General features: G+C 48.7%; 3 protein-coding genes across 4 annotated transcripts in view; 1 reads left to right on the top strand and 2 right to left on the bottom strand.

Moving 5' to 3' along the window:
* The window catches only part of DPEP1 (dipeptidase 1), a 13,187-nt gene extending 7,087 nt beyond the window's left edge, over positions 1-6,100 (bottom strand). The window contains exons 1-3 of the mRNA XM_081201241.1: positions 5,798-6,100; positions 1,789-1,921; positions 269-401 (exon numbers count right to left, since the gene is read on the bottom strand). Coding sequence (XP_081057367.1) covers positions 269-401; positions 1,789-1,921; positions 5,798-5,907 — 376 coding nt within the window. The 5' untranslated portion in view covers positions 5,908-6,100. The remainder of the gene's footprint in view (positions 1-268; positions 402-1,788; positions 1,922-5,797) is intronic.
* Positions 6,101-30,153: 24,053 nt separating this feature from the next.
* Positions 30,154-46,117, top strand: LOC308590906 (sulfotransferase 2B1-like). 2 transcript variants are annotated; one of them, XM_081201281.1, is made up of 6 exons: positions 30,154-30,344; positions 35,604-35,812; positions 37,297-37,426; positions 43,300-43,394; positions 44,807-44,987; positions 45,343-46,117. In XM_081201281.1, the coding sequence occupies exons 1-6, from the start codon at positions 30,206-30,208 to the stop codon at positions 45,447-45,449; spliced, it is 861 nt and encodes a 286-aa protein (XP_081057407.1). In that variant the 5' UTR covers positions 30,154-30,205; the 3' UTR covers positions 45,450-46,117. The 2 variants fall into 2 exon arrangements, with proteins under 2 accessions (XP_081057407.1, XP_081057408.1); XM_081201282.1 differs by having other exon boundaries at positions 30,155-30,344; positions 37,300-37,426.
* Positions 46,118-46,169: 52 nt separating this feature from the next.
* LOC308591549 (putative G-protein coupled receptor 21) lies at positions 46,170-53,264 on the bottom strand (the record flags this gene model as incomplete). The annotated part of the gene is made up of 2 exons (XM_081202316.1): positions 46,170-49,547; positions 52,508-53,264. The coding sequence occupies 2 exons, from the start codon at positions 53,262-53,264 to the stop codon at positions 49,288-49,290; spliced, it is 1,017 nt and encodes a 338-aa protein (XP_081058442.1). The 3' UTR covers positions 46,170-49,287.
* Between the last annotated feature and the right edge of the window lie 17,310 nt (positions 53,265-70,574).

Genomic DNA, 70,574 nt, shown 5'->3' with positions numbered 1-70,574 from the left:
GGGGAATGTGGCACCTGCTGAAATTGTCCCTACTATGAATGGTAGCCTGTATTCAATTGAATCTGGCAGCCCCACTGGCCTTCCTGCTCCATCACAGATAGGAATGGGGCAGCAGCCAGCCTCCCTGCCCTGGGACTTCTCACTTTTGTCAAGGTCTTGCCCTGTGTTGGAATATTACAGGTCAGGCTGAATGAATGTGTTCCCATCCTGGGCTACCCATCTCCAGCCTGGGAGAAGCTCTCTTGTCTAGGTTGTTTTCCTCTCTTACCTGCACTGCTATTGACACACTCAAAGTCCTCCGGGTAGTGGTGACACATGCGATGGATGACGTCAATCTGCTCTAAGGTTCTCTTGACAGCATCTTTGTTCTGGGTTTCACAGGGCACATAGGCAGCCCAGAACTGAGCAAGGAGAGAGGAAAGCAAAAAGGAAGGTTTCCAAGGGCTAGGAAAACTGCCTCTTTCATGCACACTCCCCCCCCCCCCAACCATGGAATGAGCTGCTGGGATACCATGGAACATCAGCAAACATTATAACTTCTGGTGAGGGAGAACCAGTCTGTAGAATCTTGACAAGACAATGCTTGCTCCAATCGCTTAGTCCACATATGGTTTTGCACTGAGTGTAGGGACAGGAAGTTCTGTGTGTTGTTTGTGGTAAGAAAGTGAGCATATAGTGGAGTTTCATCTTCCACAGAATGGGTCTCTCATACACTAAAGGTAAAGGTAAAGGACCCCTGGATGGTTAAGTCCAGTCAAAGGCGACTATGGGGTTGCGGTGCTCATCTCGCTTCAGGCTGAGAGAGTTGGCATTTGTCCACAGACAGCTTTTCAGGTCATGTGGCTGTTAAAATTCCTGCTCCGTGATTGCAGTCATGGGATTGTTGTCTATCACATGATGGTATATGTTTTGACTCCACAAAGTGGGAAGTGACGGAGACAGGATGTTTGTGTTACTGTGTTCCGTGATGTGGGACTATTGTCCTTTGTTCTTTTTCTCTTTGCTATCTAATGCTAGAGAGAGAGGGAGCCATGTTGCAGTGCTCCGTGTGTGTTTATATGTAAATAAAGTAGATTAGCCAAAATGCTGAGTTGCTAAGGTCTGTCACGCAAGCTGCGAGGACTCTGTGGATCCCTAAGTGTGTCTGTTGGCATCAGTCGCTGTGATGTTCGGGCTGAAGAAAGCTTTTGAAGCTCCCGAATGATCGACCAGGAGGGAGGGAACATGCCAGTTGGGCATGTGTCTCTGCCAGGGTCCTACTCAAGTGTAGGACGAGCTCCTGTCAGTGGCCAGTATGACTAAACCTCTACTGGGGCACGGAGGGCTGAGATGAGTACCAGAGCACACAGAAACGCTGTTTACCTTCCCACCATAGGAGTACCTATTTATTTACTTGCACTGGTATGCTTTCAAATTGCTAGGTTGGCAGAAGCTGGGACAAAGCAAAGGGAGCTCACCCCGTTGTGTGGATTCAAACCACTGACCTCCTGATTAGCAAGCCCAAGAGACTCAGTATTTTAGACCACAGTGCCACCTGTGCCACCTGGCAGCTGGGAAAGAGCCTGAACACAACCAACGTAGCATTAAGCTAGCCACTTAGTGGTATACTTGCTGTACTGATGTGATATTGTGGCACATGGGAAAACACAAATGCATTACCAAATATTTTTCTCTGAAAAATAACCTGTAGGGGTTGGAAACTTGCAAAGTGTCCGAATAACCAAATGGTTTGACAGAAGTGCACATTTCACCTGTTCTATTTTTCTGTCTCTTCCCCACTGTTTGTACCTGTGCTCCCACGTGTCCAAGACGCAGCTTTGGGATGTTCGTGTGAGTGTCATTCAGCGTGGTCAGATTTGCAGACTTCAGAGACAATTGGTTGTTGAATTTTTTCAGCAACTGCCAAGGTAAGTCATTGTGCCTAGAACAGGAGAAGGTAAAATAACAATAAGTCAGCAGGCCCAGCACTGCACAACTTAGGCTGCCTTTGTCCAGAGAAGGGCATGGCTAGGCTACCAGCCAAGGCTGATAGAAGGCACCATCAAGGCCACCTGAGCCTCAAATGATAGGAGTGGATCCAATGCATACCCCCAAACTATGCACCTGCCCTTCCAGAGAGTGGGTAACCCCACTCAGTGCAACCAGCATTCTACCCATCTGGTCCAGGGAACCACCCACTAAACATGCCTTAGTTTTATCTGCCTTAATTTTTCATGTATTGGCTCTCATCCAGTCCATTACTCAGGCCAGACATAAAGTGAGCACATCTGCTGCCACACCTGCAGATGTAAAAGGAGAAACACAGCTGTGTGATACCTGCATATTGCTGTCAGCACAATTCTAAACTTTGGGTTATTCCACTTGAAGGATGGTTTGGCCAAGAAATGTATTCTAGAGTGAATTCCATAACTTCACAAGACATCTGCTTACTCCTGCCCCATCTACTCCATGGAATGGTATGGCTGCTGAGTCTTATTTCTGCTCTGGTGACTGGATAGTGCTCACTTGAAGACAGCAGGCTAGTTGGAGGTGGATACAGGGAGAGAGACAGGCTGTGTAGCATACAAAACTCTATCCTCCAATAGTGGGAATAGAGCGGCAAGGGTGGGAGGCTTAGTAGGAACAGCCAGAGGACTGCTACCCTTGTACCTCAACATCTGCTGCTGCCTGAGGCAGCCACCTCACTTTGCCTAACGGTAGGATGAAGCTTATATATAAATGAACTTTTTCAACTTTGGAAACAGTCCTAAGCTCACCTTCCTAGGAAGGAATAAAAAAGAAAAGAGCTTGTGAGTCATTGTATATGACTTTTATTTTCCCGTTACCATCTACGGTACCCTCAAAAAAGGAAAATAAATGACTAAGATAGACATTTCCACTTTCCAGTCTGTTACTCTGTCCAGCCCTTTGTGAAAATAGGACTTGCTATTAACTTTCCAGCTGTGTTTTGTGTTCTGAAAATGATATTCACAGCATAATCCTATGCATGCTGACTTGGAAGTAGGGATGGGCAAATATGCCAATTTTGGTTTCTTTCAGTTTCCCACTTTTCCAAATTTAAGTTCAGTTTGCTACATTTCCACATGAGTTTGAAACTTTTTTTCTTATCTCTTTAAGTTCTCTTGAAAATACCTCAGCATTTTTGTGTGAATTTCTCCCTGCTCCCTACACATTTTAACATGCTATTTTGCCTTACACAAATTTCTGTAACACAATGCATTTTGGAATGTGATTTTCACTATTATATGCACTTATATGCATACATTTGTATGCATTTTTGTTCACATTATGTGGCTGTTGACTGTGTAGCAAAATTTGGATAAAGGCAAATTTTGAAGGGTGAGTTTTAGTTCTCATACTGTTTCCAAAAGTGCAAATAAGGTGAGTTTGCCTGTGAATGCAAATTGAATGAAGCTTGTTCACCATTACTATGTGGAAGTAAGTCCTACTGTGTTTAATGGAGCTTACTCTCTAGTAAATATTTGTAGGACAGCAGCCTTAATGACAGGGTAATGCGCTCATTAGTTTTTTCTACAGCCATTAGGAGGTGTACATCTTCTGATGGCTTTAAAAGGGCACACAGAGAAAGAGAACATGCTAAAATTCAATTTCTACAGGAGTAGGAAAAGAAAGACAGTAACTCTAAGTCAATCATTCATGGGATTCCTTTGAACAAGGACATGGAAATCGACCCTGCAAGCTTTAATGGAAATACTTCGGCAAAGGGAATGGAAAGAGTGATAGATCCACTTGACTTCAGTAGCACTCTCAAGAGATGATCCTGAATGCCTGAGATGGCCCAAAAGGCCATTTCACACATGCACACCATGACAAAACTGCAAAACCCATGTTAACCACCCACAAACCACTTAACGTTGAGGTGACGGCTGTACATAACACCCTGCATTTAAAGTATGTCCCCCCCCCCCAAAAAAAAGAATCCTGTGAATTGTAGTTTGTTAAGGAAACTAGCAACTATAACTCTGTGAGGGGTAAACTACAGTTTGCATTATTCTTGAGGCGGTGAATGTGTGCTTTTGGGGGACAGCAGCAGCAGCAGCAGCAGCAGCAGTCCCCTGGCTGTTCCTCCTAAGCCTCCCACCCTTGCCACTCTATTACCCCCTTTGGAGGACAGAGTTTTGTATGTTACTCAGCTTGTCTCTCTCCCTGCCTCCCCCTGCAACTAGCCTGCTGTCTTCAGGCAAGCACTATTCAGTCACTAGAGCGGAAATAAGACTCAGCAGCCACACCATTCAGTTTCTGTGAAGCAAGTGTCTTGCTAAGCTATGGAATTCACTCCCTGGAATACACAGTGATGGCCACCAACTTGGGCAGCTTTAGAAGAGGATTAGACCAATTCATGGCGGATAAGGCTTGCAACGGCCATTGACCCTGAAAGCTGTGTTTTACCTCCACTCTCAGAGGCATAATGCCTCTGAATACCAGGTTCTGGGAATCACAAATGGGGAGAGCGCTTTTGTACTCAGGTCCTGCTTGCAGCCTTCTTAAAGGCATTTGATTGGCAACTGTGAGAATAGTAGGACTTAAACGGGCCTTTGATCTCATTCAGTTTTATGGCTCTTCTCATGTTCTTGGTTTGTTTTGACTTTTGCAGCAAACTGGCAATGGGCCAGCCCAGTTTTTACAGACATCGTGATTAGGTCATAATAATGACATAAATGGCCATGCTTTGGAAATTATATGCAGGGCCAAAGGTAACAGGACTCTCCCTACTTGTAAACCCTAACAACTGGTTGACAGAGGCATATTGCTCTGGCATTGGAAGAAGACCAAAACCAGCATGTCTAGTAGCCATTTAGAGCTTTCTCTCAATAAACATGGTAGTACCCAAACTGGATATTCTCAAGATGGGAGAGTTGCCCTGCATATGCTCAGATGCTCCTTTGCCTAAGTCACTTTTAAACACCACCACCACCACCACATTCCCTGGCACTGTGTCCTATATGGCAGAATTTTTGGAATCAGAAAGCAGCAGGCTGAGGCCTCTGAGATGTGCCAATATCTCAGAGGGCTTGGCCTGGCAGGGAGGCAAGAACTCTTAATTTCACAATTGCAAGGCCACCTAGCTGTACTTATTGTTCTTATTCCAGAGAGAATGACAGGTTTGAATGGCACCAAAGGGCAGTAATTTGCCCATTTGCCTGCTAATGATTAACTTGGAGAACAGCTTCTACAGCTGCTATTAAGCCCAAACCTCCAGGTCAGTGCCCTAAAAGCCTGGGAGTCAATCCCTTCTGGACCTTCCCAGTTCAGGCACCTTCTGCATCCTTCCTTCCTCAGGGTTACTGCTTTTACAACAAGGTATTTCTGGAGGACAATGTGTGAACCAGCCCTTCTGTGATGTTTCAAAAGGCCCTTGAAAATGCAAAGAGGGTTGGTGACAGTATCCCATCTGATCCAGACTCTGGGAAGACCTCTTTGGAGTAAGAGGCTTGGGACCCCATGGAGAACCTCCCCACAACTGAAGATCTGGAGGAACCCAACATTGTCCAAAGGGCAGCCTGAAGTGTCTGACCTCAGGGTGTACCTTTCCTGAGGCCTAAATGACCCCTCTGGCCACATGCTGAGCCTGCCTTGAACCCTAATTAGGAACATAGGAAGCTACCTTCTCCTGAGTCAGGCCATTGGTCCATTTAGCTCAGTTCTGTCCACCCTGACTGGCAACAGTTCTCCCAGGGTTTCAGGCAGGATCCTTCCCCAGCCCTGCTTGGATTGACCATGAGATCTTCTGTATGGCCCTTCCCCCAGAAGGCATAGGAAGGAAGTGTGGTCTTACCCATCTATCACAGGTGATGTCGTCATGATTCTCTCTGCCTCCTGCTGATACTGATCTGCTGAGCAGAGCAAGAGGCAGGAGAGGAGCAGGCAAGCAGCTTTCAGGAGCATCCTGGTGCGTGGCAGGCTGGACTACACCTCCCTTTGCTGAAGTTTCTCTTGTGGCCCTGAAGCTTTTCCTGCAGCAGGTGATGCAAAAGAGGAATTCCAGGGAACCTCTACTTGCTGCAAAGAGTGATCGGTTTCTTGGATTGACGCACCAGGAACAGACAAGCAGGTGCAAACTCTGTGGTGTACTTGCCACCCTACAGCCAATAAATAAGAGCTTGGGAGGAGCCACAGAACAATATCAGCTGCTTGGGTTCACTGTATCTCTTAGGGCACCGTGCCCATTACAGTTATGGTGCGTTGCCTCAAAAAGAATGCTGTAGAACTGGAGAAGCTTCAGAAGCAGGCAACCAAAATGATCAAAGGGATGGAGAAACTTCTGCAAGAGGAACGGTTGCAACATTTTGGGCAGCTGAGTTTAGCGGAAAGGCAAACATGGAGGTGTGGGACATGATATTGACATGTACGTAATTATAGATGGTAGAGCTGAATGTTGACATGTTCAGGGCAGACAAAACAAAGTGCTTCTTCACACAATGCAAAGCTAAATTATAGCATTTTCTCCCATTAGAGATAGGGCCTGCACTACCATGAGCTTTGTTGAGGCAGGTCTCCTCAAGCAGCACTCAGGGTGTCTATGCATGTGCGTGCATGTGCACAGAAGACTTGGATTTGGGTGCCCCACCCACCTCTTGTCTCCTACATGCTTGGACACAGAGGTGATGCCTCCTCTTTCTCCTGGCCTGGGCACAATTTCAGTGGCAAATGTGAGGGACGGGGAGGGTATGTGTGTGAAGAGTGATGCAATCCCACCTGATGGCAACTCACCTGGTGGCTTTCTTCTCCTCCCAGAAAGCAGCCCCGCTTGGTGGTGGCTCCAGGCAGGTAGGAGCAGGTCCATGCCACTGACTGCTGGTGGAGGGCAGGGCTGGTAGAGACAGGCGTCCTCCTTGATCTTGTGGTTGCATTTTCAGTGGGTGGCCTATGCGTCACAGAGCCAGGTGAGGGGTTGGCCTGCCTGCCTGCCTGCCAGCCAGCCATGGCTGTTTCTGCTCCTGCCACTGCTCATTGCTGGTGGGGCTGCAGAGAAGCAAGAGAAGGAAGGCAAGAGTGAAAGGAGAAGAACAACTCTTCTCTGTGTTTTCCTCATTAAGAGAAAAAATACCCCTTTTCTCATTTTTCTCCAAACTTTGTTTCCTCTCTGCTGCCCTCATCCTGTTGATCAGGTCTAGTGTGTGAGAGGATTGACTGGAGGCGAGAGAGTCCTGTTAGTCCTGTTGTGGTGTGTATGTGGGCATTATAGCAGCTTGGCAGCTAGATTTTTGTGTTTTTCCTTGCCATTTTGTGCCCCCTTGGAGCAGCAGCTCTTCAGCAGCATCTTCGCTTCCTACTGGAAGCTCCAGAAAGGTGGCAGCCATTTTGCGGCTCCTCTCATGGTGCTCCCCCTTAATTGCACCCCCTTAGCAGCAGTACTTTCCTGTTACCATAGCTGCTCTTCACCCAGCTGTGTGGCTGCCTCTGTCTCCTGGCACTTCCCCCCCCCCCTTATCTCCCCTAGTTGGAAGAGTTTTAGTGATCTAGTCCTGGCAGACAGTTACCCCTCACAGAGCAATGGTTTCCAGCCCCCTTAACAATCTCACTTTCCATAATTTTCGGGGTGTTTCTGTGTGTCCATTTTCTTGCTTGTCTCAGGTGGCAAAACGGCATGGACAAATTCACATAGGATAAGACTATCAATGGCTTCTAGTGGCGATGGCTATGCTCTGCCTCCATAGTCGGATGATAAAGCCATAATGCCGGTAGACTGTCAGTTGCTGGAAATCACAAGAGGGGAGAGTGCTGCTGTTGCATTCAGGTTCTGCTTTGTGGCTTCCTATATGGGCATCTGGTTGACCATTGTGAGAACAGGTTACTGCACTAGATGGGACATTGACCCATCCAGCCAGGCTCTTTTTATGTTATTATGCATTAGTTACATTGAGATTGGATCACTGTGACACGCTCTGTTTATCACTGCCTCTGAAGGGTGTTCAGAAACATCAGCTAGCTCATAACGTTGCAGCAAGGTTCTTAACTGGTACTGAATTTGGGGGACATAAATCTCCACTTTTACACTATCTTCACTGGCTGCCCCTTCATTCCTGAGAACAATCCAAAGTTCTCATTTTATACCTTTAAAGCCATGAAAGATCTGGCACCTGGATATCTGAAGGACCAGGAGACAGGGCTTTTCCCCCCAGCCACTGCTCACCAGAACTCAGCTCCAGCACCTCTCAGGTGGGCGCCATTGTCATCCTAAGAGAACAATGGAAAAGTTTATGGGGTGCAATCTGGCTCCTCTTTCTCTAAAAAATAAATAAATCACTTCCTGAATGACATGAATTGACCTATACACTTTGATCAGTGGGAGATGCCTCTTTTTATTTTGAAGTGTTATTTCCTCCTGGCACCCTGGTGATGGCTTGATGAGCAGCCACACCTAGCCTGTGTCACTACCTGCAGATAAGTAACTTTGATAGCAGCTGTAAATCTAATTGCTATCTTTTGAGAGTTGTGGTAGTAGTGCACACCAGAGCACTAAGGCGCATGTTGTTCGCAAATATCCGATTTTGGCTGCCTTCACACAGCAGTATACAGTATTTCATTTTCAGGACTTTCCCCTGACTGTTAAGTTCCACATTATATTTGAGCTTTCACAAGGCATAAAAGGCACATCTGGAACTATAGTGGAATATAATGCAAGTTTCTAGTGCACATGTAGAAAGAAATAGCAAAACATAGATAATACAAATATAGCAACAGTAATAATGACCCTCCCCCGTTCTGCTGACAGCAATGTGAACACAGAAGCATAAATACAGAAATATTGTTTGTTGGATTCTAGAATCAAGTACAGCATGAAGTTTGGGGTTCCAGATGCTGATTCTATATCCACCTGGGATGCACTGAATCCACTTTAACCTGCTGTGTGCGCACAGCCTGAGTTGGAAGCAAAAGGGAGAGTAGTTGCACCCATGGCTAAAAGTGTTTCTGCTTTACTCTTGAGCACAGTCATTTATGGCAGCCTTCCCCAACCTGGTGCCCTCCAGATGTTTTGGACTGTGGTGGCTGGGGCTGATGGGAGTTGTAGTTCAAAATATCTGGAGGGAACGTTGTTTTGTGGCATTTGTACTCCCAGGGCTGACTCTATAATGAGCCAAGGTGAGGCGGGAACTTCAGTGGCAGAATGGGAGGGGTGGCAGATTTGGATCAGGGTCCTAGCTCACTTCCATTCCTCCTGTCCCGACTGGGCTGATTGACATCTGCAGACTGAGAGCATGGAGGCAGTTCTTTGATGCTCCACCTTATTGTGCGTGGGAGAGATCCTGGCTCAAAGAGATCTGGGCTCGTTTGACATCTCCTGCCCTCCCTCCCAGTTCACTCCTCCTGATGCAGGGCCCCTTTCTCCTTTCTCTCTCTTTTCCTTCCCCCAATGCTTGAAGAATGTGGGTGGCCTGAACTGTGGGGGCTTGAAGAAGAGCAGAGTGGGTGGGCAGGGCGGAAATTTATAGTCTATATATCATTGCTGGCTCCATATCCTAGGGCTGTAATGAATGGGTCTCTTTGACAAAGCCGAGCCAGCCAAGGTTCTTCCCAGCCAGGCTTCCATGTATGCTAGCATACTCCTGTCTGGTCCTTAATTTGCCCGGCAGGCCATAAACTTTCCGAGTTTAAAAGTGCAGCATGATAACAGGCCACTTTCATGGACATTGAGAGAGGGGGAGCCGTCTAGTCCCCACCACTCTTTTTATAAGGATCCCTCCTGGGTGAGTTTCCTCACCTGCCCCCACCCAGCAGCAGTCTTTAGGGCCAATTTTAACATTTCACGGTCTATAAACTGTGATCCTGTTTGGCCATAGAGCTTGAGTGGGTGGACAACAGATTAGCCTCCCTCCCTCACAAAAACCCCTAGCATATGGTGGTGCAGGGTGGAAGGAAGCCTCACTTTCAACAGGATGCTTGGAAATAGGTACTTTTTTGCCAGCTAGATTTTTCTTTCTTCTCTTTCTTCTTCTCCTTCCTTCCTCCTCCTTTCTTTTCTCAATCCCTCCCTCCCTCTTTTTCCTCTTCTATTCCCCTCTATTCTTCTTTTCCCTTTTTTGTCTTTCTTTTCTCTTTCCTCCCTTTACTTTCTTTCTCTTTTCCTATCCCCCTTTCTTTCCCCTTCTTCTCTCTCCTTCTCCTTCTTCTTCCTTCCTCTCTAGTAAAAATGCCCCATTATTTACTTCGAGTGGACTATCCCTGACTGAACTCAGTGGGACTCCCTTCAGACAAAGCAGGTATAAGATGTGGCTGCTCTTGCGCAGTGTTGCTGAGTGTGACCTGTGATAGGAATTTTATGGTCTTAGATATATGGTAATGTTCATAACTGCACATACATAGATCAACACAGGAAGATCAACCTGGAACCATTTTGATTCCTAAACTGACCAAATCCTTTCTCTGCAAGGTTAAACTGGAAAAGCCTCCCCATTGTCTCTTTCCTCACAAATCCTGTCTCAAGGATATGTCAGTTTGAATAAGGTGTGAGCCTGTGACCTGGCCTAGGAAATAAGTATTTTACCACTACAAAAGAATGACCAGGCTCCCCAGGAAATCCAATCAAGTAACCTGCTAGACAGGAGATAAACAAGGACAAGAGAAAAACAACATTTAAATTTCTGTGATGTAGGTGGAATGTTTCTGGGGGTGGTCGTGATCTGGAGGATGGGAATTTCAAAAGTCTTTATAAGGCCTTGCACGCCATTGTTCTGGGTCCTCTTCCTCTCCTGCGTGTGAGGGGAGTAACCTGTTGCAACAGATCAATAAAGATCAAGCTTACTAGCTGCTTTGCTTCTCAATATTCTCTGGTTGGCCTCTGTTATTTTCTCCTACCAATAGGGAACCTATGTAAGGGCTCTATATGGGCTCTTGGATACCCCATAAGGGAAAAGGGCATATTTTTATTTACAACAGACCCAAGGTGGAAGCAACGTGTGCCTTGCTCTGGCTGACAGCAGTGGTGGCTGCCGTAGCCAATGAAAGTTGGGTGGGCAGCGTGGAGGCTCAGAGGAGGCTGGGGATGGTGCTGTGTCTGGCCCAGTGGCTGAGTGTAGGCCTCACAGCTCCTCTCACACCCAGCCTAGCCCTGCATCCTGCAAACAGCTTCAGTGAGGGCTCATAAGTGACATCATACATGTGGACTTTATAATGCAGGCATTATGCCCAAGTTGTGGTTGATTGGGATACAGGGGTTATTTCCGATTGTTGCCCTGAATTTTGAAGGTTTATTGTGCTCTATAGCTAGGACGCTGGTGGCGCTGTGGGTTAAACCACAGGGCCTAGGACTTGCCGATCAGAAGGTTGGCAGTTCAAATCCCCGCGACTGGGTGAGCTCCCGTTGCTTGGTCCCTGCTCCTGACAACCTAGCAGTTTGAAAGCACGTCAAAGTGCAAGTAGATAAATAGGTACCGCTCCGGTGGGAAGGTAAATGGCATTTCCGTGCGCTGCTCTGGTTCGCCAGAAGCGGCTTAGTCATGATGGCCACATGACCTGGAAGCTGTACACCGGCTCCCTCAGCCAATAAAGCGAGATGAGTGCCGCAACCCCAGAGTCGGCCATGGCTGGACCTAATGGTCAGGGGTCCCTTTACCTTTACCTTTATAGCTAGGAATGGGACAAAGTCATGCTGGTTTTTTGGTGGAATGAGACATGAAAGGGCTGCTTGCTTTTATGATTCACCCCAGGTGGCAAAACATCTTGGGCTGGTCCTGTGTACATCCATAAATCACACCTTCTTGGAAAACATTTTTGAGTACAATGGCATTTGGGTGTTTCAGGGTAAAATTGCCTTTACGCCTCGGAAATGGCACAGTAAGTCCTTGGCTTACAAATTATTATTATTATTCCACCCTTTCTCCCAAAGGAGCCCAGGGCAGCAAACACTCACTTTAAAAAATAAAATAAAATGCTACCACAGGCTCCTTTAGGAGGAATGGCAGGATATAAATGTAATTAATAAGCAATAGTAATGTTTAAAAGCATCCTGCAAACAGTTAAAGCATTCCAAAACAATTGCAATGAAAACATCTCAAAACAGTACAGTTGGAAACATTGTGAAAACAGAGTTAAAAACATTATTTCATCCAGCGAGCTCAGGGTTGCCAGGAACAGTATCCTTCAGTCACCAAATGCCTGGGAAAAGAAGGTTTTCAAATTCCTCCGAAAGTTAATAATTACAAAGATGGATGCAATTTACCAGGCAGCAGCTGCCTGAGACATTTCGTAGCCTGAGGCCAAACGTCCCACTGCCACTGCTAGGTGGGGGCATGAGGCTCTGCAAGAGCTTCCCCTCAGGGAAAAGCCCTTGCAAAGACTTGCCACTGGGTGTAGGGTTGGGGGGCAAACTCTGCAGAGTCTCCCCCCACCCTGGCAGTGAGGCTTTGCAACGGCTTTTCCTTAAGGAGAAGCTATTGCAAAGCCTCACCACAGCAATGGGCGTATGCAGGGCGGGGAGAGTTCAGCAAGGGCTTCTCCTTACCTTGCCAAATCTCCCTGCCTGCTTGGCAGCAAAGCTGGGCAGTGGAACGCCTCCCCTCAGAGCTTTGTTGTGGTCCCTCTCTTCCCCTCGTGGCAGGGGAGACTACAGTAGTGTCAAAGCTGGGCAGTGGAACACTGTGCTGATCTGCCATTACCGCCGCCACCACCACCCTGACCTGAATTGCTTCTGCGGCAGAGGTAATGGCACCACCTCTTTTGCTTCTGCTGCCTGAGGCAGCTGCTTCACTCTGCCTTATGGGTGGGCTGGCTCTGTCAACAGGGAAGGCATTACAAACAAGGAACTGCCACTGAAAAGCTCATCATGGCGGCACCACCAACAAGGCCTCACCTGCTGATTGTTGGATCTGAGATGGTTGATATTGGAGCAAGCACTCTTTGAGGTACTTGGGTACCTGGCCATTAAAGGTTATATATGCTAGTACTACAGTGGTACCTCAGGTTACATATGCTTCAGGTTACAGACGCTTCAGGTTACAGACTCTGCTAACCCAGAAATATTACCTCAGGTTAAGAACTTTGCTTTAGGATGAGAACAGAAATCATGTGTCAGAGCTGCCTCAGGTCCCAGCTCACAAAGGACCAACGCCAGTTTCTCTTTATATACAAAAGTCTTTATTGAAGTCCATTTGCGGTTTGACAGTAACGGCGCGCAGCCCTACGTCTGTATCCCTAGACCGTTGAAGCTCCCTCTGAGTCGGTCCCTCCCCGACACCAGTTTAAGATCCTTGCCTTGCTCCACCTCCTTCTTCGTCCCCTCTTCCGCTGGGTCCTCCTGCCCCCTGGGGATTCGCCCTTCCTAGACTCTTCCGACGCTGATGATTCCCCGGATTGTTCCCCCTCCCTCCGGCGGGCTTTAGGACCTGGCTCCCAGTCCGGGGGCTCTGCTGTCCCGCACGCCTGTACATTTGAACTTGGCGCGCGCGCCCAGCCACCAACCTTCCTCCGGACCGTTACACTGCTCTGGTCACTGCTTCCTCCTTCGGGGAGGCTAGCTGGACTTGACCTCCCCTCCATTCCCCCACTCTCCGATGGAGGTGTGGTCAGTCTCGATTCATATTCTCTCCCTGCTGGGGGCGACGCTGCCCCTGACACACAGGAACCTTCCCCCCCCCTGCTATGCTCTGGTGGGGAAGCTGGTCCTGATCTCCAGCTGCCGCTCTGGGAGTCCCCGCTGGCCCCTTGTTTCTGGTGCGTCCCCCCCGGGACCCCCCTAGTCCTGACCACCGGCGCCCCCTTCTGGGAATCCTCTGATTCGCTGGAGAGGCTCATGGAATCCCTCTGATCACTGTCATTCTCCTCCCCGCTGTCCTCAGATTCTTCCCATTCGCTCTCCATCTCCTGTCTCCGCTGTGCCTCTGTCCCTGAACCCCTGACATCATGCAACGGCGGCGCAGCAGCAGCAGGAGGCCCCATTAGCTAAAGTGGTGCTTCAGGTTAAGAACAGTTTCAGGTGAAGAACGGACCTCCAGAATGAATTAAGTTCTTAACTTGAGGTACCACTGTATATGCTAGTACTATATACCGGTACTTGCATTGGGCTCGGTAGATTGCTGGCAACCCTTGCAGTGCTTTCAGGACCAACAACACATAGTCTCATATGGTAGCACCACTTACTCACCTGGCACCCACATTCTGCAGTAGCTGCAGGCTCTGGACTGTTTTCAAGGGCAGCCCCACGTACAGCTCATTACAGTAGTCCAGGTGGGAGGCCACTAGGGTATGGGCAACTGAGCTTAATATCCTGATCCAGGAACAGTTGTAGCTGGTGAACCAGCCTAAGCTGGACATAAGCAGAGAAGACACTTCAGTGACAAGCTGAAATCCAGGAGTCCTCCCAGGTTACAAACATGTTCTCCCCCCCCCCTTTTTTTGTCAGATACCATTATTACATTTTAACAATTCAGTGGACAAAGGAATGCTACAGATTAAGAATGACAGGTAAGTTGTGTCAGCGCAAACATGAAAGCACAAAAAGGAACAAAGACTTTGACTTCATGACCAGGAACCAGGCGTTTTATATTACATATTCACAGTTTCAAATTTCCCCTGAACAGAGAGGAATGAAGATGCGGTGGAGTGAGAGATTTGTGAACGTAACTAGTAAAGGGGAACCCAATCATGTCAGACCTGTTTGACAGCTCCTTTTACCACCCTATGATGGTAAGTAAGGTTGCTCAGAGAGAGCAAGGTGGTCCCGTACTGAAGTCCACCACCACCCCTCTTTAGAAGGTCCTTCGGAGGTTTTCCAATGAGCAGCTATCTCTAGATGTGTCTTCAAGGAGAGGAAGTCTTTGTGATGCAGAAAAGGGTTGTCTTCACTTTCAGAGGCTTGCAATGCCACTGCAGGTCAAAGAAGCTGGTTTTTTGGGTGGTTATGTCAGAGGCCAAGGTGAACACCCAGGAAAACATCTTCACCATCATCATTTATTTGTATGGTGCCTTTCCACAGTAACCTAGGCTCAAGGCAGCTAACAACATGAAAAAGAAAATGCACAATTGAATGAAAATATAACAAAAAATAGACAATAAGTTAATGAGAGCATCTCATTAAGAAATATTTGGTAAAGTTAAACAAACCCCTTATAATTCAACAGGCTATATACCAACAAAAATATAGCAACAAAACACAAAAACATAAACAGGAAAACAGCAAAAATAATGTGCTAACAAAATTAAATCCTGACCCCACACTAAGCACCAGCCCACTCTGAATGAAACCTGTGAATTAAAGCACATTCCAACCACATGTAGAAAAGGATTCATGACTTCCACACACCCTCCAAAACTGTGGGGAAGACGTGCTTAGCATATTTGAAAGCAGAACCAGAGCCCAGTGCAAGCGCAGGAGCACCTTTAAGGATGCTTCCTGAATTCTAGAAAAGACTGTTTTCAGTGGAGGATGAGACCAGATCTTCTTCCATACCTCATCATCAAATCCAGTGTTTAAGTCTCCCACCCCTGCCAGTTTCAGACTACTACTGTCCCCCATCCTGTAACCAGTGGCAAATAAGAGAAGCCACACCTTTCAAGGAAGGAATAGATTGATTGCAAAAATGTTTGTTCGATGTCAAAGACTGCATACCTGTTTTTAGTTTTTGTTTTATTATGTCTGTCAATTTGGTTAAAAAGTGAAGAGCGAAGTAAAAAAAGAATGGGAGTGCCTAAACGAATACCTCAAAAGTCAAGGTTCGAGGACAGAAATCTGGCTGAGTCTGGAATAACCTTGTGAAGTGAAAGGATAAGAAAGAGGGATTTATATCTAGATGTTAGGATAGAGATGATAAGGAAAACAGGAAAACAGGAAGACACAATGAGAGATAAAGGAGGTGCTGTGGGATTGGTGGAAGTCAATGTCATAGAATCATAGAATCATAGAATCATAGAATCATAGAGTTGGAAGAGACCACAAGGGCCATCGAGTCCAACCCCCTGCCAAGCAGGAAACACCATCAGAGCACTCCTGACATATGGTTGTCAAGCCTCTGCTTAAAGACCTCCAAAGTAGGAGACTCCACCACACTCCTTGGCAGCAAATTCCACTGTCGAACAGCTCTTACTGTCAGGAAGTTCTTCCTAATGTTTAGGTGGAATCTTCTTTCTTGTACTGTAGTTTGGCTCCATTGCTCTGTGTCCGCTTCTCTGGAGCAGCAGAAAACAACCTTTCTCCCTCCTCTATGTGACATCCTTTTATATATTTGAACATGGCTATCATATCACCCCTTAACCTCCTCTTCTCCAGGCTAAACATGCCCAGCTCCCTTAGCCGTTCCTCATAAGGCATCGTTTCCAGGCCTTTGACCATTTTGGTTGCCCTCCTCTGGACACGTTCCAGTTTGTCAGAGTCTTTCTTGAATTGTGGTGCCCAGAACTGGACACAGTACTCCAGGTGAGGTCTGACCAGAGCAGAATACAGTGGCACTATTACTTCCCTTGATCTAGATGCTATACTCCTATTGATGAGGCCCAGAATTGCATTGGCTTTTTTAGCTGCCGCGTCACACTGTTGGCTCATGTCAAGTTTGTGGTCAACCAAGACTCCTAGATCCTTTTCACATGTACTGCTCTCAAGCCAGGTGTCACCCATCTTGTATTTGTGCCTCTCATTTTTTTTGCCCAAGTGCAATACTTTACATTTCTCCCTGTTAAAATTCATCTTGTTTGTTTTTGCCCAGTTCTCTAATCTGTCAAGGTCGTTTTGAAGTGTGATCCTGTCCTCTGGGGTGTTAGCCACCCCTCCCAGTTTGGTGTCATCTGCAAATTTGATCAGGATGCCCTTGAGTCCATCATCCAAGTCGTTGATAAGGATGTTGAATAAGACCGGGCCCAAGACAGAACCCTGTGGCACCCCACTAGTCACTCTTCTCCAGGATGAAGAGGAACCATTGATGAGCACCCTTTGGGTTCGGTCAGTCAGCCAGTTACAAATCCACTGAGTGGTAGCATAGTCAATGTCTTGTTGTTGTTGCTTTAGTGTTTATAATATTAACTTGTAAGATATGGATTTGTGTTTTTTGTTTTTTTTAGTTGTTGCTTTCTTTAGTTTTTGAATGTTGGTTTTTGTGTGTTGTGTATTGTTATTTTTCTATATTTTTCGTGTTGTTGTTGTGTGGAAAATACTAATAATTAAAAAAAAAAAAGACTGCGTACCAAATCACCTCTGTGTGCAACCTGGGCAGCCATTGCTTTTATTTGCACAATTTGAAACCATTTTACCTTTAAACCTTGCCATATAGTTTAGAGCAAGTGCTTTGAATGCCTCTATAAAAAAAGTTCCAAAGTCAGAGTAACCCCTCCCCTAGTCCTCCCATTCCTGGAACTGCTTCTGTTTATCAGGATGACAAAACTCTTTATGATCCAGGAATGGAGCAAAGAGGGAATGTTCCTTCCTGATGGTCATTTTTTTCCAAATTTGTAGAGAGTCACTGTCAGAGCTGCTTCCAGATCCTAGCTCACAGAGGATCACGCTAGCCAGCGGTCATTAAGTAAAAGTCTTTATTGAATTACAGTTTCCATTCTCACGCTGCTGTCTGCAACTCTACGTCTACTAGCTAGATCGGCGAGGCTCCGTCTGAGTCTCCGCCCCGTGCGCACCAACTTAATATCCTAGCCTTGCTCCACCTTTTCCTCCTGACTGTCCTCCTCTGGGTCCCTCTACCCCCCGGGGCTTCTTCCTTCCGGGATTCTTCTGACGCTGACCCGGACCCTTCTGCCTCCTTGCGCCGGGCTTTAGGACCTGGTTCCCTTTCGGGGCTGCTCACTGCGCCGCCTTCCTCTGCATTTGAACTTGGCGCGCGCGCCCAACCTTCCACTTTCCTCTTAACCGTTTCTTCGCTCCCTGATGGAGGTGTGGCCACTCCTGACTCCTGCCCTCCCTCCTGTGGTGAGCTGCCAGCGCTTCCCCCCTGGCTCCTTTCCTCTTCCCTGCTTCCTGGCGGTGACGCTGGTCCCGATTTCCAGCTGCTCCCCCCTGAGTCTCCTCTGGCTCTATCTTCCTGGGGTGCCTCCCTAGACTCCCCCCTTGCCCTGGCCACTGGTGCTCCTTTCTGTGAATCCTCTGATTCACTGGAAAGACTGGGAGATCTCGGGTCGTCGTCATCACTCATCCTTTCCTCTGTCTCCTCCCCTTCGCTCTCTGTTTCCTCCCTTGCCCGTGCCTCTGCACCTAAACCCCTGACATCCATCCCCCCCTCGAAGCCCCCCAGTCCCCCCTCCCCTCCTTCCGGTGCTGGAGCTGGGGGCTGCTGTTGCAAAGGGACGAACGTCGGATATCGGTCGCTTCCCGTGGCAGGCCTCCATCGGAACTCTTCCGGGTCTTCCTCTCTGCTCTCGTTGACGACAGTCACCTCCTCTTCCATCTCTGTGCCGCCGTGCTCGAAACCCGGGTCGTCCCCGAAAATGTCCATGTCCGTCTCTCCCGCACTTCCTCCAGGCGGCGTTGCTCGGCCGGAACAGTCCAGCCACTTCCTGCGGAACTGCTCCTCCGGCCTATCGTCCCACCAATACGAGGGTTCTGAGACAGATCCCGAGGGTGACCCCTCCGGGGAACGGACGTCTCGTGTTGGTTCCTCGTCCGAGTCGAACCCCCTGAACGTGCTGTCCGAAAGCGTGGGCGTGAAAAGCCAGTCGTCGAAAAAGTCTGCTGGCATAGGTCTATGTGGGAAGAGGGCATGAAACTCGTCTTTGAGCAGAGGTTCGTCCAAAGCGTAGCCCGGCACCCAGCTGTTCGCACTGGCCGGGGTGCCCTCCCTGGCGAGAAAGTATTCTACTCCCTCTTCCCCCCATCTGGAGTCCAAAATCTCCGTGACTTCGTTGATGCGCTCCTCCTGTGCCACTCCCGCGTGCCCCGTTCCTTCTCTGAGCGGACTCGGCGCCGTTCCGGGTTCCTGGAACCTGTGCGGTGCCTTGTAGGGAGTGAGCACCGATCTGTGGAACACCGGATGCATTCTGGAACCCTCCGGAAGCGCCAGCCTGAAAGCCACCGGGTTGACCTGCTCTTCGACTTGGTATGGCCCCAGTTGTTTATGCCCTAGTTTCTTCTTGGCCAACGACCTGGCCGGCACTGCGTGGGCTGCTAACCAGACCCAGTCTCCCACGTGGAGCTCTTCGCCAACCCTTCTGTGTTTGTCCGCTTGTACCTTGTATGCGTGTTTAGCCAGCTCCAGGTGGCGCCGCAGCTGATCGTGGACTTCCTGCAGTTCCGACGCGAACGCATCTGCTGACTGCGGCTCCCCTTCTCCCCTGCATTCCAGTCCCGGGAAGGTTCTAGGGTGCCGCCCGTTGTTGGCGAAGAACGGCGTGACCCCCGTGGACACGTGCTTCGTGTTGTTGTAGGCAAACTCTGCAAGCGGCAGGTAATCCACCCACGTCGCAGGCTGTTGGTTTGCATAACATCTCAGGTACTGCTGCATGATGGCATTGGCTCGCTCCGCTTGCCCGTTGGTCTGCGGGTGTCTCGCCGACGCCAGATTGATCTTGACGTTTAGGAAGCCCATCAGCTTCTGCCAGAAGTTCGAGATGAACTGCCGCCCGCGGTCGGACAGAATAGACCGTGGCAGACCGTGAACCTTGAACACGTGGTCTATGAACAGTTTGGCGGTTTGCTCTGCCGTGGCCACCTTAGCACACGGAATGAAATGCGCCATCTTGGAGAACAGGTCCACAACCACCAACACTGCCGTCTTGCCCCTTGAGCTGGGCAGATCCGTGACAAAGTCCAGAGCCACCCTTTCCCAAGGTTCGACCGGAGTTTGCAGCGGCTCCAACAGTCCAGCCGGCGGTTTGTGCACCGGCTTTGCCCTCTGGCAGGTGTCACACCTCGCCACGTAGTCTGCGACCTCCCCTCTCATTCCAGGCCACCAGAAATCCCTGGCTACTAATTCCACCGTCTTCTCCTTGCCAAAGTGCCCGGCCGTGGGTGCGTCGTGCAGCTGCTGTAGCACCTTGGCTCGAAGTTCGTCACCCGGCACGTAGATGGCCCCTTTACGGATGAGCAATCCATCTCGTAGCTGGAAACCGTCGGCCGCTGCCTTGCCCCTTTGCACCTCTGCCATCTTTGCTCGTGCGAAGGAGTCCCCCTGCAACGCTCGCCGCACCGCCTCTAGGTCCACGGTCGCCGCGGCGCACGCCCACACTGTCGGTGCGAAGATGTGCATGGCGGCCGCTGGTGTTGCGTCCTCCAGATACTGTGGCTTGCGGGAGAGAGCTTCTGCCATGATGTTGGTGTCCCCCGGGACATACTCAATGCGGAAGTCGAAGTCCGCAAAGAACTCAGCCCAACGTATCTGCCTCTGGTTCAGGAACTGTGCCGTGCGCCAGTGTTCCAGATTCTTGTGGTCCGTGCAAACCTGCACCGTGTGCTTGGCGCCGATCAGAAAGTGCCTCCACGCCTTGAACGCTGCATGAATGGCCAGCAACTCCCTGTCCCATATGGTGTAGTTCTGCTCGGACTTGCTGAGCTTCCTGGAGTAAAACGCTCCCGGCCGCCACACGCCCTGCGGGTCCTTCTGCAGCAGGACCGCCCCCACTGCTCTGTCCGAAGCGTCTGTCTCCACCCTCATCGGCATGCTGGGGTTGACATGAAGCAACTGCTCTTCCGACGCGAAGAGACGCTTGAGGGCCTGAAAGGACTGCTCCGCCTGCTCTGTCCAGATGAACTTCTTCTTCTTGGAGCTAAGGGTGTCAGTGATGGCCGCCGTCTGCATCGCGAAGCCCTTGATAAACTTGCGATAGAAGTTCGCAAAGCCGACAAACCGTTGGACCTCCTTCCGGTTGCGTGGGCTCTTCCAATCCAACACTGCTCGAACCTTGGCGCTGTCCATGGCGAGCCCCTTGTCAGACAGCTTGTAGCCCAGAAAATCCACCTCCGGCACGTCAAATTGGCACTTCTCCAGCTTGGCGTAGAGCCTGTGTTGCTTTAGCCTGCCCAGCACTTCCTTGACGTGCTTGTCATGTTCTTGCTGCGACTCCGAAAAGATCAGGATGTCATCCAAGAAACAGACGCACGTCTTGTAGAGAAGTCCCGCCAACACGTGATGCATAAATGCTTGAAAAACGTGAGCGCCATTTTGCAGTCCAAAAGGCATAACTCTGTATTCGTATGTACCCAGTGGCGTGAACATGGCTGTCTTCCACTCATCACCCTCCCGCATGCGAATGAGGTTGTACGCCCCCCGCAGGTCCAACTTGGTGAACACCTTTCCCTTCCGTACCTTCGCCAGGAGGTCGTCGATGCGGGGCATGGGGAAGTCCGACGGCTTGGTCACACTGTTCAAAATCCTGTAATCCACTACGAGTCTTTTTTGGGGCGTGTCTCGCTTCTTAACAAAGAATACAGGACTGCCCCCCGCTGCCTTAGACTCCCGGATGAAACCGCGCTCCAAATTATGATCGATGAAGTCTTTGAGTTCCTGCAGTTCGTCCTCAGACATGGAATACAGCTTCCCTTTAGGCAGCGCCGCCCCCGGCAGCAGGTCAATTTTGCAGTCATATGGTCTGTGAGGGGGTAGCCTGTCCGCCTCCTTCTCGCAGAAAACATCCAGAAATTCTGCGTACTTGTGGGGAATCGCTTGCAGCGTGCCTAGCAGCAGCTGTGACTCCTCTTCGTCTCCTTCCTGCCTGGGTACGATGCAGTGTTCAGCACAAAAGGAAGAGCCGAAGACCAGCTGCCTCTGGAACCAAGCCATCGTTGGGCTGTGCTTGTCCAGCCAACTCATGCCCAATACAATGGGCGTGTCAGACAGTTGAGTGACGTTGAAGCTGATGACTTCCCTGTGATTCCCAAGTCGCATCACCATTGGTGGCGTCTGCTTCACCACTTGCCCCCCTAGCAGCTCCCTGCCATCCACCGTGACAACCTGCAGGGGCAGTGTGGCCGGCAGCAACTGCACAGCGTGCCTGTCGACAAATTCCTGCCCTATAAAGTCCGCGTTGCTGCCGGAGTCGATGGTGATTGGCACGTCCATGGTGATTCCATTGGGCAGCTGGAGAGATGCTGTGAGCCTCACTACTGGTTTGGGCGGGAGGGGGTTCACTGGCTGTAAAATTTCTGGGGACTGCGTCACTAACACGTCTGGCTGGGCCCCAGTGCCTCTTCCTCCAGCCAGACATCGTCGTTTCCCTGCTGTGGTCCTCCCTGCTGCGTTGCTGCAGTCACCATTGCTGAGGCTGCAGTAAGCTTGTGGGGCCTCTGGGGACACTCTTTCGCCATATGCCCTGGCAGCTCACAGACGTAACACTTCCTGGTCCCTCTAGGAGGCTTCGCCTTCACTGCTGCCGGTGCTAGGGCTCTGGTTGCTGACTGAGCCCTTGCACCTCCAACCTCCATAGGTTCGGCTCCTCCTCCTGGCGGAGGCGTGGATTGCGCCCGCGCTGCTTCTCTGGGAAAGAAGGAGGGGCCCCCGGCTGGTTCGCGCCCTCCACGTCCTTCGTCCTTGCTCCACGGACGTCCTTCCAGCCTCACCCCCACAGCCAGTGCCCTCTGAACGACCTCCTGGGTGGTTCGGGGTCTCTCCCCCCTCGCTATCTCATCTTTAATCGAGTTGTGCAGTCCCTCCCAAAAGAGGTCTCTTACAGGAGCCGAATCTCTGTCCCATTCCAGGGCGCTGACCAAGGCGAAAAAGCGGGCATGATACTGTCTGACGCTGGCCCTCCCTTGTCTCAGCCCATGCACCTCCTTCCGTGCAAGATCAATGTCAATACTTGATAAGAAACACCCATCCATCGCTTTAATAAAGGCATCCGCATTCTGGAGCGCCGGATCGTTATCTCTCCATAAATTGCGCAACCATGCTTTCGCCTCCCCATGCAGATGGGACATGATGAACCCCACTCTCTCCTGTTCATCTCTAAAGTCTTTATGTAACAGTTGCAGTGCGCACAGTACGTCGGCTCTAAAGTTGGGATACTGTTGCAGGTTCCCATCGAAGTGAGAGAGCAGCCCGCCTGTCCGTCTCGCCAACCCAATTCCCTCCTGCCGGGGTGTTTGCTTTGCCAGTACGTCTAACCTGACCTGGAGATCCCTGCAGGCGGCCGCTGCCTCGTCCTCTCTCTTCCTGGATGCAAGAACCTCGGCGTTCAGTTGTGCCACTGCTTTTCTGAGGTCCTCTATCTGCTGCTCAGCCGTCATGTCTCCTGCCGTTCGTGAGCTCGCTAGTGGGCGCCTGTTTCCCTCCCCTCCTCGAGGCTGCAGATGCCCACAATGTAGAGACGGAGCCTACTGTCAGAGCTGCTTCCAGATCCTAGCTCACAGAGGATCACGCTAGCCAGCGGTCATTAAGTAAAAGTCTTTATTGAATTACAGTTTCCATTCTCACGCTGCTGTCTGCAACTCTACGTCTACTAGCTAGATCGGCGAGGCTCCGTCTGAGTCTCCGCCCCGTGCGCACCAACTTAATATCCTAGCCTTGCTCCACCTTTTCCTCCTGACTGTCCTCCTCTGGGTCCCTCTACCCCCCGGGGCTTCTTCCTTCCGGGATTCTTCTGACGCTGACCCGGACCCTTCTGCCTCCTTGCGCCGGGCTTTAGGACCTGGTTCCCTTTCGGGGCTGCTCACTGCGCCGCCTTCCTCTGCATTTGAACTTGGCGCGCGCGCCCAACCTTCCACTTTCCTCTTAACCGTTTCTTCGCTCCCTGATGGAGGTGTGGCCACTCCTGACTCCTGCCCTCCCTCCTGTGGTGAGCTGCCAGCGCTTCCCCCCTGGCTCCTTTCCTCTTCCCTGCTTCCTGGCGGTGACGCTGGTCCCGATTTCCAGCTGCTCCCCCCTGAGTCTCCTCTGGCTCTATCTTCCTGGGGTGCCTCCCTAGACTCCCCCCTTGCCCTGGCCACTGGTGCTCCTTTCTGTGAATCCTCTGATTCACTGGAAAGACTGGGAGATCTCGGGTCGTCGTCATCACTCATCCTTTCCTCTGTCTCCTCCCCTTCGCTCTCTGTTTCCTCCCTTGCCCGTGCCTCTGCACCTAAACCCCTGACAGTCACGCACAGGAAGGAGTTAGAAATCTTGTGAATCATTGTCTATGAGGGATTTAGAAATGGCAGGAATTTAATTGTGGGTATAGGAGGGAGTGTTTCAAGCTGAACCCAAGAAAGGCTCATGGAATCCTTAATAAAAGGTACTAATCACTTCAGCTGAATAGCAATACCTTAGATTGGGAGAAATTTTGGTAGAACTGACATCTTCACAGCCATGATGCAGCCCAGCATTGCTCTAAGGAGCTCCTTTTGCTATAAAGCTGGCCATGGTTTTGCCTTTGAAGTTAACCTGCGCAGTTGGGCAGACACTTCTCCCCAAATGATGGAACCCTCTATAACCCACAGCAAAATCTGAGTGAGTGGAAATTCATTAAATCTCTGAGGTGGGAAGCTTTAAAGTCTATGAACCTGCTCCTTCAGAGGAAGGGCTGCCCCTCCCAGATCAGATCACGCACCCAATTCTCAGACCTGGGAACCACCCACCCATGACACTTTTTCTTAACATGACTCAGCGTCAGTTTATTGGCCTTCATCCAGTCCATCACTACTTCCAGGCACTGCCTCTCCTGATTGTGACAGAGTGGGGAGAGAGAGAAAGCGCTTGTGTGTCATCAGCATACAGAAGACACCGTCCTCCAAATCGCTGGATGACAGCTCCCAAGGGTAATCCTCCCACCTCCTTGCTGTCACTCCAGAAGAACACAATGGCCAACTGTGTCAAAAGCCTCTAAGAGGTCAAGGAGAACCAACAGGGTCACAGTCTCCCAGTTTCTCGCCTGATAAAGGGTGACTAAGGCTGTTTAAGTGCCCAAACAGGGCCTGAAACCAGAATGGAATGGATCTAGATACCGCTAATCTGTTTTTTCCAAGTATACCTGCAGATGCCAGGCCAGCACCCTCTTGATCATGTTGCCCAGGGAGGAAATATTAGAGAGTGGATGGTCATTTTTTGAAAACTCTGGATTCAGGCAGGAGATCTTCATAATGAGGCATTGGCCCATCCAGTCAATCCCTTCAGCTATAATGAGCAGGGATCAAGAGATGGTGGATTCAGCCTCATTGCTGCATCCTGTCTAAATCCTCAGTCTGTAAAAACAGAAACCAATTCCACGAGCTGTGATTCAGTGGTGCTTCAGGGGCCTCCAACAAGCCCAAACCAATTGTGGCATCGAAAACAGTATTAATGTCACACATATTACCTCAGGCTTTCCTGTTTGCTTGCAGCAGGAGTCTTATTATTCAACATATTTTCTCCCCCCCCCCCCAAATAAGATAAAAGGTTTTATTCTTTTGTTTTCTTCATGGCTGCAAACATACAATTTTAATCACACACCTAAACAAAGTAGAGGGTTGTTGTTGCTGTTTTGGCCTGTTTTTGCTTTAAAATATTATCAGTGAAATATGCTAGAAGAAGAACAAAGGAAGGGACAGTTCAATTACACTAAAATATTAAAATGTAAACATTCACATTTTATTTTATTTCTTATTGCATTTATATTTCAACTTTCCTCCAACAGCTCAAGGCAGTGGGGTATATGGTTATCCCTCTCCACTCTTTAGCCCCAAAACAACCCTGTGAGGTAAGTTAGACTCAGAGACACTGGCCTAAAATGCCATAAAATAAAATAAAATCTTGTTTCCTATGACCTGGTTAAGAAATGGGAGACCTGTGGTCCTCAAGACATTGCTAGGCTCCTGTTCCCACCATCTCTGGTCACTGGCTATGTTGGCTTGAAGCCTTAGTTTAGGGGGGATTCATTTGCCCGCTTGCCCAGGACCGAGGAGAGCACAAAAGCACCAAAGAAGCAACCTCCTCTTCAGAGAAAAGAGTTTATTGAGATCTGCGCAGAGGCTGCCAGTGGAATCACTTCCAAAGACTGGCCGCAATACATGGCATTTGGCAGGCATTCTTATACTGAAGGTACACCTTTCCCTTCACCAATCACCAATCACCAACCAAGCATTTTACCTTAAGAGGATAATCACGTTAAGCAAGTTCCTCACCCATTTCCTTGTCTTATTTGGTAAGCCTTTTCCTTGTGCCTATGTGGCTTCTCCTATTATCTACTTGACCAGTGTCACAAGCCAAACCTGTTTAAGCAATCTATATTGGAATCTAAAGCCAAAGCTGCTCAGGCAATCTATATTGCAATCTATATTGTGACAGGGCTAAACCCTCCCTTCCTTCAGGCTGATGCTGATGGGAACTGGAGTCCAACAGAGAATCTGGAAGGCCACAAGTTCCTCATCCCAGTCTTGGTCCAACACTCTGGCAAGAGATAAAAGGAACATGAGATAAAACAACTGGAACTTCTACAACCATCTAAAAACAATTATAATACAGCCCTGGACTGGGAAAGAACTCTGCTCAAAAAGCTTGCTGAAAAAGGAAGATCTTCTGCGGGAGTCAAAAAGGCAACAGACAATGGGCAGTCAAATATTTAATGGGAGGCAGCAGTGGGCCTACATTTTGGGGACTTTGAAGCTGGAACTGTTATGGGGGCTCCTTTGCAACCAGGAATGAAGTCTGTGTAACTACTGTTAGCCTCTTCAATTGAGTTGTTTAAAACAACCTTTACAACATCTGGGCTACCGACTCTCAAACTTTGGGATTGTTGAAAGATATATAACAAAAATTAATCAATTTGAGCCATGTGACTCAAATTGGGTCTACTAAATTCCTTTTTTTAAAGCAATGTGGACTTAGGTAGTTTCTGAGGTTTAGGGGCCCTGAAGATTAAGTTTCATTACTTCCATAGTAAGTAAAAGGAAAGGAAAGGACCCCTGGACAGTTAAATCCAGTCAAAGGCGACTATGGGATATGGCGCTCGTCTCGTTTCAAGCCAAGGGAGCTGGCATTTGTCCACAGACAGCTTTCCAGGTCATGTGGCCAGCATGACTAAACCACTACTGGCACAATGGGACACCATGACGAGTGCCAGAGAGCACAGAAACACTGTTTACCTTCCTGCCACAGCGGTACCTATTTATCTACTCACACTGATATGCTTTCAAACTGCTAGGTTGGCAGAAGCTGGGACCGAGCAATAAGAGCTCACCACCGGAGCGTGGATTTTAACCGCCAAGTTTCTGATCAGCAGGCCCAAGAGGCTCAGTGATTTAGAACTCAGCGCCACCCGCTCCCTTCCATAGTATAGATCTGCCTTGATGGGAGGAAGTTCTGAAACCCACCTTCTAGATAAGGTGGGAACTGCTGTCAAACCGTGTTTACCATACCTATTTCATTAAGTTGGCACAGACAGATGCCATGGTCCATGGTATCAAAAGCTGCTGAGAGACTGAGAAAGAACTCTCCCTGTCTTTCTCCCAATAAATGGAGAAGGTGATTCAGATTCATAGTCAGGCCTGAACCCAGACTGATTCTGGGTGATATTGTGTGAAGCTAGTAATATGACAAGTTGACTATTTTTTTCCCATTCTCATAGCATCACTATATCAGTGAAAAAGGCAGCAAGCAACAGAAAGGCCACTTCATGCCTTTAAATTATGATGTGGCTTTTTCTTGTAGATTGTGGGCATAATTAACAGAATTGCCTCCACCTCCACTTCCGCTTCTCTGACCTGCATTTCTACAACCACAAGCCTTAATTTGTGCACACTTTGCAAACTGTTCCTTTTGAAAATGGAGTTCACGACTCTCTTGTGGTCTTCAATTTCACATTGAGGGGAAACAGACCAGGAGTGTGTGGGTGTGCATAGGTGAAGTGCTACGTGCAGCAGTTTTGCTTGTTTGCTTTTAAAAGTATTATATACTTTTGGCCCTTACTTGGACTTGGACTTTTTACAAGCTCCCCCCCCCCAAGGAATTTGATATATAGCAGTCAATCCTGCAAACTCTGTGGTACAGCATATAATGCAAATTATGTATTTGTGTGCATGTTTGCTCAACACTTGGCAGTTAAATACCCAATCCAACAATGTCATTTTCATGGAAATAGATCAAGGCACCGGGAGTGAAAGTTGCTCACTGGGGCAAGATGGTCTGAGCATATTACACAGATCCTGTCCTGACTGTACTGGCTGCCAATTAGCTTCTGGGTCCAATTCCAAGTGCTGGTTTGGACCTATAAAGCCTTAAACGGCTCAGGACCATGATACCTCAAGGACTGCCTGTCCCCATAAGAACCAACCCAGATTCTGCATTTATCATCTGAGGCCTCTCTTCATGTGCCCCCTCCATGAGAGGTCCGGAGGGTGGCAACTCAGGAAAGGGCCTTTTCTGCAGTGGCTCCCCATTTGTGGAATGCTCTCCCCAGGGAGGTTCGCCTGGCATCTTCATTATACATCTTTAAGTGCCGGGGAAAAGCTTTCCTCTTCAACCAGGCCTTTGGCTGATTATGTCCTTTGTTTTCTTTGTTTTTGCTTTTATTATGTGCTATGTGGCTTTATTCTGCATTTTTACGATGTGAACTGCCTGAGGATCTTCGGATGAAGGGCTGTATACAAATTTTAATAATAAAATAAAAGTATAACGAAGGAATCAAGCAAACAAATACACATGCTTCGTTCCAGAAGGGACACACATGGAAACACAGAATGCGAGTCATCTAGCTCAGATCTGTCAACATAGACGGCCAGCAGTTCTGCGGGGTTTCAGGCAAGGGGTCTTATTACACCCTACCTGGATATACCAAGGAAGGAAAAGTGAACTTTCTGGATGCAAGGCAGGTGTCCTCTCTAGCGCTCAGCTACGCCCTTCCTCAAGAAACATAGGGAGGTCAGTCTTCCTATACTGAGTCAGAGCATTGGTCCATCTGTATGCCAAGCAATGCTTTACCATGGAGGTGCAGCCCTTTCCAAAAGGGCAATCATTGCCTTTCCTGCTGGGTTGTTGTCGTTGTCCTGCTTTTGTTAAACTATAGTGCAAGAGTGCTCCTCCAGATGTCAAGGATGCATTAACGCTGGGGAAGCATTACAGTACAACTAATAAAGCAGAATGATGTATTGACTGCGACTCCTATCAAATGTAACTGATCTGTAGAAAAGACTTTACAACTTGAAAAAGACAATGCACATACTTTTTAAAAATCTTTAATAAAAATTAGTTTTTTAAAAAAGAGTGGCGTATTGATCTTCAACTATACATCCATCATAATGTACCACTGTTGAATCGACAGCATGTTGCAGGAATACACCTGCAAAAACCCACCTGTTTGGAGGGGACTGTGGTCTAACTACTGAGTAAGCTTTGCACAAGTAAATCACGATGAACCCTGAACAAAAATGTCATTTGGAGGCACCCCCTAAATATCTTCTTCTGTTTCATCCAAAGGAAGCAAAACTCTTCCGGGACTTCTGATCGCTGGGAGAGGTATGGAGAGCTTTACAGGATGTGGCAACAAAGGCTGGATAACCATATGCCAGGGGTAGCAATTGAACTGGATTTCCCGCACTGATGGGTTTGGACCAGGTGATCTTTGACGGCCTTTCGGGTTCTGTGATTTCTGTGATGCTAAATTATTGCATTACAGTGGTACCTCGGGTTAAGTACTTAATTCGCTCTGGAGGTCTGTACTTAACCTGAAACTGTTCTTAACCTGAAGCACCACTTTAGCTAATGGGGCTTCCTGCTGCCGCCGCGCTGCCGGAGCCCGATTTCTGTTCTTATCCTGAAGCAAAGTTCTTAACCTGAAGCACTATTTCTGGCTTAGTGGAGTGTGTAATCTGAAGCGTATGTAACCTGAAGCATATGTAACCCGAGGTACCACTGTATTTGCAGGCATCATGTCGCCCCATGAGCTTCGCTGTACCAAAGAGCGGGTTGAGCACATTGTAAAATTAATTTGCAGAGAGAGGCACACGGAGGACGCAATCAGCCCCCCCCCCCCGCCTCTGGTTTCTGCGCTTATTTCAGGGGCACCCAGCTACCTAAGCAACAAAAGAGTCTTGCTGCTTCTTTAAAGTCTAGCAGATTTATTGCCATCATCCTCTCTCTCATGAAACAGACCACAGCAAGGCTTGCAAGCTGTTTAGCTGCACAATTACATTCACAACGAATGTCATTCACACACACACACAAACTAGAACGCTGGCTTTTTTTTGGGGGGGGGTAACTTAAGTTAAGAGAGTAAAGAGTGTACCAGTCACAAAATGCGAGTCTTAAACAGAAGCAGCCTCTCTGAAGCCCTCGCTCCGCCCCCCAGCCCGGAGTCTGGGGCGGGGAGGAAGAAGGGAGCTCTCCTTTCCGCGCCTGCTGCTGCTTTTCTCCCCACACACTGCTGCAACCCAGCAAATATGTACAGGCTGGATGTAACGGAGACTTTTGCCGGCCTCAGCCTGCCTGGCCATCTCCACACACAGGCGTCCCTGAACTTTGCCAGCACTTTCCCGTTCTGCAGCACTGATGTCCTCCTGGTTACCTACCCCAAATCAGGTAAGGGCTGTGTGAGGCAGGGCAGTGGAGGGAAAAGCCCCTCAGAGGCTCACGGACCTCCTGCCCTCCTTTCTGTCTGCAGCAAAAGCATTGGGCTGAAACAGGAACTTAGGGAGTTGCTTTATTCTGTGTACAAATGGCTAGCTTGAAACATAGCTAGGTCACCCTCCTTCTTCCTTTTTATTTTAATTACCATATTAATTTACCCAGTGGCGTAGCGTGGGTTGTCAGCACCCGGGGCAAGGCAAGTAATTTGCGCCCCCTAAACCGTGGATTTGCACCCCCTAACTCGTGGATTTGCGCCCCCTAACCCTAACCCCCAGATGTTGCACCCGGTGCGGCCGCCCCCCTGCACCCCCCACGCTACACCACTGAATTTACCATTTACTCGAATTTAATGCTCACCTTTATTACGTTGCAAAAATCGAGGGGTGCATTAGATTCCATGGCGCGTTAGACCTGAGTAAATATGGTAGGGTTTATTTAGGGGAAAGCACATCAGAATGGGGTGTTTTGCAAGAAACAACAGGTTAAGTACAGGTTAGATATGGATTGCGGGTAAATGAGTGTGTGTATACAGCCTTGGTCAGACCACTGGTCTACTGAGCTGATGGGGCCCTCCAGGGTTTCAGGCAGGGGTCTCTCTCTCCCAGGTCTATCTGGAAATGCTCTGGATTGAAACTAAGACAAGCTCATGCAAAGCAGATGTTGTACCCCTGAGCCACAAAGATCTCTTAGCTGCATAGGAAGCTGTCTTACACTGTCAGAGCTTGGTCTGTCTAGTCCAGTGTTGTCTTCTGTGACTGGCAGCGGCCCTCCAGGATTTCAGTGAAGGTTCTGTCCCAGCCATACCTGGATATCCTGGGGATTGAATCTGGGCCCTTCTGTTAAAGGACTCCTCTTCCTCTTCCAGAACTACAGTTCCCAGAGTGGTTTAACAACCAATCCCTCTTCACAGGGAACTCTGGCAATTGTAGCTCTGTGAGGTGAACAATTGGGAGAATTGCCTCCTAACGACTTTTAGCACCCTTAAGAAACTTAACGAAACAGGACTCTTTGGGGGAAGCCATGACTGTTTAAAGTGGCATGATTCTGTTTTAAATGTGTGGGGCAAATGTGTACTTAGTGTACATTTCTCCTAACATATGTATGCAATTTTGCTTTACATGAAGGCTTTTGCAAGCAATTCCCCCCTCATAGGCATCTTTCTATATTATTCTCATTAGTATATGGAGTTTTAGGCACACTTTCACTTATGTACACAGTTTTGTGTTATATTTTATTGTACTCTTACCAAGTAACTCAAAGCAACCTACATTAAAACCAATTAAAAACAACAATAACAACCTAAAACCACAACAATTCAAATAAAAGACTAAAAACACAAACGAAAAGGCAGGACTACAAGCCCTACCCCACGAAAAGAGGCCATGGTATCCTCAAATCAGAGGGCAAAAATCCAGGGGGGGAAATAAAAGTCTTTGTCCAGTGCCTAAAACAGTATGAAGATGGCACCAGGTGTACCTCTCTGGGGAGAGCATTCCACAAACAGGGGGCCTCCACTGAAAAGGCCTGTTTGTGTGTTGTCACCCTCCAAGCCTCCTGTGATGGGGGCACACAAAGAACTGTACACTTTATTTGCTTAGAAAACTGCACTGCAAAATTGAGAAAAGGACGGATTTCAAAAGATACCTCTGTTTTCATTTGCACTCTGTTTGAGATGTGCAGATTAGAAAAGTTTGTGGTAAAATGCAAACCAAACCAAATGTCTCACCCATCCTTAGATAGTGTGATAACTTTTTAAACAACCAGGAGCCTTCCTGTTAGGTATTTTAGGTCAAGATCTGCCGAAAGAGAAAAGGACATTATTTATGTATGCTACTACAGTGGCAAAAACTGGAAGACTGGAGAAATTCCAACAAAGGAACAATGGCAAGAGAAATTGATGAATTATGTGGAACTGGCAAAATTGATGGATAGACAATGAGAAAAGGACAACAGTGACTATGAAAAAGTGTGAGAACCTTTTATAACATATTTGCAGAAACAAAGAAAAAACATTGACTTGATGACAGGATTTAAATAAACACTCCCATCTTTATTGATAGAGAACATTTAAAATAATGAAGAAATGATATAGTGGATTGTAAGAAATAGCAGTATCCAATAAGGGGGTAACAAACCAGAAATGGAAGCTGAGAGAAGCCCAGGAGGGAAGGGGTGAAGATGTGTAATATGTATGTTATTGATATGAGATGTTTGTAATGACAGAAAAGAAAGTTAATAATTTATTTTTTTTAAGATAGTGTGATAACTTTGAGTGTGGGAGATATGTGTTGTCTAGTGAAAACCCAGGCAGTGCAAAGAGGAAGTCCATCTCAATTTTAATCATGGACATCACCTGGAACATTGGGTTACTCCAAGTTCATAGCAGTGGGCTGGTCCCAGCATCACACTTTGGCCTTCAAAGTTCCATGGAACCAGTGGCCTAACCAGTGGCTCAGTTTTGCAACAGGGTGGTGACTCATTCTGTAGTTCCCTATCACCTCCCTCAACAAACTTTTTGATACTCATACCTGCAGTGAAGGATGTGGTGTCAGAATGTGGCCACACCACTGTATAATTCAGCTTTGCTAAAAGGGTCCGGCAAATTAAACAAATTAATCCGTTTCTGATTGGTGTGGGGAGAAACAGGACATGCTCAGCTCACCTGTTTTTTTCCTTTCTGGGATGCCTCTTGTTTTATCATGGAGACAAGATTAGGCAGTTTGTAAAGTGGTAGGCCAAGGGGCTCCTTAAGCTAAGAGATTTCCCCCCCTAAATGGCAAACAAGTTAGAGGGGAGAAACTGGAAAGTGCATTGAAAAATGTGTAGTTTAATTGCAGGGGTAGGTGGGTTGCACTTCATATCCAGCTTGAATACCGCTAGACAAAGATGTATGGAGTGTTAGGAGAGGGGTATTACCTGTGGTGGGAGACATGCCATGCTTCTTTTGGGGTAGTTTGTCCACTTTGATACCCATCCTGCACTCTGCGCTGAACTATGGCTCCTACAAGCTGTCAACATGTGACAGTGGCCACAACCCCAGCAACAGCTTTGATGACTGGCTAAACCAGATGAGGGTAGCTGATGGGTCTCAAGTCCTCATTGATCTAGGGACTTCCCCTGCATGCAAAGACAGGCTCCAGCTGATTGAGTGGACAAGACCAATAGTGGGTCCAATGGTCAAGAAGGTGGTTTCTGCACGTGCTGTAGAGGGAAGTGAGGGGCAGCTGGAGCTCAGCCTGGGAAAGTAGCCCATCTTGGAGAAGGAAAGCATGAGAGATGAGGCAAAGTTCTGATGACCAGAGGGTGATAATGGTTGTGGCTGAAAGTTGAAGGGTCTGCATGGAGTTAAGACTGACAGCATCGAAGGCCTTCAGATTCCTAAGCAGTCCCGTTCATCTCTGTGCTGACCTACCCTTTGAAGTCAAAGTGATATGTGTCAAGTTGCATTGTCTTTCACTTCCACCCCCCCCCCACTTTTCTCTGGACCTTGAGCCAACAGGTCATCTCAGATGTATCTTCTGAGAACCAAGGGGCAAGTCTGGCTTCTTGGTTTCTCCAACTAATTAGTGCTGTAGAACTCAAGAATATGCTTCCCTTAATAAACATAAGCTTTCTTGTTTTATAGTCCCAGTCTGAACGCCTTCCATTTGAAGGTGTGCTCCAAAACAAGGATTCCTTTCACTAAACTTCTGGTATTGCAGCAAACTCCGTTGGCTGACACAAAATTTGGTTACAATATCTGAAGCAGTATCCAAATGCGTGGCGAACGGACTGATGAACTGCTTTCCAAAATATATAGTAGAGACTACAGAAATGAATTTAACAAATAGCAAAATAAAAGAAATTCTTTACCCTCTCCATATCTGTGTTGAGCCTCAACAGTCTCTGCTGGACTGGTACCAATGATGAGAAGCTGAAGCAGAACCACATCTGGTAATAATGACAATGAGGCCACGGACTCACTGAGAGACAAGTGGGGAGCAGTCAGCCCAAGAGTTTTCCAGTATCTGGATTAGAGACTCAAGGAAGCCTTTCATTTGTGCCAATGGGAGTTTCCACTGAAATGCAATAGCAGCTTTAGAAGCCCTTATTTTTGTTGTGGACCTTGGCAGAGAGAGAAAGAGAGAGATGGCTGCATAAACACCATACCTCTAAAGCATATTCCCACACTGCCCAAAAAACCCTTGTAAGTGTAAGGGTGCTGGGAATTGTAGTTCCTTGAGGACTAGACTACAGTTCCCAGAATTCGTACGTGTTTGTGTGTTTTAAATGTTTGGTATGTATGCAGAGAGGGAGAGGGAGAGAGAGAGAGAGAGAGAGAGAGAATGTGTTCAGCTCTCCTCCCCTCCTCCCAAAATGTCTGCCAATGAGTTTCCATACCAGAAACGACTGTAGACATATAACAAGTTATTCATAATTGTTGGATTTTCTACAGCAAGGGAACATCTGGATTAAATGTATAAAAAGTAAGGGTTGGCATTTTGATGATGATGATGACGACTTGTGAACATTGCCAAAAAACACACACACACAAACTGAACCAATGCCACAGCAAACTCCCATCTGGACCTGCCCCCAGTCTATAAGAAGTGTCTAACTCATGCTTTTATTCTTTGAATGACATCAAATGAATAAGCTAACACAGGCTGCATGCACACCATGCATTTAAAGCACAAGATCTTCCCTCTAAAGAATTCTGGAACTATAATTTACCCCCCCCTCCCCCGGAGCTACAATTTCCAGCAACCTTAACAAATGACAGGTCCCAGGATCCTTTGGTGGAAGTCATGTGCTTTAAATGTGTGGGGTGTGCACATTCACAGTTTATCTCATCCATACAATACAGTTAAAGCACATTTAAAGGGCATAGCTTCCTCCCAATAATATTGGGAAATGCAGTTTTTAAGGGTGCTGGGAACTGTTATTCTGTGAGGGATGAAACTACAGGTCCCAGGATCCTTTGGTGGAACTCATTTGCTTTAAATGTACTTCACATGTATAGTGTGGATGTGACCAAAGGTGGACCAAAGACTGCCTTCGGTAGTCTGTAACCTTATTACACCTATATGAATAAGCCTTCTTCCTTGCAACAGAAACAACTGCAGTCCTTATATTTAACAAGCCTGCCATTTATGAGGTTGTCCCTGGAGGTCATGCAGTGGTTGGAGGTCAGAGGCCTTCCCCTGCTGATATTCTTGTCCTCCCCTCTAGGCACCACCTGGATGCAGGAGATCCTGACCTTAATCTACAGCAAAGGAGACCCTCAGCCTGCCAAGAACATCCCCAACTGGACCCGGAACCCATGGCTGGAGCACACTTACTTCTCAGAGATTCTCCGGGAGACAGAAGGACCTCGCCTCCTCACCACCCATTTGCCCTACTGTGTGTTATCAGCTTCTCTGAGGAAAGCTAAGCCCAAGGTATGTGCAAGGAGATCCCATACTTGGCCATATAGGGCTGGCCCTACCGTTAGGTAACTGTCTCAGGCGGCAGATGTCCGGGGGTGGCAGCAGCAGTAGCAGCAGCCTTCATGGCTGTTTCCTCCTGAGCCCCTTGGCCATTCCCTTCTGTTGGAACATAAGCAGCTGCCTTATTTCAAGGCAGACTATTGTTCCATCTGGCTCAGTGTTGGCTGCATCAGGCATGGGGAAGCTCAGGCCTCTCTAACTGGCCCCTGGGTCCCTCCCCGCAGCACACCAGCTCTCCCTAAGCCACACCCCCTCACTGGCCCTGCTGCACACCCTCGTTGGGTGTTTTTGCTCAGCAGGAATATATCCTTGAACTCTTGCTTGGCTGGATAGAGAACAGAGAAGGGAGCGAGAATGTGTGTGGAAACTATGCTACTGTTCAAAGGTAAAACTTGCACCCCTTTGCCCCACCCACTTTTGCCTCTTGCCACGCCCACCACTGGCATGTGGCCCCCAGAAATCTCCCCAGAAGGGAATGCGACCCTTGAGCCCAAAAGGGGTTCCCCACCCCAAGTCATTAACACTTGGACTGCCAGCAGCCCTCCAAGATTTCCCACCAGCCATTTTAATTTAAGGAAACTTATTGGCAACCAGCAGCCCTCTCAAAAAGATAAGAAGAAAGATGGGTTTGACTCTGTATGGTCTTGATTCATGTCATTTATTAACAACAGTACAGCGGGATTCCTTCTGTCTCAGTCACAGCAGCCACTATGGAGAAATTATCTTAACACTTTAGATTGAAGAATACACTGTGGATGTGAGTTTAATCTGTAATGTAAAACATTTTTCAAGTCTGTTTTGATGTCATGTGGATGACTGCATACAAGACTTAACATGTGTACATGTATTTGTCCTGGAAGACAACACTTTATGTTTTGTATTTTATTTTATTTTTTACAAATTTCATTAAAGTTTGTAAAAGGGAGGGGAATAAGAATATAGGAAGAGCCTTGCCTGCTTAGGTTGCATGCACACCATACATTTAAAGGACACTTCCTCCGAATAATCCTGAGAGCTGTAGTTTGTTAAGGGTGCTGGGAATTTTAATTCTCTGCAGGGTAAGCTACAGTTTATCCTGGAAATGTGCTTTAAACACTATGGTTTGTATGCAGCCTTAGATGGCTTTAAAATTTGGAGTTAAGACAACTTCAAGGGGGATAAGGCTATCCGTGGCTACTATTAGTCATGATGGCTCTATGCAGTCTCTAGATTCATATATTGTATGCCTCTGGGCACCAGTTCCTGGGGAACAACCGCAGCAGGAGGGTCTTGTTTGTGGGCTTCCCAGAGGCACTGAGGTGGCCATTGTGGGGCTGGTTGGTTGGCTCTTGTTATGGAGGGGGAGGAAAATGGAGGGGTGCTTTTCATCCTTTCCACCTGGGCTGTGTCGTGTTGACCTACATGGCGTGTGCCTTCTGCCTCTTCATTTGCTCCAGCAGGTGATCCACCTGACCAGAAACCCCAAAGATGTTGCTGTGTCCTTCTATCACTTCTGCAGGATGGCCAAATTCTTCCCTGACCCTGGCACCTTTGATGAGTTCCTCCTCAACTTCTTGGATGGCACAGGTGTGTGAGTCAGGTGGGGCATCTCTGCGTCACAGGTGTCATTTGGGCTGCCTGCCTAACAATGCCTTAACTCAGTGTTTCCCAACCTTTTTTGGGCAAAGGCACACTTGTTTCATGAAAAAAATCTCAAGGCACACCACCATTACAGCCCCGTGACGTCAGCGCGCAGCGTCACGCCGGGAGGGACATGAATTGCTAGCAAATTACATAATCACCTCCTTGAGGGCTGGCTCATCTTCTCTGAAGGCAGAACCCCATTAATTAACAGCACAGACTCACACCATAGCCAAGACGAGGGGGGAAAACCTCAGTCATGCACAGTCATGCACATGTGGGCAGCGGCGTAGCGTGGGTTATCAGCACCCGGGGCAAGGCAAGTAATTTGCGCCCCCTAACCCGGGGCGAGGCAATTAATTTGCGCCCCCTAACCCGGGGCAAGGCAAGTACAGTAATTTACTCTCCCAAGCAGCAGCAGCAGCGAGGCTTCTCTTTCCCGCGCGCTCTCCTGGAGCTGCCTCTTTTCTTTCCTTTTTTCCCTTTCTCCAAGGCTTTTCGCTTTCTCTCCTTAATTGATTCCTCCTCCACACCGCAGCGTTTCCTGGCTGCTCCCCCCCTTCCCCTCTCTCTCCTCCTCGCTCTGCTTGCCTTGCCCTGCCCTGCCTGAGGGCGCCCTGAGGAGACTCCGCTCTCCTTTTTGACCAGGCGAGGTGGAAAAGTCTCTTCCCACCCCCTCGCCAGACTCCCTGCTCGGCTCGGCTCACTACCCAGGCGGCCAGTGGAGAGAGAGCCGCAATTACCATAAAGCTCCTCTCCCTCCGCTTCGCCAAGCTGTCAAAGCCCCGGCAGCAGCGGCAAGGGCAGCAGCAGGTGCAGCCAGACCCCCGTCAGCCAGCCAGCCCGCCCGCCCGCCCGCCCGCCCGGCTTCCTCTCATTTTTTTGCCTGCGGCAGAAGGCTTCGCTCTCCCCCTTCCGCGACCTCCTCGCCAAGCCGAGCGAGCGCGGGCTCCCTAACCCGTGGATTTTAGTAGGGGCAGAGAGCTGCTAGTGCGAGCGCGCCCCCCGCCCATGTTGCGCCCGGTGCGGCCGGCCCCCCTGGCACCCCCCACGCTACGCCACTGCATGTGGGGGCTAAATGAGGACGAAGACCGGGCAGAGAGCAGGGTTCAAATCACCCCACCTGGCCAGGACAATCCCTGGGTGCTCCCTTGGGCCACTCGCCTGACCCACCTCGCAGGGCTGTTGTTGCGAGGATAACACGGGGAGAACCACGCGCGCCCCCGGGAGCTCCTTGGAGGAGAAAGCGGGCGATGAATGCAATGCACGAAATATATGAGAGGCGACCAGGTTTTGCAGGTGAGGGGCCCCCGCCAGCCTCCGCTTCCAACACCCGGCGCAACGACGCCGAAGTTTCCCCCCGGGCTCGGCTCGGGGAGCAGCGCTGCTCCCCCCCCGGCTCCCCTTCGCCCTCCCGGCTCTCTCTGCCGCCCACTGGGGACCCCCCTCACCTGCCAAGTCCGGAGCGCCGGTGGAAGTTGCATGCATGCATGCAGGGCGCCGCGTTGCCATTGCATTGCACTGCACTCCATGCAACGCCTGCACGCATGCATTGCCTTGCACGCCCGCCAAGGGGTCTCCCCGCGGTCCGATGAGTCCCCTCCGGCGCGGATGCAGCATTGCAAAAATAAAAAACCCCCGACGCAGCCCTACCTGGGGGGCAGCCTCCGCCGCTCCGCCTCCGCGGGGATCCCCGGGCTCCATCCTGCCGCCCGATCTCCGCGGGGGCGCAGGCAGGCTGCGCGGGGTCTGCGCGGAAGAGCCCCTGCCCGCCCGGCCGCCGCCGCTGCGCTCATTCCATGGCCGGGAGAAGAGCGCTTCAAACAAAACGCCCGGCCTGCCAGGCCACGCTGGGAAATGTAGTTTGCGCACCCCGCGCGGGCGCGGAGCCCAAGGGCGAGGGGACTACGGATCCCGGCAGCCCCCGCGCCAGGGACGGAGCGGGAGAGGCCGGGTGCAGGGATGGAGGGACGGGTGGGCGAGCGAGTGAGTGAGTGGCAGCCGCCAAGCCTTGGCCGAGAGCCAGGAAGGGCCTCCCCGGAGGAGGAGGAGGGAGGCGCAGAGCGGGAGGGAGGGAGGGAACCCCAGGGGTCATCTAGTGACGGCGCCCCAATCGAAAATTTGACTTAAAAAAAAATATCTTTCGAATTTTTTAATTTTTCCCGCGGCACACCAGGCAACATCTCGCGGCACACTAGTGTGCCGCGGAACAGTGGTTGGGAAACACTGCCTTAACTATCATGGCTTCAATCACACACACACCCCAGAGCCACCTGGGAATATGTAGTTTTGAGATGGTACAGATACTTCTACCTAATAGAGAAAGGGCGAAAGTTCAGTGGTCAAAGGTCCTGGGTTCAATTCACAGCATCTCCAGAAGAGACGCATGCCTGAAACCCTGGAGAGCCTGTCAGTGTAGCCCAGGGGTGGGGAACCTTTTTCTGTCTGAGAGGCACATTCCCTTTGGGTAACCTTCCAGCGGCCTGAGCACCAGAGCCCTCTCCCTTCCTGTGTGCTTTCCAGCAACTGATATTTCAGAAGCATTACTGCCTCTGACTGTGGAGAGCCATATTCTCTATGAATGTGTCGAGTCCTCTTTCAAAGCCGTCCACCACTGTCCACTTTGAGAGCGAGATCCATAGTTTAATGCGCTGCGTGAAGAAGTCCTTTCTTTTGTCTGTCCCGAATCTCCAAACATTCAGCTTCATTGGACATCCATGATCTCTAGCATTGAGAGAGAGGGAGTAAAACATTTTCTCTATCCACTTTCTCTGTGCTCTGCATAATTTTATAAACTTCAGATCTTGCTCATCTGTTCTCTAAACTAGTTGCTGGGTCATTTCTCTTGGCAGCAACACTGTGCCCAGGGTGTTTCCTAGGGCAGCTGGGTGCGCTGCAAGACACAGAGTGTCATGGAGACCCCAGTCACCTTAAGTTGCAGAGGGCCCTATCCACAGTGTACTGGGCCCTGGAAAACCTGTTAGCATCCCATTCCTCAGAGTAAGCAAAAGGCAGAGTTTGTATTTCCCACCTCTGGAATCTGGCCTGATTTTGAAATTGTACCTTTAAATTAGCATATACAAATTTTATGCAAATTTGCACTGTGGGCCTGTGCCCTGGAGTCATTTAAATACCCAGCAGCACTGAAGGCTGGGCCCATAATGATGCTACCTGCAGCAACAGAAATTAAGTTCCCTACAGTGTCATCATTGCTGCTAAAAAGCCATGAGGAAACTCATAAAAGCTGAGATTTAAGGTCACAATAACACAGTAAAAGAACATATAACTTCTCTCCCTGTGTGCTATCTGGGATCTTTGCTGCTACCAATAGTGCCTGCTTGTAAACCTTACATTTGCTCACATTTTTATTTTACTCTGGGATCTCTAGTGCTACCAGTACAATCTTAGTACTACTACAACTTACTGCTTCTATTTGGAATCTCTAGTACCACTAGAAGTGTCATATTATTACTACAATCTGGGATCCCTACTGCTACCAGTAGTGCCTTTTTCTCTTTGCAATCCAGTTTGTTTGTTTTTTTGAAAAATAAATAAATAAAAATAAAACATTTGGGGGCAGTCTGGCCTCCATTTTAAAACAATTTAAAATAGTAATTGAAATTCTTACACAAATATGAATCCATAATAAGCAGCTGTTTGATTTCTGCCCTCTGAGGTTTGTACTGAGATTCCAGGAGGGTCACTCTAAGGGAATGTAGCTTCTTAAATTTCCAGCTGTGTTAGCTTGGATACCTTCCCGAACTTCTGCCCTTTTAATATGAGCTTATGAAACACTTTTCTAGCAAACACCCACAGGACAGCAGAGGTCAGGTTTCCCTTTTGATCCTAGCAAAGTTCACTGCAGTTTGCAAAGCCATGGAGCTGTGTGATTTTAGTCATTGCAAAGTGGCAGTTCTGAAAAGCAGAACCACTAAATAAACCCAGCTTCTAACTTGCTTGAACTGGTAGTTATTGAGACCACCTTTATTTAATCAGAAATCCAGTTGAGACAGCTTGCTGTGACAGAGAATAGGAAGGATCCTTGCACCTATGGAACTTCTGCCTGTCACACCACTAATGTTAAAGGCACAGTACACTTTCTATTCTATTCTATTCTATTCTATTCTATTCTATTCTATTCTATTCTATTCTATTCTATTCTATGCGGCAACTCCAACTGTGCCAGATCACTGGTTTTGATTCTTCCTATTTTAGATGGGGAGTCTGTTCCCTGCGTTACTAGGGGAGATTTGTTGATTCAGAGCAACATTGCACACTTTGTTATTTACTTTTGCTTAAATGAGCCAGAGCCACTGGATGGATTAACCACATTCTGAAATCTCAGCAAAGGGCATGAGGGTGGAATGGACCCTACCCTCCAGGGAGACCTGTAGACTGGCTGGCTGGCATTATTGCAGGGATGGAAAACATCAGACCCAGAGCCTCTCTATGTGGCCCTTGGAACTCTCCCCAGTCAAACACCCCCCACACCAGTCCCAGAGTGTTTTTGCTGGGCTGGAATGTGTCCTTGAATTCTGATCATGCCACTTGCTTTTGTGGATGGAGGTTAGAGCAGTGTTTCCCAACCGGTGTTCCGCGGCACATGAGTGTGCCGTGAGACATCGGCTGGTGTGCCGCGAGATGCCTGGAGGGAGGCGGGCGAGTCGGGCGGCGAGAGGCGGGGCGGCGGCGGCGAGGAGAGGCCGCGCCTCCTGCTGCTGCCTGGCGCTCCTCCTCGCAGCCGGCAGCGCTGCCTGGGCGCCTCCCCGCGACTCTGCCTCGCTGGGTTTGGTCTCCCAGCAGAGACGGGTCACACGCGCACCTCCCTCCCTCCCTCAGCCTGCGCGGAGGAAGAGCCAGAGAGAGGCATCGCTCCTGCGCGGCGGGAGAGGGAGCAGCCGGAGCGGTGCCCCTTGAAATCTTCACCCTGCCTTCTTCTGGAGCGACGGAGAGCCTCTTAAAACTCGTCCGTCCGCTTCTCTCCCTGCCAAGAGGCGTCCAGCAAGCCGGCTTTGCCAGCGGAGCCAGCCTTGGAACAGACCCATCCGTCAAGCGGGGATTGTGCGTCCTCCTGGACAGAGTGTAAGCAACCGGGTTTAATTTGAGTTACGCGGAACTCCAGCGCTCAGGGCGGGAGTTTAGGAAATCCAATCGGGTGGCGCCGCTCTTCCTTGGGACCCCATGGGGAAACACTGGGGACCTACTTCTAAGCAAACGGGTCTACACGTCTCTCTGCCCCCCCCTTTAACCTTTAGCTTCAAAGCCAGAGCAAACCGAGGCTAAATCCGTATTTACATAGGATAGCATAGAATACTTAATACTGAACCAGTGGTCCATCTCGCTCAGGATTGCCTACACGGACCGGCAGCTGCTCTCCAGGGTTGCAGGCAGGCTCCGCGGATTGAACCAGCGACCTTTTGCGTGAAAAGCAGGCGCTTTGCCCCCGAGCGAGGGACTGAGGGGGGAGGGAAAAAACTTTCACTTTCGTGTGTCCCTCCCGGCGTGACGCTGCGCGCTGACGTCACGGGGCGGGGCTTTAATGGTGGTGTGCCGCGAGATTTTTTTTCAGTAAACAGGTGTGCCGTTGCCCAAAAAAGTTTGGGAAACACTGGGTTAGAGCGTTGTGTGTTGAAAGTAGCCTACTCTGTATAAAGGTAACATTTACAGTCATAACCTCAACCACTTTTGCATCTGGTCCTGCCACTGCTGCCATGTGGCCCTCGGAAGGTCGCCCCAGACTGAGAAAGATTAATGCAATGTTGAAGGCAAAGACACTGCTTTCCCCCGCTGACCCATCTCTTCTGTCCTGTCCCACACAGTGCACTATGGCTCCTGGTTTGAACACACCAGAGGCTGGCTCAGCTGCAAGGAGGAGTTGGATGTTTTCTACATCACCTACGAGGAACTGCATCAGGTGATTTCCCCTAGCCCAGGGGTCAGCAAACCTTTTCAGCAGGGGCCGACCCACTGTCCTTCAGACCTTGTTGGGGGCCGGAATATATTGGGGGGGGGGATGAACAAATTCCTATGCCCGACACATAACCCAGAGATGCATTTTAAATAAAAGCACACATTCTACTCATGTAAAATCACGCTGATTCCCGGACCGTCTGCGGGCCGGATTTAGAAGGCAATCGGGCCAGATCTGGCCCCCGGGCCTTAGTTTGCCTACCCATGCCCTAGCCCCCCCCCCATGATATGGGTGGTTAAGTTGATGCAGCCTTATCTGTGGGCCTTTTGTTTGGAGAGCAGGTGGGAAGTCTTGGTTTGGGAGGGTGGGTGTGAGCAAGTGCCCTGGAGTGACAGGTTCTTGCAGGCAGCTCAGGGAACAGGTTGGATGGTGATGCTTGAGGAAGGGCTGCAGATTAGCAGCAGAGACCCTGCTTTGCATGCAGAAGACTCCAGGTTCAATCCGTGGCGTTTCCAGGTGGGGCTGAGGAAGGCCCATCTGAAACTCTGGAGAGTCTCTGCTAATCAATGTATAGACAGTATCAGGGAGCTACATCCCCTGTATTGTTTTGCCATAGCTTAGCAGCAGAGCTCCTGCCTTTCATGCAGAAGGCCCCTGGTTCAATCCCCAGCCTCTCTAGGTAGGGTTGAGAGAGATCCTTGCCTGAAACCCTTGAGTGCTGTTCCCAGTAAGTGTAGACAATACTGAGCTAGGTGGGCCAATGGTCTAACTAGGTATAAGCTTCCTCTGTTCCCTTTTCTAGCTTAAAAAAAAACACCACCAACTTTGCAGAGTAGCTGGACATGCTGCAAAGCTCAGTGCCAGTGAGACCCTGGGCACCTACCCATCTTGATTTGCCCGGGGGCAAATGAGTGTCCCAAGCCTGCGCCTTGAGTGTTTTATGTGTCTCTCAACAGCTGGATGTAGCCTGTAAGGTCCAGCTTCTTCCCTCTATTCACTTCTGTGATCCCATGGTAAGGATAAGAGATAACTTCAATTCAGTTTGCACGTTCTGAAACAATACGCAAACTGAAGCAGCAATCTTTTGTAATCCGCGCTTCTCTGAATTTTGCAGCGCAGTTCTCAAGACAAGGAAGGTCCACAAAAATGCACCAACCTGAGTAAAGCTTACATTAAAATGATTACATTACTGAAAATGACATGCATTATATTAAGAGAAAGCCGCTTTGCAAAAATGTTTATATTAGGCAAAATTGCATAGAAACGTGTGTGTATTGGGATTCACAGCTAAAATGCCGGTGAATTTTCATTCTTAAAATATAAATCTCACACTAATGCAGAAATGCACAGAACTGAACTTAAGATTGGGAAAAATGAGGAACTAAAATGGATTTCCTTGCCTGCCCTTTCCCCAGGATCTGGAAGGCTCTGTGGAGCGACTGAGCGCCTTTCTTGACTGCCCTTTGCAACCAGGCCAGATGGCTTCCATCCAGAAGCATTGTAGTTTTGCTTCCATGAGAAACAACACCATGGTGAATGGTACACTCGTCCCTCATGAGATCATGGATCCAAGCAAGAGCCAGTTCATGCGGAAAGGTGGGTGGGGAGACAAGGAGGGCTGGGCGAGTGGGAACTTCTGCAGCAAAGCTGCTGCTCCCTCCTCTGTGCTCCTTCAAAACAAACCCAGTATTAGTTTGCTGCAGTCTGTGGCAGAGTTTCTCCTGCATGTTCCCTCTCAAAAGCCTGCTCTGCAGTAACTCAGAGCAAGGCTGCTAGTGTGGCTGCCCCTGTTCTGCAGAGCACCATTCCTGTCGAGATAAAACAGGCATCCACTATCTGCATTTCCCACACTCCTCAGTCACTAATTGCTGCCTCTGGCCAGATGTTGCTGGACAAGGTGATGTCTGCTGTGCTCTGACCCAGCCAGACAATGCCTTTGTGTTCTTCTTAGGTATTGTTGGAGACTGGAAGAACCACTTTTCCCCACTGCAGATTGAGATGTTCAACAAGAAGTACCAGCAGGAAATGGGAGACTGCTGCCCGTGTTTCATGGACTGATGGCAACATGATCCAGGAGCCAAGGGATTATAGCCAGCTGGGGATTCCCACTGTGTTCAAAGAACCAAATCCTACAGACCAATGGTGGGTGTATGGGGACCAGCTTGCCAGAAAAGGGCAGCCACTGGACAAAGGCTCTGCAGGGACCTTTCCCATGCCAGATGAAATGTGAACGAGCTCCGATTCAAGGTCGTCACCCACATAGACAGAAGCTGTCTACCTCCCATGACCTGGTGTCTACCTTCTGTAACCTGGTGTCCTCCAGATGTTTTGGACCAGAACCCCAATCAACATCAGCCAAGTTGACCATTGATGTTGATGAGAGTTGGAGTCTGAAACACCTGGAGGGCCCTCACCAGCAATGAAGATCTTTTGCCTGAGATTCCTGTTACCTGAGGTCCTTTAACCAGAGATGGATGAGATTGAAATGGGGATCTTCTTCAGAGAAGCCACATTCTCTGCCAATGAGCAGGGGGTGGTTGGGAAGGCTCTGTGGGGAGTAAATTACCAGCTTACCACTCTTTCAGGGGTGGGAAACCTGATCCAGGCCCTCCGTATGCTGTTGGACTCCAGTTCCTATCAGTCCCAGCCAGGGTGGCCAGTGCTCAGCAGTCTCTTAAGTAGTCAGCTGCCTGTATCCAGGACTCAATAAAATGTTTTATCAGTACCATCTTGTGTGTATACTAAACATTGCTGGAACTCACAGAAGTAGCAATCCGTTAAACATCCAAACCTAAAAATCCAGAGTGGCTGTTTGCTGAGGCTGATGGGAATTGTCCAAAGCTTCTGGAGGGCAGCAGGTTAGGGGAAGGTGGCCATTTTTCTCTCTTTCACACATATGGACCAGACATAGTTCTGTGGTGCTCTGATACCCAAGTGGGGACCCCATGTACACAGGAGTGAGTTATATTCTGACACACTGAATTAACTCCCTGTCATTTTTATAATGGTTTTCCTGTATTTGCATTTTCTGCCACCACATTTTATAATTTGCCACCCTGGAAATGTTGTTGAGTGAGGGAGAGAAATCCATTAGCAGTTTTTACGAGGCTGTATAAGACCTCACATGAGCTATAGTGTCAGGAGACTGAGTGAACTCTGCTGCTTAGGGACCAGGAAGTGAAAGGCTCAGTTGAGTTCTACAGAGTGTTCCAACAGCCACCCCCCACCTACAAATGCAACGTCACTCAAAATTGTTCTTGGGCAATATTGTATTCTAAAGGGGAAGAATATAATGGAAAGGAATGAAAAACAGCAGCACAGAGGAGATTGCCAATGGCATTTTCTCAACCTGCTCTGTTGCCTTTCACAGCCCACTGACATGCTGCCATCCAGAAGTTGAGATTTTCTCCCCCATCCGCATGTCAGGAAAAGCTTCACCATGTCAAATCCTGCACAATAGGCTTCTGTCAAGGCAGAGGAACAGGGCCAGGAAATTATGCTGGCAATTCTCCCTCCACCCCCCAAACTACTGGCATGGGGGAGGGGGGAGCAACCCAAGGGCCTTTGACAGTGCCAGTAGAAAATAAAAATTAGGAGGCAGAATTCAAAAGTTATTTCAAAAATCTTTATTTTTATTTAATCATTTTAAATTATAACTTAATAAATTTTCTCCAAGGAACACAATACTTACAGATCAGAAAGGAAAGGGGGAGGGTGGAGAGAGAAAGGATTGTTACTTACACACAGAACTCCAAGCCACAAAAGGATTTTTAAAAGGCTTGGAAAACAATAAAACAGAGGGGGATAGTTTTAGAGAGAGGTTTGGGTTTACAAAGTAGATTTGGATCATTTCATGCTGCTTTTCTTTTCTTTACATAAAAAAACAATAATACTCTCAATATGGCTATTTTAAGCAAATCAGATACAAACATGCTATTTCGCATAATCGCTGCTGCATAACAGCTACAGAGTGGGAGAGACACCCCACACACACACACACACAGAGAGAGAGAGGGTAGGAATATTGCAGGTGAAAAAGGAGAAAAACAAATAGAGGGCTCTTGGCATCCCATCACAAACACAGCTAGTTTTCTGAACAGAAGCCCTGCTTGAGATATTAGTCCAATTTTGTTGCAGCAGAAGAAAATTCTGTAAGAAGTTTGCCCCAATACCCCACCCGCCACTGGCCTTTTTGCAAAAAAAAAGAAAAGAAAAAAAATGCCTACTTGGAGAGGGAAAAAGTTTCCCAAGGAAGAGAATTAGTCACTCTCTATGCAATGGCTTGTGTTTCTGCGTGTCTGTAACTGCTAGGATCTTAAGGGGGGGGGGGGAGGCAATTGAATCAGAAACCTTGATCTCTTCATTCAGAGACGTTGATCTCTTCAGTTCTCTGTTCTCACTCTGAATCATTTAAAAACTAGTGTATAAAATAGTTAAGAAGAAGAGAGCGATGTGGGGCAGGGAGAGACAAGGTTATGTAAAAACTGACTGGGCAGCAACAGGATACAGGGAGGGAGGGTCGAATTCTGCTGTAAAAACACGAACAGTCACAGGAGTGCTACATGCTATATCATGGCTTCTGGGAACAAGGAACTAGTTGCCCAAGCATTTTCCACCCCTGTGGGATGAGTTGAATCCAAGTGGTGGTCTTTTTTAGCGGGGTTTGCAGTCTTGTGAAAGCACTGGCACGTGTCTTCTGTTTTAACCCACTGCATCCTGGTCCATCTCTTTAGAGGAGGAGTGGAGAGCCTTTGGACCTCCAGACTCCCACTGGCCCTGCTCTCCAGGGCTGGAGGAGTTGAAGCTTAGCAGCGTTCAGAGGGACAAAGGTTTTCCGCTTCTGCTTGAGATGAAGAGATTCCAAGATGTTCTGAGGTCTGGTATGGGGCCCGTGGCCAATTCAACATGCCAAAAGGGGGGGGGACCCTACAGGGTAGGTCAGCTCAGATGAACTTCACAGATGTTTTCATTTCACGGCAATTTCTTCCTCGGTTCATGAGCCTTGGCTGTTACGGAATGTGACCATGGGTCTCCCACACGTGTTTTTCTGTCAACAACAGCCCAGCACACTGGAGGAGGGAAACCATTAGCTAAAACCCTACTCTTAAAATTCAAGCGGATGGCAGAGTCTGGCTGCTAAAGGAGCATTAAAATAGTCACCATGACCCTTACCATTTTTCTTATTTTATTACTATTATTAATTTTAAAAGGGTTTCTCTCCTCGCCATCAAGTCTCCTTTCCGTGGGTCTGGGGGAACAAAATGGTTGCCGCAGTGTTTGTAATGGTGAAGAGAGGAGGAATAGAAAGAGAGAACAGAGATAGAAATATAAATGGGGGGGGGGGAGAGGCAGCTCTCTGCTCAACTTGATGTTCCAGTGACCCTTGCTTTCCTTTTACATCCCTTGTACAACTTTTGCCTGCGGCTGCTCTACCACCACTTCCCAGCAGTTGCCTGGTGCTTTTTTTGGGGTGGGGCAAACCACCCAATGTTTTGGCGAAGCAGTTCTGAAAAGTGGGAGCAGGCGCGTCAGGGCGTGATGTGGCACAGCACTCGTCCCCAGCTCCTTGGCCTCCTCAGCTTAGAGCCTAGTTCAGCACAGCTAGTCACAAAAATAACCCCCAAGTGGAAACCCAGCCAAGTAAGACACTGAGTTTCCTCTCTTGAATCACTTCCTGGCATGGCTGTTTCCAGAACTGCCCTTCCAACTGCTTAGGCATCCATGTCTCTCCCAAAAGATACATGCAGATGAGCACCAGGAATGGCCTTCATGCTGCAGCAAGGTTTCTTCAAACCAGACTAAGCAAGGAGAGCCTGGATGGGCGTTGGTTTGTTGCAGTTTGGCTTGGCCTTCTTGGAAAAGCTAATGCTGGGAGACTCATGTTGCAGGAGGAGCCTTAGGGGGAGGTTATGCTGCTCACGGCCGCACTGACGGTAGGGAGCTCCTGCTGCGGCTGCGGCTGCTGCTGCCGCTGCCACCGTTGGTCCTCTGTGGCCTTATAGCAGGGCCAGCACAGCTTATGCCCGATCTTCTGGAACTTGTGCCGGAAGCTCCTGTTGGTCCAGAAGTAGACAAAGCAGTTGAGGAAGCCGCTGCCTATGGGGAGCCACAAGGCCACCATCTCAACCCATCCATGGACTCGTTTGTGGGTGATAGCTGGAATGAGACAGCACAGGGAAGACATGTTTTAGTCAGGAGGATGCAATGCATTTATCTGATTTCATTCTTTATCTTAGAATATGTTTTTGTTTCTTTTATTTCTTTATAAAATTTGTATACTGCCTTTCATCTCTAGATCACAGGGCAGTTCACAGCATTATTTCTTAATGGCTTTATGTTCAAAAGAACCTCTAATGAGTGATGTACAGGATAGAAATAAATACAATGCAATATATTAAGAAAACCAAGCAAAAAACCTATTAAAATGACATTAAAGTGCTCCAAAATTAACAGTGACCAGGCTTGGATTATCCTTCTGGGGAAGCCAGGTGAAATAAAAATGTATTTCATAGCAACCAAAATCCCCAAAGATTTTGTATGATCCTTAAAGGCTCCTGTATTATATCCACTGGAAGGAAGTTCCCAGCCATGTGGGCTGCTCAGTTAAAGCTCTGCTATGTGTCACCACTGAGCAGATCTTCTACCACGTAGCTCAGTAGTAGAGCATCTGCCTTGCATGCAGAAGGTCTCAGGTTCAATCCCTGGCATCTCCTGGTAGGGCACAGAAAGACTCACAGTGTGAAATTCCAGACAGTCACTACCACAAGCAATACTAGATTATCCAATGATCTGACTTTGTATAAGGCAGTTTCCCATCTAAGAAGTGCCTCCTCCGATGTCTGCAGCAATATATAGCAGGTAAGGAGCATTGATAGATGGTGCACCTTGGGACAGGTAAGGCATAAGACAGGGAGTCCAAGAGCACATGGAGCCAAAGTCAAAGGCAGGCAGAGCAAACTCATTCCAGTTTTGTCCCTCTGCTCAGTTCAGTAAAGGGCAATGCTGAGACAGAGGAGGAGGAGGAGGAGGAGGAGAACTGACAGGCAGGACCACCCTCTGGACTGGTTATGGGTAAGTAAGAAGGCAGGCTGGTGGGGGCTGGCAGAGGGCAGACTGAGGTTGGAAGGGGAGTACCCTATTCACTCCAATCATGGATAAGCCTTCTCTGCCCCCGCCATGTTGCCTGCAAGCCCATCTTCTATGACACCAACTCAGTTTGGATACATGATAATTTTGAACTAAGTCCCTCTGAATTTAACAGAGCTTACTCCCAAGTAGGGCTGGGTGAATTGGAAAAATGAGAAACTGAAATTAACCCATCTTAAATTCCCTTCTGCACTGAACTTCACACCAGTTTGCGGATTCATATTATTTTCTTAAAGTCTTCATGAGAACCCACCAGCAATTTAGTGCGATTTTCTCCTAATATACGCAATTTTTGTTTTGCAATTTTGTAAAATACCATACACACATTTCTGCAAAGCAGTTATGTGTGTTATGTTTGCGTGCTATTTCCACCATGTACCCTAGAATATGCACTTTTCTACACGTTACTCAGATGGAGAAACGGATTGCAAAAGTTAGTGAATTTCAAAAGGGAGGCAGTGTTTCAGTTCGCAAATTGTTTCAGAATGTGTGGATTTGGTAGGTTTGCCTTTAAATTTGAAGCAAATCAAATTTCTCCCCCATCTCTACTTCCAGGTAATTGATCTTAGCGTAACAGTCTCAGCACTGACTCCTGCTAGTTTCTCTATCCCTCCCACCCCTACTCTTGAAATGCCATCCACAGACACACATGCCTTACTGCTTGGAAAGAGGAAAATCTACCCAGCAATGTCAGAAATTTGATTGAAACTGTAGTGCTTAATTACCTCAGTCTCTAGACCTCCATGCAAAGACTCGCCCAACCTCATCCATCCTTCTAGGATCAAATTACCTAATGCCAAACAAGTTTTAAACAAGTAAACATTGCAGTAAACATGTTTGGTACATGAGGTCAAAGTCGTTTTTTGTTTTTTTTTTAAGCAAGCTTCTAGACCACATTGTTGTGGGAAATCTTTGTGAATAATGCACTGTAGTTTTTAGGGAATGGGGTGTGGGTGTATACATGTATGTAACGACTGTCTGGCGTGCTCTGGTCCATGGGGTCACGAAGAATCAGACACGACTAAACGACTAAACAACAACAACAACAACGACTGTGTCCTAATTGCAACACAGACAATCTCCCATAGTTTGGGGACATGTTTTCTGTTGTTGCATCCAGACAGACTTTTAGTTCTTTATGTTTCTTTGCAGGATGGGGAACAGCAAATCAGACGTTGCAGCTGCTGAAGTGTTTTTCAAACTGCAGATAACCTATTTAGAACAATTATGCTTGCGTTCTCTCTGTTGAATCACTTTGGCTTTTCAATCAATGAAGTACAAATTGCTGCAGACTTAACCAATACAGCATATAGTACTTGGAGGTGGGGAGAGCCTCAGGCAGCAATAAGAGTGCCCATGGCCCTACTTTGCAGAGGAAGTTTCTTTGTTTGAACTGCTGTCAGAGGAAAGTCCTCTTTTGGGACCGGTCCATGTCAAATTTAAAGATTAAAAAACCCTTGAGAAGGGGAGAGCAGATCAGCCTTTGAAATTGGCCATCAACAGTTTGTTCTCCAGGTGTTGCTTACTGAGATCCTGGTCATAATCTCCCCATGCGTTGTGAGATGTATTGCATTTCCATTATTTTGTACCATATATTTTGGAAACTTGTTTGTCTGATTGCTATGCGTCTGAGCACCTCTTAGGATATCATATCCAAATTTTGCATGCTGGTTCCAGAGCTCAAGGAGCAAGTTTTCATCTATGTTTGGATGTAATTAGATACCATTTTGTTTCAAGATAGCAGACCGAACCTTTCAATACTGCACTGATTTGGACCCCAGATTTCAAAACTGCAGCATCTTTTTTGTTTTGTTTTTGTTTCAGCGTCTGGCAAGAGCCTGCTGGTAGTAATTATATCAAAGTGTATCCAGGCGCATATGAATTGCTAGCCAGCCCCCACCCCTGCCCCTCTTGCTTTCGGTTTGCTTTGGATCCCCAGAACAGCAACCACCCCCTCTCTGTACACTCACCATTGTACAGCATGGTGACGATGCAGGGCACCCAGCAGACATAGAAGGCGATGACGACAGGCAGGAGGATACGGGCTGCAGCGTCCAACGGCAGCACACAGCGCATCTTCGGCCCTGCCTCTTTCGCTGGAAGGGCCCTGCCACCTTTCCCACGCTGGCACTGGGAGCGGGCTGCCCGCCACAGACACAGGTTGGCAAAGGTGATGGTCCCAGCAGCAGGGCAGAAAATGGTGCCTGCTATGAAGAGGGAGTAGATGGTGTTTGAGCCGTAGTCTGGCTCACACAGCAGGGCTGAGGCCGAGAAGCGAACTTGGAGCAAGGCTCCCGGGCCCGGCACGGCCAGCGGCACCAGCAGAAGGGCCGGCAGGAGCCAGGCAGCGGTGATGAGGAGGACCACCCTCCTGTGGCTCAGCAGGCGCCTATAGTGCAGAGGGTAGAAAATGGCCACGTAGCGCTCCAGGGAGACACCTGCCAAGGAGTAGAGGGAAGCCCCAAAAATGCAGCAGTTGATGAAGGCCACTGCCCGGCAGGACGACGCCTCCCCTTCTACTGCCATCGGCCCCACCACCAAGCTACGGTAGAGGTTGAGGGGCACAACCAGCACTGCCAGGGCGGTATCGGCCGCAGCCAAGGACAACAGCACCAGGCGAGTGCTGTGACTCCAGCCGGACACAGAGGAGGCAATGACTGTGATGATGGTCCCATTGCCCACCAGGGCCAGCAGCCCCAAAACACAGATCAAGCTGGTTTTCACCATCCAGCTGCCGCACCACTGCTGAGGGCCTCCATTGCTGGGGCAAGGGCCCTGCTGCCAGGAGGGACCTTCTTTAATTTGGTGGTCCTCCCCTACAAGATCCTCAGGCGGCCCTGGCTCAAGTGTTTGGGTTTCTTCCTTCCACTTCAGGTTGGGAATTTGTTTTCCCAGGGCATGCCCATCTCTCCTTGCATCTTTTCTCTCTTGTACAACCAACAGGTTTCCTTTTCTAGACTCCAGCTGCTCTGGTCCTTTAGTCACAGGAGTCCAGGCCTCATTGCATTCTCCCTCTTGAGCAGCCCAGGTGCCCACTAGCTTTAGAAGCAGCAGCAAGATATAGCAGGGAATCATCATGGTTGATAAGCACACCTGCTAGCCTTTCAGGAGTCTTAAGTCTGTGGAGCTGAGCCTCACATAGCCTCCTCAGGAGGAGAAGTCACCATCAGGATGCTTTCTTTGGTTGCACTGGGAGGTGGGGGCAATGAAGGAGGCAATTTGTCCCTGGAATTCTGTTCTCAGGGTGGAAGGCCTCAAATAGCTGGGACTGGGGGGCTTGAAGGTCCTTGTGGCCCTGGCTGGATTTCTCACACTTTCTTCTTCTACTCTCACACGTGGAGCCCCCCAAATCATGCCCAGGTAACAAGACTGGCCAACCCCTCCAATCTGTACCTGCCAACAGCCACAGATGATGGGAATTGTAGTCCATCAACATCCCTGCAACTGAAGCATGTCCTGCTGAGATGCTGAACACCACAATCTGATGCAGGCTGCATTTACCCCATACATTTAAAGCAGTCTTCTGCCACTTTAACATTCATGCCTTCCCCCAAAGAATGCTGGAAACTGTAGTTAAGGGTGCTGAGAGTTGTCATGAGAACCCTCATTGAGCTACAGTTTCCAGCATCCTTAACAAACTACAGCTCCCAGGATTCCTTGGGGGAAAGCCATAGCAGTTAAAGTGATATCAGAATGCTTAAATGTATGGAGTGGGAGTGACTGCAGAATTAGGCAAGCTGAGAACTTTGCCATGTATAGGACTGGGCTGTGAATGGGAAAGACGGCAACAAAGACACCCTTGGAGCTCAGAGCAAAGCATTAGGGCTTGGTTCCACAGTGACACAGTGTGAAATACTGGGCTCTTTTAGTGTCAGCAAGGAATCTCAAACTGTCATGATAGTGGCAGCTCCAGGGATGCACCATAATAGAGCGAAAGACCGTAGCTCAGTGCCTTGCATGTAGAAGGTCCTAGGTTTAACTGCCACCAGTATCTCCAGGCACGAAAGTCCTGAAAAGCAGCTGCCAGTCAGTGTAGACAATACTGGGCTGCATGCACCAACGGTCTGAGTTGGTAAAAGGCTGCTCCCTGTGTTCCTTTGCTGATAAGGCCCTGAGCATTGGCTTCTTTTCTCATGAGGTGCTGGTGGTAAAAACATGTCACTTGTCACAAGCAGGATATTTTCATGCCATCCTTTATCTACCTAGATGTGGCTCCATCATCCTAGCCTGTTGGCCAACCTAGTCAAAGAGGGTTGTGGAAGATGGAGTCCAAGGAAGTCTTTATGACCTCTAGCTTTCTTCTCTTGGCCGCCACACCCATATGCTTTTCCTGGCTGGCTTTGTGGTCACTGAGAATGATAAAAAGGTTGCCTTCTCTCACTCTCACACACCCTGTTGTGCCTTTATCAGCCATGTGCCAAGCAGCAATTAATTCAACCAGTAAGTTTATTTTCCTGGCAAAGCTCTGAAAGCTGGAAAAGTGCTTTCCTAGCGATGTCAAAAGCAAAGGAGTCAGAAAACCCTTTTGTAGGTGAGCCAATGAGCACCTGCTCTCTCCAGCTCATTCTCATTTCATGATGATCACCCTTGTGCTTCTACATTGGGCTGAATTCCACAGTGGGGGGCGAGATGTTTGAAAGTAGCTCACGACTCAAGACTTAGAAACCATGGCCCTAATTTGTTTTTATTTGTTGCATCTATACCCCACCACTTTCTCCAAGGAGCTCAAAGTGGTGTCCATAGCTTCCCCCAGTCCTCATTCAAACCAGGCAACAACCCTGTGAGGTAGGTTAGGCTGAGAGACTGGGCCAAAGTCCCCCAGTGAACTTCATGGCCGAGTGGAGGTTTGAACCCTGGCCTCCCAGGTCCTAGTCCAACTCTTTAACCACCACAGCACAGTGGCGTAGCGTGGGGGGTGCCAGGGGTGCCAGCCGCACCGGGCGCAACACCTGGGGGGGCGCGAGTCCAGAGGGAAGGGACAAGCAATCGAGGCTTGGTTGGGGTGGGGGGTCGTCGTCTCCGCCACTGCTTCTGTTTTCCGCTGCGCTGAGGCGAGCTGGGCGCGGCCAGGCATGCAAGCGCAGCGCCTGGCCAAGCGCTGCAGCCTGGGGAGCCAGCGCCTTAGCGCCTCACCGTCGGCGGCGCAGCCGTTGCCCAAGCTCGACAACTCGTGGAGGGCGCCTCTCTCTCTCTCTCTCTCTCTCTTTCTGCCTGGAGGGGAGGGGCTTTCCCTGCTCTTTGTTCCGTTTGAGCAAACACAGCAACGAAACAGAGCAGGGTGGGCAGTAAGACCCTGAGGCAGAATGCAGGAAAGCAGCCACTTCCTCTTTTCAGGTTTCCCTTCTCCGGTACCTACCCACCCACGTTTATTGCGAGGGAAATCTAGCTGACTGCAGGGAAGGGGTTGGGTGCATGTAATGTGTGACAAAGGCATCAGGTGTACGTCTTGGGTGGAAAGGGTATAAGGGTGGGGAGGTAGAGTGCATTTAAAAAAACCAAAACATTGTGGATTTAAACAAGGAAAATGTAGCATAATCTACTGTTTGTAAGGGCCCTTTGGGATTGGTTTTACCCATCTCAGACAGTTAGCTCATAGTGTAAATAAAGATGGCTGTTGTTTACATTTTTTTAATAAAAGCATCAACAACGATCCTTTTGCACGGTCTGTTGTGCTGTGTTGCAGAACTTTTTGCAGTTGCAGAATTAGGGATGGTGTTCTGTGCTACAGTGGCGTAGCGTGGGGGGTGCAGGCTGGGCCGGCCACACCGGGCGCAACATCTGGGGGCCCGTGCTCCACGGGTTAGGGGGCGCAAAATCCACGGGTTAGGGGGCGCAAATTACTTGCCTTGCCCCGGGTGATGACAACCCACGCTATGCCACTGCCACAGCACACTAAGAGATGACTCCTCACAAATGCAGAACCTCAGTAGTAGTTGCAGAATGGAGGCCCATGTCTATCAGTTACTGCTGCATTAGGAAATACAGAAAGCTGCCCTACATTGAGTCAGCGCCTTGGTTATTTGCTCAGCACTGTCTAACTGGTAGCAGCAGGGACTCTCAAAAGTTTCAGGCAGCGGAAGACACCTACCTGAAGTTGCTCAGGACTGAATCTTCTGAATGTAAGGCAGATGCTCTGTCACTTAGAGCCTGTAAGGATTCAAGGAGTAGGGAGATACATATTTCTGGAGCAGCTTGTTGGGCAGGGTTTCAGACAAACGCATGGGACATAAGGTGATCTGTGGCCACCAGCCATGATGCCTGTGTCCTACCTCTGAAGGCCAGTGGCTGGGGAGAGGGCTACAGAACTCATGTCCTGCTTGTGAGCTCCCTCGAGGCATCTGATTGCCCACTGTGACAAGAGGATGTTTGACTAGATGGGCCTTTGATCTGATCCAAATTTAGGTCTCTTCTTAGCGCTCCATTTGCCAAAATGCTAGGGTAACGGAAGACCTGCCTTGCTCTGCAGGTGAATGGCGAAGATTATGGGGCTTTCAAATTTGATTTACAGATCATTGCAGAGGAATAAGGAAGTTAATCAGTCAGGGGTATATACTGCTTTCCATTGATGCAGTTTCTTCTTCATTCTCACACCTCTTTTGCAAAGTTCAAACTGAAAGCAAAATGTATTTTATATTCTTATTTTGTATTTTTCTGTTGTGAAATGCCCTGCGATCTTTGGGTGAAGGGCAATATACAAATTTAATTAATAATAATAAAAAATATTAATTTCAGCTGGCAGAAGATCTTTTCATAAAGCTCAAAGCATTTTACAAGTTGAACCTACACAGTCAGAAGCAGGTATGATTGAGTTCAATGGATTTTACTCAGTGAATTAGCATAGAATTTTGTGCATATGGATCTCTGGAGGCCTGGTGACCGGGGCTGTCATGAGGAAGTCCTGCACTTCAAAACTTGTCACTATACCGCTTGATTGGTGTGGATAAGCTTTTACCAACCTGGTGCCTTCCAGATGTTTTAGCCTGCATCTCCCATCAGCCTCAGTCAGCACAGCAAGAACATCTGGAAGGTACCAGGTTGGCGAAGTCTGCTGGAGATTGGCATGTTGGTGTTTTGCAATTCTTTGGCAGGATCTGCAAATACTTAAGATGCATATTCTGTCTTGTCTCCACTATTTTTATGAGTAAGAAATGTGAAGTGGGGTGGGTGGGAAAATTCCAAAATCAAATGGGGGGGGGGCATAAATGTTTTGGCCAATCCCCACCTCTGCTTAATGTGGATTGTGAATTTCCTGCACCTCCTTTAGCTCCCCCTCTTCCGTGCACGCTTTTCTCCAGTGATTTCTGTCCCATACTTTCTCCTCCCTAAATCTCAAATTCCCAATGTAATCAATGTAGCTCTCCTATTCGAATTTTCAAAGTGCAGGGAATCTCCAGATTTAGGGAGGAGAAAGTGTGGGGCAGCAAAAAGAGCTCCGCTTGGAAAAGAGCTCTGCTTGGATGAGGGGAATTTTCAAAAACTGGCATGGACACATTCCTTTTCAGGCTGGTTCTAGACATAAGTTTCTGTCAGTTCCCATCTCACAAAGCAAGTGATGCTTGGCACTGTGCTCCAGACGGGGCGGGCAGCTCCCCCTCAGGGACCTCTTCTCTTACAAGCCGGGCCTCTGATCTCCTGGAACAGGCGATGTTCCCTTTCAAGTGTGCCACAGGCAACTGCTGAATGATTCATTGGGGCTTTGAGCCTCCTTCTCTCTGCGTTGTGGCTGCCTAATTTGCCAGCCTGCAGGCCTGGCGCAAGGGTTAAGCGGTCTCTAATGAGGTGGGCTCCCTGCTGCAGGGGGTGCATCTGCTTTGTGGCACCTCCCCTGGCCTCCTTTGCCTCTGGCTAAATTGGGTCGCTCAACAGGAGGCTGGCAAATCCTGATTAGTAGGCCTGTTGAATCATCAGCTGTGCAAAGCCAGGAACGGAGCAAAATATCACCACAGGGAGGTGATCAGCTGCAACCCTGTAATAAGCCTCACCAACCCACTTTGTCTTGGGTTGTGTCAATCAACTGATTATCTTTATGGGTTTGTGAACCAACTGCAGTGCTTAGAATGGGGAACCCTTCTCAGCCTTACAATCAACACCTAGCATCTGCTGCCTCAAACAGCCACCTCACTCTAATGGTAGGGCTGGCCCTGATGCTGGGAGTCTGCCCCATGGTTCTGAGATATGCAAAACAAAAGCAGGCTCCTACTTTGGTAAAATCAGAGAGGTGGGGAAAGCACTGGAAAGTGTGGTGCAACACAGCCTAACACCCCCACATCAGAGTGAATGCCCATTAAATAGCCTGTGTTGTCCACTCTCCCTGCAAACCAAACCAGGATGAATGTTTAATTTGCAGCTTTTCTGCAAGCTTCTCCAACAAAATGCTCCTGTCCTTTCTGCTCTTTTGTTTCCCAGTCACTTTAGCCAGCTTGCCGAAGGCTTTGGGTTTTGGGTTAGGCTGGCAGCAGCATCATGCAAGGCACAATCCCATCAAAGGACAAGCTCATCTTGTAGACCCTTTTCTCCATTCAGTAGCAATTTGCTATAATCTTGGAAACGACAGAGCGAAAGGCTTTCTTTGAAGCTGATGAAGCAAGGAAAATGTTTTCTTTTTAAAAAAACCGCACAACAACAGCAGGAGCGGCACTTGTTGACAACTCAACTGTCTGTGTTCGGAAGATGCAGGTCACAGGTTCCTCCACAGAGAGGAAATCTATTTTCCTTTCACAGATAATTTTGCGCTCTGTTGGAGGCAGGATTATTCTTTTGTTGCCGAGCAATTTGCAAACGCAGATACGACACCTTCATCCAAAGCAGCCACTCTGGGGTGGAGAGGGAGGGAATGGGGAGGGAGCAAACCGGGCCATATCAGCCGACCTGCAGGGGATGCTGTTCTTCCTGGGAAAGTTAACTTTTCACAGATGCACTTAAAATAGACCGGATGTTTTGAGGTTTGGATAATGGTGCATTGAAAAATGTGGGGTTTGCTAAATGTTTAAAGGCAGTACCTGCCCATTGAGACTGAGCAGGCACCTTCACTGTACTCTTTGGCACCTGCTAAAAACATTCTTATTTAAACAAGTCTACCCAGATCCTTAGAAGACTGAGGAAATTTTAATCTCAGAATTTTAACTTTTATACGGTTTAAAATATGGTTGTATTTCCCCCCTCTGTTTTATTATTATATCTTTTTAAAGCCACTCGAAGGTTGGTTTGTTTTTACAATCAAGCGTTGTGGAAATTTTATGAAATAAAAATAAACCAATAAGATAAACAAATAACACCCCATGAACAAATCAGGATGAATGCAGGACAAATGTTCATTGTTATATAACCTCCTGTAAACAAATCAGGACAAATGCTCTATAAAGACCAGATATAGTCTAATCACCATGTAAGCTTTGTGCAAGCAAATCAGGACAAAAGCCCAAGAAACAGGTTGCCTGCAAAATCCTTGACTTGGTGACTGCTGCTTCTTGGCAAATCTAACTGAGAGCCACCAGGGGGCAGCAACATCCCATTATGGACAGAGGAGAAGCATGAGATAACACTTCTGGTTTGCGAAAGAGAGGCTAGGACAGTGATGGCAGACCTTTTAGAGACCGAGTGCCCAAACTGCAACCCAAAACCCACTCATTCATCGCAAAGTGCCAACAAGGCAATTTAACCTGAATACTGAGGTTTTAGTTGAGAAGGGAAAGTTGGAGCATCCGTGTGGAGAGAGAGTGGAGCAATACAGTGGAACCTCGGTTTTCGAACATCTTAGTTCGCGAACTACTTGGAACCCAAACACTTCAAACCTGGAAATGAGTGGTCCGGTTTTCGAACTTTTTCCGGAAGCGGAACATGTTCTGTTCTGAGTATAACTTCTGTTTTGAGTGCCACACTTCCGTTTTCAGAGTGAGGGAAGGTGGGCCGGGCGGCAAGCGAGCAGGCAAGGGATGTTGCCCCCCCCCAGCCTGCTCCTGCTTGCAGGCAAGTAGGAGTGGGATTGGGCTGCTCTGCTAGGCAGCGTTGCTGCTTGCACAGGAACAGGAGCTGGATCGGGTCTGCGGCTGCACTCTCCTCAAGGGAGAAGTTTAAAGGAGCCCCCACCTCCGCATCAGATCCCCTGCAACCCCGTGAAGGCAGTCAGGCTGAATAGTTGGTGAGGTTGGGGGGGTGGAGGCAGCCCGGAAGCTGCATCTGAGAGCCCCTGCACCACCTGAAGGCAGCCAGGCGCTCCTCAGCTGAGCTGCCTGATCCCACTCCTACTTGCCTGCAAGCAGGAGTGGAGGAGGGGATCTCTCAGAAGTGGAGGCTTCACACTTCCCAGCTGAGACATCCCTGCCCTGCTCCTGCTTGCACGCAAGTAGGAGTGGGATCCAGCTGGGGTGCGGGAAGCCTCCATTCCACTTATGACTCCATCCACTCCCATTGGCCCCAGCCAGAGGGTGTGTAAAGCCTCAACCTTGCAGCAGGAGGAAGGCGGCTGTTCAGAACTCTTGGTGACGCTTCTGAGCCCTCCCCACCCACAGCGGAGGCTCCCCAAGAGAAAACGCGTGCCCTGGAGGTTGTGGCTCCGTTTTGCACACACACGTACCTGACGCCCCATCTGAGGCACTTCTCCTTGGACACAAGTTGAGCTGAGGACTCAACACACTGCCCTCGCCTTCTGCCAGCTCTGTGCTGGGGTAAGGGCTCGCTTGCCCACAGAGAAGGCTCTGAGTGCCCCCTCTGGCACTCGTGCCAAAGGTTCGGCACCACTGGCCGAGGGGTTATCTTTGGGGGCCAGGTTGCAGACTGTGGACCTTTTATGAAAGCCAGGGTTCAGTCATAAAAGCTGCAAAAGGGAAGATCTTAAGGGTTCCATTGGACACCAATTACATACAATATACAGCACACACAGGAAAACGCAAAAGCCAGCATGAGTACAACCACCGTAAAATCAGAACAAAACCAGCACACTCCCCAAGTGGCCCTCCACCCTATCCCATGCACTGCTTCCTCCAGTGGTATTCTGCAGAACGATTTATTTGTGTGAATGAGGTTCACTGTGTTTCAACAGTTGATCAGCTGTGCAGTTGGAATTCACTTGTGGGCACTTTCAGACTGCCTGTTTTTTGGGGCAATCGTCCTGATTTCATTGCAGTGAGATGAGATGGCATTGGCTGTTTAGTGAGAGTCCAGGGATGTTGCATCAAAGCAAGTGTCACTCCACATTTCCATTGCATTTCCCCATCACTTTACTTACTGCAAAAAAATGATATTTTGGGGAAGCGGATTTGTTGCATAAGCCCTCCCAATCAATTATGGAACCTGAATTTGTCAGTATTGTGATTAAATCCCACCCAAACACAATAATTGTCTGTAGTCACTGCCTCTCCCTTGTGGCCTGTTAATAGTTACAGCCCCCTGGCTGTTTAGTTCTAACCTCCTGTGAGTTTAGAGAACCTAACTGTGCTTTGCAAGCTGAGGAGAAGGGGGAATGGCACACCCTTTCCCCACTCGGATTGAGATGTGTTTCAAGGATGCTAACGCTTACCTAACCTGACCTTGGATGAGTTCTAACCGCACAGAGCGAACTCCACTGGAACCGGCATGAATTTCTGGTTCATTGGCTGAGGACAGGGAATTAAAAACACTTTCAAAACATGCTGTCTCTAGCTGATGTGCAGCATCTCCGCACATGTGCACGCATATATCTACCAAAAACCTCTCTCTCCCCATCCATCCAGCACGGTGGGCTTCTCTGTCTCGACTCCCCCCCAACTATTTCTGGAGCCTCCCCCTCTCCTGCCGTTTGTTCTGCATCTGGTGTCAGCTCAGTCAAAAATTGGTCCTTCTTCCCTTGGCATATACAAACCTGTGCAGCACCTTTCCCCTCCTCCTTCCCTCTGATTTGCTGCACTCCGGCACCTGCTGTGCCCACTCCTCTCTCCCTGAGAATAATTATAGGCTGTGCCAATCAGCTGTGCAGCCAAAGCAATTTGCCCTGCAGGGAGCCAGAAGGTGGGCGACTCTCTCCATCCACAGGTAGCAGCCTCCCTGGTAAACCCCTCCTGCCAGCCAGCTTGGTACAGGAGGGGGCTCCGCGAAATGTGCACACTAGCATATGATGGTCGCTGTGCATAGGAGCACCAAGGGGGGTGAAGAGGCCTCCCAGCTGTGGGCAACTCTTTCCTATCACTGTGTCCTGCACGGATGGCCCAAGCCAGGTGTGGTGCCGTTCTTCCCTGCTGCTGCTCCTCTTAAGGCATTGCCATGCCCAGGGATGGCCACACAGGTGAAACCAGCCAGGCCAGGCATGGACTGATGATACCAAGCACCCACCTGTCACGCTGAGTGCATGCCACACCAGAAGCAGGGCAAAAGATGCCCTGGAACATCTGTGGCATGAAAACATCCTGGGTTTCAGCAGGAGGTTATGGGACATAGACTGACTGGAGGTGAAACAGTATGTCTACTTTGAAACCATTGTAGACACAAATAGTATTGAATGTGGGATCATGCAGAACTGATCCAATACTATCATGAGCACTGAGCACCATGAATGTGCAACGAAAAGCTCATATGGAGGAGCCTGCTGTCTATTCTTTATTGAGCCTTCATTCTGATTTATTTGTGCAGTGGTTATACCCAGATACCCAGCTGCTTTCTGTTTTGGCTCTGAATGGATATTATATGCTGTTGTTTTGAACTGTTGGGTTTGTTTGCTTTTTACATTGTGTTTCTATGCAATTGTTTTAAACGGTTTAAAATACCGGGTATATGTAACATTTCTTATTAGTATGGCTTAATTTTTAATTGCATTTATATCCCTCCTTTTTCTCCAAGGAGCTCAAGGTGTCATGCATGGTTCTGCCCTTCCTCAGTTAATTCCTGTGACAACCCTGTGAGGTAGGTTAGACCAAGAGATGGTCACTGGCCTAAGGCGACCCAGTGAGCTGCATGGCCAAGTAGGGATTTGAATCCTGGTCTCTCAGGTCCTAGTCCAACAGTCTAACCACAACCCTATGCTGGCTTTATATATGTCCTTGTATTGTAAATAGCTTTGAGATGCTTCATGGGATGTGATTCATAAATGAAAAATAGTAACAATACAGTGGTACCTCAGGTTACATACACTTCAGGTTACAGACACTTCAGGTTGCAGACTCTGCTAACCCAGAATTAGTGCTTCAGGTTAAGAACTTTGCTTCAGGATGAGAACAGAAATCGTGCTCTGGCGGCACGGCGGCAGCAGGAGGCCCCATTAGCTAAAGTGGTGCTTCAGGTTAAGAACAGTTTCAGGTTAAGAACGGACCTCCGGAATGAATTAAGTACTTAACCCGAGGTACCACTGTACTAATAATATGACTATAAGCATTTGTTCTGCTTTGCTTGTTTGTTGTTTACACATCTTCCCATTAATCATTCATTCAAACCCCCCCCCCTTGTCAATGCATTTCCCCATCATTTTCCTAACCTCAAACATGCCAAAGTGCATGGTTGCACGAAGATGACAGAGCACTCAAATCCACTTTAATTGTGCAAACCTAAACTTCTGTTGTGTGCTTGATTCCCTCCCACAAGATCACAAGTCTTGAAACACCCAACAAGAGTTTAAGTTATCCTTTGTCTCCCCATTGTGCAGGTGGGGCATGGCTTGCAATGGCCCAAAGCCTGTTTGGAGGTGCAGAGATGTACTATTTAGGGTGCCTCTGTATCTCTGTGTTGACTAAGGAAATGGGTAGCAGCAATGAAACTTCATCCCAGTCTTTTGGCAATGGGTGGGGCAGGAGGAATCAGAAAGGCAAGGGGGCTTGGAAGGGTTATAGGGAGAAAGCATCCCTGGACAGCCTGTTGCAATGTGCGTATAGGCCTGAGCATGGGCATGCAAAGACGTCTGCACACATCTTGAAGTGTTGCAGTCTTTCACATCCATGCAAAGCACATGTATGTCCATGTAGACATATGAAGAAGCCCTGCCCCACCCCACAACAATCCCCTGCTACTGTTAACCCACCATCCAGGACAGGGACGACATTAAAAAATGATGGTGAAGTGCAAATGGCGTTAAAGATTCATCCCAGTGATTTAATTAAACATCCCTGCTTTGTTGTGCTTGAAGCAAAGTGCTCTGTGCCACCCCAGGGAGCGTCTCCTGCCAGCAGCCTAGAGCTCAGCATCCTTCTGTCCAGCTGGGTAGGTTGGACTTCTGCCTGCACAGGATCCCAGCTCCATAGCAGCATTGCAAGGAGTGGCAGCAACACCACTCAGGTCTCAGTCTACCCCAGGGGTCAGCAAACTTACCGCACCTTGGACCGGTGTCTCCAGCGATGATCGCGCAGTGGGCTGGAGTGTGGGAGGCGCATACCTATACGAGTGTGCACACACTATTTCCAGCACACTTTCGGGTCGGAGGAGCACCGGAAATAGCTTGTGCGCATGTGCATGGGCCTCCTCCGACCCGGATGTGCCCCGGAAATAACACTTGTGCGTGCACAAATAACACTTGTGTATGCACACAAGCTATTTCCAGTGCTCCTCTGACCCGGAAGTGGGCAGCTGTGCAGCGCAGTGCTGGTAAGAGCGGACTGCGGCAGCGGGCGGCGGGGGTCGCCATGGGCTGGATAAACGAGTCCCTTGGGCCTTATCCAGCCCGCGGGCCTTAGTTTGGGGACCCCTGGTCTATCCTCAGCCAGCCCCTGCCTACCTGCCTGCCTTCTCACTTACACCCAGCCAGGGGGTGGCTCTGTCTCCTGTGGGCTCTGCCTGCACTCCCTGCTTCTGCCCCATCAGTCCCACTGGGCACCAGCCACCCCTGTTGGTCGTGCTCATCATAACCAGCAGCAAAGTGTTTAATATTGGGCAGAGTAACTTGCAAAACTGTGGTTTGTGCTCCTAGCAGATTGCGGAAATCTATAAGAGAGGGAAGAAAAGAGGAAGAAAAGAGTCTGGGTCCCTATAGAAGAGCCCTGTGATTGAATTGGTCTGAAGTTTTTTGGAGTCTCGGAAGGGTGGGCGTTTGCTGCTGGAAGGGGGCGCACATGGCTGCCCATGCACCCTGCAATCATTTCCGTTCCCCGCCTTAATCACTCCCTGCAATTAGCAATGTTTTGTGTCTCTCCGCTCGCAGCTGGCTGGCATGTGCTGTGGCTGGACTCACAATGCGCCTCCAGTCACCTCCGTGCATTGCCAAAGCGGATGCTGTTGGGGAGGCTATGTGCATCAATGGCTGCGAGACAAGATCAAAACACATCCCTGGAGGGCGGAAGCACAACAGCTCCATGCAGAGCCAGTGCACGCCTTTAATTCCTGCATGGGTGGGGAATGCTTTTCAGCCTGGGGGCCACATTCCCTTCTGTGGTTGGTGGGGCCAGAGGCCACATCTTCACCAGTCACTTGAAACAGTATAGCGGAAGTGTGGAATTGGATCTATCTTGGCCCTCATGGGCCAAGTTGGGCAGGTGGGTGGGGCTGCCCACATGGCAATCACCCAACATCACAGTGATACACAGCACTAGGCAAAAATGAGTGGCAAAGCAATGGTGTTGGGTGACCTATTTTTGCATAGTGCTATGGACCAGCATTGAAGAACAATGTGGATGGCACTTTGGAAACCTCAACAGTCAGCTGATCATTGGGGCTTGGTAAGTCCTGGGTGCCGTGGTTTGCAAGGCCTTGCTGCAAAGCTCCACATAAAGCAAGCCTTGACAACCAGCTGATTGGTAGAACTTGTAAAGACTCAATCAACTGATTGTCTGCTCTTGCAAAGCACTTTGCCCCATACCCTGCACCCAACATCTAGCATATAGGATTTGTTGTTTAGTCGTTTAGTCATGTCCGACTCTTCATGACCCCATGGACCAGAGCACACCAGGCACTCCTGTCTTCCACTGCCTCCCGTATAGGATTAGCCACCCCCAAATTCCAGTGGGCCTATCCTGAGTGGAACTTAGTCTGATGCAACCCACAGTGACGGAGTCCAGTGTGCCTCACGTGGGCAATGCATTCTGCAGGACAAGTGTTGCCAAAGACAATGCTCTAGCCCTGGTGGCTGCTGTCAGCCACGCCTCGTGAGATCCAGGGATCTGGCCCTGTGCCATCCTGCCTGTGCAGCCTGGAGTCAAGTGCAGGGTCTGGAAAAGAGTTTTTCTGCAGCTTCAGCTGGAGACATCCATCTAGCATCGATTTTCTACTTAACCCCAACCAGGTTTGGCCTGAACTCCAAGAGGTAGGCAGCGGCGGGGTGGGGGTGGGGTGGCGGCTTTCATGCTGCTGGTTTGAATTGTGCAGCTTGCAACCCAAACCTGAGGTTCCCACATGCAAACATGACAGTCTTTTGAGAATCTTTTGAATTTGAGATCTGGGTGTGTTCTGAAACCAGCATTTCATGGGGTCAGAAACTCCCAATTTATTTCAATAAAAGGGAATTATCACATTTCTTTAAAAGATGTCAATTAACAGAATCAATTGACACAGACTTCCTTAAATGTTTAATGTTTCTTAACATTAGCTGTAACTCCTTAAATCTAGCCTAAAGATTCAAACTGTGAGTTTGGAGAGCATATGTGAAAACACACAGAAACTGTAGAATGTAATAAAATTGATCAAGAAAGGGTGCTGGGTGCTGAGTGGGGAGTGCTGCCTACAGATTTATGGAGTACATAAATGTTTGGTGATTAGCTCTTGCTGGGAAAACTCATGGCATAGAAGTCTTAAAAGGGACTGAAAAACCAGAGCAGTCTTAATGGTCTTTAGTGTCGATGCATTTCCTATGCTAAAGAAACAGGAATCAGGGGCAAACTGCCAAATATGTCTCTTGTGCTATATGAACACTTTGTTATCCTCCGTTGCTGGGAAGGTGCATATGGAACGGTTTCTAGTGGAAGTTTACACACAACATTATCCCATGTAGAATACCACTAGGGGCATATGAGAGTGGATGGGTTGTGAGGGTTTGTTGCACTTTTTATGTCTGCTGTTTGTTTGTATTCTGTATCAGTAAAATCCTATATCAGTAAAATCCTTTATCAGTGCCCATCCTGGCTCTCTGGGGCGGGCTCACTTCTGTGGTGGGTGATCTCATAGCTCAGTGCATAGAACTAGGGGTGGAGAACTTTCAGCCAGCAGGCTTAATCAGGCCCACCAGGGTCCCAATGTGGCCCATGATGCCATTCTCCCTAAGCCACACCCACCTGCCAGGTTTGAGGCAGATGAAGGCACAGTTTTATGTCCATTTGTACTGAAACTGCTTACAAATGGAATTTAAAGGTAAGTCCCTTTCCAAGGTTTCAGCTGATGTCCTTATGATGTGAGGTGATTGACAGGTGGATGGCTCTTCCTACCTATCAAAGTTGATCTGATATAACAGTCAAGAGCCAGCCCTCCTTTAATGAATCACCCTTAGTATAGTGAAGGGGCATCCCTTAAGCACTTGAATCCATTTGATGACATCCACATACTCGGTCACAGAGAGCAGTCCAGGTTTGAGTCCAGCCAGGCCTGTGCAGAGCTTGTCTTGTTCTTGCTCGGGGTGAGAGTCTTGGCATGACAGCTTAAGTACGCCAGGTCCCCGACAGGGGCCCCTAAACCAACTTAGCCCTCTGAGACCCAGGGCAAGTGTACCTGGCTGCCCCCACTCTACATGAGCCTGGGTCCAGCTGAGTTAAGCCAAGGCAGGTTTGTCGCAGTGCAGACCTGCCAAGGCTGCCCTAGGCTGACCTCCTGATGCCCTTGGTTCTCCTCTCTGCTTCCTGCCCAGCCTAAGTTTCATTCTGTGGTCTGGCTAGTCTAGTGAGCTTGCTCTCTCTGCGGTCTCAGATTGTAGCATCTGCAGCCCTGGGAATGTCCCTGAGAGCAAATGTTCACCTTAAGTTGGCACAGAGTGAAAAAAAAAAACAGCTTTCTTTCTTTCTTTCTTTCTTTCTTTCTTTCTTTCTTTCTTTCTTTCTTTCTTTCTTTCTTTCTTTCTTTCTTTCTTTCTATCAGTGTTTCTTACTGGTTTTCTAAAACCTCGAGCCTGTGCCCTGCTCAAAGGAAAAACCAGCCTCCTCTGCTGAGGCATCTGCACAATTAGAAACAGGGCCATCCCTATCATTGGACACAGTTAGACAATTGCTTCAGGCAGCAGGTGCTGAGAGGTAGCGGCTGTTCCTCCTGAGTCCCCCAGCCTTTCCCCTCTGTTGGAACATAGATCTGGGTGTGCCGTGTGCCCTGCTTGCATCCCCTGAACTGGCATGCTGCCTTCTGGTGTGTTGGAGGGATGTATTGAAGCAAGATTCAGCTGACATTCCTGTCATCTTCTGTGAGTGGAGTGGGATGGGGTGGGGGTTGCCTGCCATCTTGTCTTTTGCTTCAGGGAGGAAAATGCTGTGGGTCAGAACAGGAAAGAGAACTGATGAGTAATTGTTGCAAAAGTGTAAATAGGTAATAACTTGACTCAAGAAAAACAGCATTCATTGATTTTACCAGGCTCATTATGGGGGAACTAGAAGGAGAGAAAAGTACATACCCAAATGCATTTATGATATTTTTATTGCACATGTCTTCCAATGAGCTCCCAGTTGTTTTTCCTTCCTCCTCCACCGTTTTACTGTTGTTAGCTGCTCTGAGCCCAGCTTCAGCTGGGGAGGGCGGGATATAAATAATTTTTTTATATTATTATTATTATTATTATTATTATTATTATTATTATTATTAATCCTCACAGCAACACCGTGAAGCAGGCTGGGCTGAGATAGTAACTGAGGTCATCCAGTGAGCTGCATAGCTTAAGTGCAAATGTGAACCCAGGCCTCCCTTGCCCTAGTCCAGGGGTCTGCAACCTTTAAGACAAAAAGAGCCACTTGGACCCGTTTCCGAAAAAACAACAACAACTGGGAGCCGCAAAAACATTGCAACATTTAAAACAAATATAACACTACATATATTGTTTCTGGCCTTAATGCTATATATACAGGATCGTGCAGTCAGCTGTCAATCTCAAGAAAAAAGGACAAATTAATAGCTAATTAAAATATTTAATTTACAACCAGGTAACCAGGTTAATGGGACTTTTGCTCCTGAACCTCAGTGCTCAGTGTCTGCACATCAGGGCTGTAAGACGTCACCTTCATTTTCACACAGGCTTGCAAGCTGTCATCTGTGAGGCGTGATCAGTGCTTGTTTTTAATATAGTTCATGTTGGAGAAGACCTGCTCACATACATATGTGGAAGAGACCACAAGGGCCATCGAGTCCAACCCCCTGCCAAGCAGGAAACACCATCAGAGCACTCCTGACATATGGTTGTCAAGCCTCTGCTTAAAGACCTCCAAAGAAGGAGACTCCACCACACTCCTTGGCAGCAATTCACCAAACTTTCACCTGCTTAAGTTTGAAAAGGGGCTTCAAGCAACTAAAAAGGGGCTTCAGGCAACTAACTCCACGTGGAATTCCACGCGACCGCGACTGCATAATCAATGCTACAAAATGCCAAAGAAAATTAACCAGGGCCCCAGTGAACCATAAATCATAATCAGTGCCTGATGTAAATAATAATTAATAATGAGGGCCCAATGTCATCCTCGTCATTATAAAAATAATCCCTCTCTTCGTGCCACCCAGCCTCCCAAGAAAAAAACCCCACTTCAAACGGTCACAAAGCACAAATTCCACGCGACCGCGACTTGCTATGCCCAATAATCAATGCCCCAAAATGCCATAGAAAATTAATCAGGGCCCCAGTGTACCATAAATCATAATCAGTGCCTGATGTAAATAATAATTAATAATGAGGCATTCGTCATTATAAAAATACCGTATTTTTCGCCCCATAGGACGCTCCGTCCCATAGGACGCACCTAGTTTTTTGGGGGGGAAATAAAGGGAAAAAAATTTCCCTTTATTTCCCCCCCAAAAGCAGGTCGGGGAAACCGAACCAGGTCGAGGAACAGCGTGATGGCGGCGCTGCGCCTCCCTGCTGTCCCCCGAGCTTGTGGGGCTGGCCGATGCCTGCGGGGCGGCAGGCTGCTATCCGCAGCGTGGGAAGCCTTTCCGGGACCTCCGGCAAGGCTCCCCATGCTGCGGATGTCTGCCTGG

This window comes from Podarcis bocagei, assembly GCF_964188305.1.
Source record: "Podarcis bocagei genome assembly, chromosome: 7".
NCBI lineage: Eukaryota > Metazoa > Chordata > Lepidosauria > Squamata > Lacertidae > Podarcis > Podarcis bocagei.
This window is presented reverse-complemented; position numbering and strand designations above follow the sequence as displayed.

Excerpts from the sequence above, each read along its gene's own strand:
- LOC308590906 (XM_081201281.1), top strand. The coding sequence starts at position 30,206 with ATGTACAGGCTGGATGTAACGGAGACTTTTGCCGGCCTCAGCCTGCCT. Across the intron at positions 37,427-43,299 it reads CAACTTCTTGGATGGCACAG|TGCACTATGGCTCCTGGTTT; the intron begins GTGTGTGAGTCA and ends TGTCCCACACAG. Across the intron at positions 44,988-45,342 it reads GAGCCAGTTCATGCGGAAAG|GTATTGTTGGAGACTGGAAG; the intron begins GTGGGTGGGGAG and ends TGTTCTTCTTAG.